Source organism: Seriola aureovittata, chromosome 7 (assembly GCF_021018895.1).
Source record: "Seriola aureovittata isolate HTS-2021-v1 ecotype China chromosome 7, ASM2101889v1, whole genome shotgun sequence".
Lineage (NCBI taxonomy): Eukaryota > Metazoa > Chordata > Actinopteri > Carangiformes > Carangidae > Seriola > Seriola aureovittata.
This window is the reverse complement of record NC_079370.1, coordinates 28750377-28822261: the sequence shown is the minus strand read 5'-3', so window position 1 is coordinate 28822261 and position 71885 is coordinate 28750377. Positions and strand designations below refer to the sequence as shown.

General features: G+C 41.8%; 2 long non-coding RNA genes and 12 other non-coding genes across 14 annotated transcripts; 13 read left to right on the top strand and 1 right to left on the bottom strand.

Moving 5' to 3' along the window:
- The first annotated feature begins 27807 nt into the window (after positions 1–27807).
- Positions 27808–27878, top strand: trnag-gcc (transfer RNA glycine (anticodon GCC)). The gene has a single exon. It is a non-coding gene; the product is annotated as a tRNA-Gly (tRNA).
- Positions 27879–28822: 944 nt separating this feature from the next.
- On the top strand, positions 28823–28893 carry trnag-gcc (transfer RNA glycine (anticodon GCC)). Its single transcript has one exon. It is a non-coding gene; the product is annotated as a tRNA-Gly (tRNA).
- Positions 28894–29837: 944 nt separating this feature from the next.
- trnag-gcc (transfer RNA glycine (anticodon GCC)) lies at positions 29838–29908 on the top strand. Its single transcript has one exon. It is a non-coding gene; the product is annotated as a tRNA-Gly (tRNA).
- An 891-nt stretch (positions 29909–30799) lies between these two features.
- Positions 30800–30870, top strand: trnag-gcc (transfer RNA glycine (anticodon GCC)). Its single transcript has one exon. It is a non-coding gene; the product is annotated as a tRNA-Gly (tRNA).
- Positions 30871–31814: 944 nt separating this feature from the next.
- Positions 31815–31885, top strand: trnag-gcc (transfer RNA glycine (anticodon GCC)). The gene has a single exon. It is a non-coding gene; the product is annotated as a tRNA-Gly (tRNA).
- An 891-nt stretch (positions 31886–32776) lies between these two features.
- On the top strand, positions 32777–32847 carry trnag-gcc (transfer RNA glycine (anticodon GCC)). The gene has a single exon. It is a non-coding gene; the product is annotated as a tRNA-Gly (tRNA).
- Positions 32848–33738: 891 nt separating this feature from the next.
- trnag-gcc (transfer RNA glycine (anticodon GCC)) lies at positions 33739–33809 on the top strand. The gene has a single exon. It is a non-coding gene; the product is annotated as a tRNA-Gly (tRNA).
- Positions 33810–34753: 944 nt separating this feature from the next.
- trnag-gcc (transfer RNA glycine (anticodon GCC)) lies at positions 34754–34824 on the top strand. The gene has a single exon. It is a non-coding gene; the product is annotated as a tRNA-Gly (tRNA).
- An 891-nt stretch (positions 34825–35715) lies between these two features.
- On the top strand, positions 35716–35786 carry trnag-gcc (transfer RNA glycine (anticodon GCC)). The gene has a single exon. It is a non-coding gene; the product is annotated as a tRNA-Gly (tRNA).
- Positions 35787–36677: 891 nt separating this feature from the next.
- Positions 36678–36748, top strand: trnag-gcc (transfer RNA glycine (anticodon GCC)). The gene has a single exon. It is a non-coding gene; the product is annotated as a tRNA-Gly (tRNA).
- Positions 36749–37692: 944 nt separating this feature from the next.
- trnag-gcc (transfer RNA glycine (anticodon GCC)) lies at positions 37693–37763 on the top strand. Its single transcript has one exon. It is a non-coding gene; the product is annotated as a tRNA-Gly (tRNA).
- Positions 37764–38934: 1171 nt separating this feature from the next.
- trnag-gcc (transfer RNA glycine (anticodon GCC)) lies at positions 38935–39005 on the top strand. The gene has a single exon. It is a non-coding gene; the product is annotated as a tRNA-Gly (tRNA).
- A 3595-nt stretch (positions 39006–42600) lies between these two features.
- Positions 42601–44616, top strand: LOC130172425 (uncharacterized). Its single transcript, XR_008828261.1, has 3 exons — positions 42601–42924; positions 43542–43647; positions 44145–44616. It is a non-coding gene; the product is annotated as an uncharacterized LOC130172425 (long non-coding RNA).
- Positions 44617–44756: 140 nt separating this feature from the next.
- LOC130172426 (uncharacterized) lies at positions 44757–45998 on the bottom strand. Its single transcript, XR_008828262.1, has 2 exons — positions 45759–45998; positions 44757–45126 (listed from the first exon to the last, which is right to left on the bottom strand). It is a non-coding gene; the product is annotated as an uncharacterized LOC130172426 (long non-coding RNA).
- Between the last annotated feature and the right edge of the window lie 25887 nt (positions 45999–71885).

Genomic DNA, 71885 nt, shown 5'->3' with positions numbered 1-71885 from the left:
TCGGCTCAATTGAGACAGGGATCGATTGCTTCTCCCTGGTGACCCAGATGTTGAGTCTGGTTCTTTTTAGACTGAATTTTTTGAGATGTTGAATTTTTTTAGATTGAATTTTTTTTAGAAATTTAATTTTTGTTTTACACTGAATTTATTTCAACATTGAAAAAAATTCAGAGGCAAAAAAAAATTCAGTGCTAGAAATTTGATGGTTTTTAAAATTCAAAGTCTGATTTTGATACTGAAAAAATTCAATCTTAGCAATTCATATTCAAACTCAGATGGCACAGAAATACTTCCATAGTGCTGCCCCCTCAGTTGTTTCAAATTCACGGAAAGCCTTAACAAAGTTACTCCCATTGTCCGTAACTGTGGCCCTTACTTTGTGTTGCAACTTGTAGTCTGCATGTATTTCACTGATTTTTGCTGCGAGGACATCAAAATGCCGTCCCTTCAATCGTGCACAGGCCAGTGCTGCTGACTTCCTCTCAAAAGTATCCTCCTCAATCCAGTGGCATGTCACGCCAAAAAAACTTCTGTTGTGTGCAGTCTACAAGTCTGCTGTTGTACACACATATGCTACTTTCTTAAGTGTTGCAGTCAAGTTTTCTCTCATGGCAGCAAATTCCCTCTCTATACGCTGCACTAGTGTCTTTCTGCACATGACTGTTTTGCCACCACTGATTCCCTCTATGAGCTTTTTGAATGAGGGCTGCTCAACCAAGGAGAAAGACTGAACATCATCAATCACAAAGTCAAACATCAGTCTACTAACAGCACTCTGGGATGTACTGTGTCCAAGTTCAAGTTTTACTTGTTTGAAGGGAGGATGCAAGACCTCTTGTCCATGTTCAGATTTACTAGGCTGTTCATTCATCTCAGATGGACTGGTGTCTTCCTTGGTCAGATGCAAGAGTCTTGGATGCTTCCTCTGCAATAACACAAATCAAAAATTAAACAATTGTAATATATATATATATATATATTATGCTTAATCTATTCAGTAACTCATAACTCATATAATAGTGACAATAATAACAATATACCTATGATCACAAAGATTTCTAGTTAGTCATACTGGTAGTAGGTGTAAGAATCCCCACCTGAAAGAGGTACTACTGACATATCCCAAAGTTATCTACTAGTCATTTCCCTAATGCCAGTGTTTTAGTTTAGTGATCATGTTAACTGGGCCTTTCAGCTTAATGCATCTGCACCTGTGATGATATTGAAAAGCCTAACAGCCTTGATTTAGCTTAAATGTTTAATACATGTGTGTGTGTGTGTGTGTGTGTGTGTGAGTGTGTGTGTGTTTTCTGTCTTATATTATGTTTACTTAAACCATGTAGCCAACAAGATGTATTAACATTTCTTGAAGTTAGTCATGCAATGAACTGTACTGTACTTATATAGCATTTTTCTAAATATATATAACCTTTATTTATCCAGGCAATTAATAAGAGCTTTGCAGAGGATCAGCCCACAGTTACAAAAGTTTGAAATTACAGACTGTTATCGAACAGAGAATCTACATGAACTTTATAGAGAAAGGAAAGAGGAAGGCAGGGTCAGGAGGTGTGTATGAACAATTCTGAGTGCCATCAAAACTGTCAAGAAGAAGCAGCTGCATGTTCAAGGACAAACTACTCTTTAGTTTGTACCAGACAGTAGCAGATAAAGAGCATACATATGAGACAGATTCATGTCCTAGGTCATACAAAGCCAGGTTACACAAAGTACAACTACCAGTCCAGCCAGTCCTTTGTAGACTGGCTGGACTGGCTGAGTTCAGTGCTCATGAGAGACCTGTGCTCTGTAATATTAATTCATTCAAAATCTTACAAACCATTATACTCATGTTTTACTCGTCTGTTTATTTGAATGATCCAACAGAAAAAGTTTGATTCGTTTATTATGGTTGTGATAGCAGCTGATTACCTTTTCTTTTACTCTGGTGACTCTTTACAGTCATGTTATGGTGGCATATTGTGACAATCTGACAGCCTAAACCAATCACACATGGCATGCCACCAACACCAGAATGTTTCCAAGATAACTACAGTTGAATGACATAGACATCACTCTGCATCTGATCCTGCTATTAAATAGCACCAAGCGTATGTCACTGTCAACGCTACCTTTAATTTCTACTTGAATAAAGGGAGCGAATAATTCATTTTGGGTACAAAATATTGCAGCTTTCCATTGTGCATACACAGCATCATAACAACATCAGCACTATAACTGACAGATTGCATAGATATTTTGTGCGTTTTCTGTTTATTTGCAGGATAAGTGTTATAATTTATTTTTTCTTAGTCTTAAAATCATGAAAAAAACAAAACCAACAATGAATTGTCCCTAATAACAAGTTGTCTATGCAGCATTTACTACAGTGACCAGCTGATATTTTTTTTTTAATAAACAAAAAAATAAACCAATGTGTTTATCATGTTCCACTTATCAACAAATAGCCACAGTGGAAAAGAGCAATAAATGTTATTCATCTAAACTTCAGACAGTTCAAACAGTTCAGACACACTGTCTGTTGTTGTGTTATCGTTGTGTTACATTGTGATGATGATGAACACCGTATGATCAGAGCCGATAGAGTCCACTTCACTCTACTCAGGTATTTGACATTCAGTACTGGCATCCATATCCTGGGATACAAGTATAATCTGGATATGGTCTCGGTTTCCAGGAACTGAGAGGAGCTGCGAATATCTTGAGGAAAGACATTACCAACCTTACATCCAACTGCTAGTGGGCCAAACATGGGTCTGATATAGTGACTTTAATTTATCTGAATATGCATCATCGTGGAGCAAAGTAAATGTGTACAGAATTTCAACTTTGATGAACTAGTATTATACTAGTACTAGTACTAGTATAGACTCCTGGCCAAGAGGAGGCATGTATACGGTCTGGTTATTTTAAAGTAAATTGCAACGTGTTTCATCCAGGCTTTCCATTGCATTGTAATTACTTTGGTATAGTATAGACTGACATATTGTAATTCTTTCCATAAATTTTGTCAGCATTTATCAAATTTCATGAGAACTGGATATACGGCCTCAGACTAGTTTCTATTGGGTTTAGGTGTGATTTGGAAAATTTGGCATTTTTAGAGCAGAACACAATTATGCAAAGATGCAGATGAATTGGGATTACCATGTTGTGACCCTGCCGGCCCATTGTAGTGTTGGGTCTGAGCTCTGCCTCATGAGCTGGACACCATAAATGTTGGATCTTCGGTTGTCTATCAATTTATCATAATTAAGAAAATATTAATATTAAAAATATTAATATTAAATAAAAACTTTAAAATGAATCAAAGTCCTTAATTTATTAACTAATAATTAACTTAAAAACTATAACCAAATTACCACATCAACAGTAAGTTAAATTGAAAGATTGGAATTCTGCTAAGTAAAGGTTGGCGATATTCACACTTTTGCAACATTAAACACACCAGTAGTTACTTAATGACATTTATTTACAATGGACAGAGTAAAAACACAATGTCCAATCTAGTATATATAGGTGTGTGTATATGTGTGTGTGTGTTTCTGTGTGTGTGTGTGTGTACGTGGTATGTCTGTGGGGACACAGACAAAGGCAAGATGGCTGATTCAAAGTGGTCACTGTGACCACATGACCTGAACAAAGAAGACTAATCTAAAGGTACCAGGTTAGAGGGATGAGGTTAGCTTCATGCAGGTTTTAGAACTGACAGGTTGTGTGTGAACATACAAGTATGTGATTAACTATATGACTAAACAGAATCTAAGCAAACATTTCAACAACAAGACATTAATCAACAAGTACATTAACAAAGTTAAGACTTCTGCTGCTCAGCTATGCTGTGCTATGCTCTGCTTGGAGAGGTTACACCCAGTCAGTTAATGTTACCCAGTCCTTGGAACAAAACAAAGATGTCTCTTTCAGTGTTGTTGTAAAGTCCAGTGAGTTGAGAGGCTTCCTGGTGGAGTAAAGTCCTGTCTGGCTGTGTTGCTTCCGCTGTTATCTCCTTTGTTCTCCTCACAGAGTTAGCTGTTCCATGCTAACTCTGCTGTGACTCCTGTTGCTTGGAAAGTCAGCGGCCACCAACTGGTTTTGTAGCTGCTGATTCTGAAGAGAACTTGGTTCACTCTCAGTTAATCCTAAGCAGGTCGCTGCTGTTGAGTAGAAGAGTGTTTGCAGGCTGCTGTGAGCAGGCTGGCAAGAGAGCTGGTTTCTCAGGTAGCAGAGCTGACCTGGGCTGGGACCTTGTTGCCCTTTGAAGAGCCGAGAGAAGAGAGAGAGAACAAAGAAGGAGATCTGGTTTTGTTTGGTGACACCCTGGGGGGTCACATGTTACACACGTACCAACACTGACTGGTCAGTGAGGTCCCTGGGAGAAGGGTCGTCACCAGGTATGAACCGTGAGGAACTGTGGGGAAGTGAGTTCCTTTGTCTGTGGAGCAGACGTCCCCTAACGTGCCCACCAGCTCACAGGCCCAAGGGGCAGAACACAAGCACCTGAGGGTTGCCCTCACAACTTGTGGTTACCCTAGCTGGACCTTTGTGAAAACTGCAGCTACTTCCAGAAAGAAAACCAGCAAAGTGGTTGAGAAAGAAAAACTAAACAAGAGAAACAACATCATCATTCCATATGTGTCTGGAGTATCAGAAAAACTCAGGAGGATCTTCAACAAACACCGTATCCCTGTGTATTTCAAACCCAGCAACACACTCAGACAGAGGTTGGTACATCCCAAGGACAGAACACCACACACCCGCAAAAGCAACCTGGTGTATGCGGTCCAGTGTAACGAGGAATGCAATGACCTCTACATTGGAGAAATGAAACAACCACTGCACAAACGCATGGCCCAACACAGGAGAGCTAACTCCTCAGGCTTGGACTCTGCTGTCCATTTACATCTCAAGGAGAAAGCCCACTCCTTTGAGGACAGCAATGTCCACATCCTAGACAGAGAGGACAGTTGGTTCGAAAGAGGAGTAAAAGAGGCCATCTACGTAAAAATAGAGAAACCATCCCTCAACAGGGGAGGAGGTCTCAGACACCACCTATCTCCAATTTACAATGCTGCCCTTTCATCCCTTCCCAGGAGACTCAACAATCTAGCCTCCAAGAATAACAACTGTTCACAAGTGGCGAGTGACTCCAACGACTGTCGTTATAACACAATAGAGCACTAACGAAGTCGAAACCAACTTTCCACCAACGACAGTCATGCAAACGACTGTCGTTGACACTTGGAGCACAAAAGGGAACCAGTGACATCATCATCCTTGTGAACGCCCACAAGAGGTTAAATACCTGGGTCTCCACACCAGAAAGTAGGACCAGTCCTAGCCTGGTCAGATGCGTACACGAACTGATGAAGCCTCTTGGATGAGAGGTGAAACGTCTTCCCAGACAAATAATCAAGTCCAGTTGTTTTTTCGATTTAAAACTCCTTTAGGATACTATGACCTGGACAAATGAGAATATGCACAGGCTGTGGAGCAAAGAAACATCTGGTCTCTTGAATGACTCCCAACAGTAGTGCGTTTTGCTTTTATGGTTTTTGTTTCACAAACATTTTTAATAATAATAAAATAATAATAAATAAATAAAAATAAGAAGAATAAAGTGGCAATTATCAAGGTCCAAGCAGTCTTTCAGCCACTTGGATACCATATGTATGACATTTCTACATTGTTGCCATAGTAGTACATTGATCATCTGGGCTTTCAAACCCCTGATCCCTGTGTCCCTACAGAAGGTGACTGACTGACTGTTCCACTGGAAACTTATTCTACACACATGTTGTAGTAAACTTCATTAAAATGTACACAGCATTATTAAAATGTACACAGCATTATTAAAATGTACTCTGCATTATAAGTATACTAAATGTTAAACCTATAAACTCAATGTATCAGCTATATCCACAACTGAAGTTAGTTTTGCATGTGAACCAGCCTTTGCTGAAGGAAGTTTGTCATAGCATGTAACCTAGAAGGAAGGAATAAATTAAAAAAAAAAAAATGGTCTGAAGAATCCCTGGAAATAACGGTCTCAGAAGAACATGCCCATGAATTCCAGGGCAGGCTGGACACCATTGTTTCCAAGGCGAGGATCTTCTCCTTTTTAAAAAAATAAATGTAGGTTCCACCTGAGAGGAGCGATGACTTACTACAGTATATAAGATGGCACTCTGTTTTCAGTTCAGCTTCCAGGGCTGGCTCAGGTTTATATCTTGTGAAAGAATAAACTTTAGTGAATTGAACTCTGACCATCTCCAGTGAATTATTTTCTAACTTTTTGGGACTCCAGGAGGTGTGAAGCAGTGTTATTGGTTCATTGTTGGTGAGGAGGTTCAGACTTAAACTCAGGCCTAGACCTGGATTTCCAACCTCCAACACACGCCACAAGTTTTAGGAGTCACACGATGATTGGTTGACGTTTTTAATTATGTGTTTGAATTTTCCATTCCTCTGTGTGTGCTCAGTCTCAGGAGTAATGCATGGGGCTAATTCCAGTACTTTCTCCATGGTTTGTGCCAAGGTCTTGTCTATTTTATCAAGTCCTTTTCCTGTATAGTCTGTCAGAGTAATTTTCAACAGTTCTGTTTGAATATTCTTACACTCTGACATTTTCTCTGTTTTTTATTGTATATCACTTGCCTGCAAGTGTTGAAGACTTACGTTGAGTTCTTGAACTGCATTCAAAGTTACAATTCTTGTAAATAAACTGAATGAGATATCTCGACTACTGCTGGATGGACTGTGGTGACATCCAGGGCTCTCACAGAATCAGTCGTGATAACTTTGGGGATCCCCTCACCTAATCTACTTTTCAGCTACCCAGTGAAATATCTTAGCATCTAAGGGATGGATTGGCACATATTCCCAGTTCCCAGAGGATGAATCCTAATGACTGGCCCAAATTAATAAATATCTTTTCTGATTGAAATGTTTAGACAACTATTGGATACATTTCCATAACACTGTATTCAGACATTGATGTTCCCCTCAGGATGAATTGTAATATTTTTGATGAAATTCTTATTATCTCACCACCTCTGTTTCTGATTCAGACATTTGTCTATGATTCATTTTCACTGTTCGCAACAGAGAAGAGAAACACCTCTCTCTCACTTTTTCTCTCTCTGTGTCACTCTCTCTCTTTCTCTGACCCTGTGTGTGAGGAGCCGGGGCCGCTCTACGTCACACACTCGAGCAGCGTGCAGCACACACACAGACACACAGACACACAGACACACAGATCCTGCAATTAGTAGCAAAGGAGAGAGCTAAATGTTCAAAGTGTGGTTCAGTCTTTTTCATGTAAGAGTGGAAACAAGAGGAAGCGCTGGAAACATCCAGTGAAAGTGCATGTTGGGACTCAGAACATTCAATTCATTTTGTTCTACAGACAAAGAACTCACTTCCTCACAGTTCCTTACTGTTCACACCTTGGGTTGACCCTCCCCCAGGGACCTCACTGACCAGCCAGTGTTGGTCAGTGTGTGATATGTGGCCCCCCGGGGTGTCACCAGACAAAACCAGATCTCTTTCTTTGTTCGTTCTCTTTCTTCCTTGACTTGTTCAGTAGCAGCAGCTCCTCTCGGCTCTTCAAGGAGCAACCAGGCTCCCAGTACTCGGTCAGCAGGCTACCTGGAACAACAGCCTTGCTGCACGCCTGCTCACAGCAGCCTGCAACTCTCTCCCTCACTCTGCTTTTAACTTAACTTTTAACTTCATCACCATTGGCTCACGACACAATGTCTGCCAGCTGATTTTCCAAGCAACAGGAGCCACAGCAGAGTTAGCATGGAGCTCGTAGTTCATCCATCGTTGGTCCAGGTGCGTTTTGTACAATGCAGCCTGGAGCCCACACAAAGAAAGAGACCCTCTGGTAAAACATTGCATATTACATTTGTTTTACAATGCCATAATTACAAAATCAGTCTTGAATAGTGATTTGTTCAAAAGCTTTGTAAGCGATGTCAGCATTAACCAAATGGTATGCCAGAGAGCCGATATGATTTGTTCTAGAAAAAGTGTTTACTTACCGGTTGTAGGACGTAACATTTCATCTAGTTATATTATCCTTTACATAACTACAAGACAGCAACAGGAACACTTTGTCAAATACTACCAAGGGTTTGATCATGAGGACTGGAAAAATCTTGTTTTGTTGTTTAGGTTTGTCATTTTCATTGTTCCACATAATTACAAATGGTTCCCCTGACTATTCAGCTAAAAACAGCAGCATTTAGATTTAATACACCTGCTGGAGGCTGTTGGGAGCTTCAGATCCAATGAGATAATGTTTTTTATATTGGCATGCTGTAATTAGATTGACCTTCACCCTGTGTTGCAACACCAATTCTCGGCTTGTCTACAATACCTTTCTCACACTTGAAAACTACATTTTGAGCTTTCAGCAGTGTAGATTTCAGGCTCAGCTCCAGTGAGGCAGCCCCCAACATTGAGGTTGTAGCTGCTGTGTGTTTGCCTGTTAGGTTTAATAAGACTGATGTGGTGGGCTGTTGGATTAGTGAGGTGAGGCCCTCTGAGGCATGGAAACCCAGCATTGCTGAGTAGATGCTTCACCACTGTGCAGATCGATCGTAGGTGTGATCCTGCTTCAACACCCCACTCCACAGACATCCCACTCCTAGCTCCATCTTCACCCGTGTGTTTACTTTTATGAAAAGCTTTGGTCTGTGATTTCTATTTGTACACCTTTACACTGATTTATTGATTACTGTCAAATTCTCTCGCCAGACCTCAAGTTTGCTTCTTTCTGCTCGACATCTATGGAGTTGTATGGAGATGCTGACAGGTGTCCCAGAAGCCTCTCTGGCTCTCCAGCTATTTGATTTGCTGGGGGCATGCTCGAGGATAAGTAAATAATGGGACGCTTCTGATTGACTTGCCTGTGCTGGCACTGAGTATGCAAACGTAACAACAAACTGAAATGCAAGCTAATAAGTCGGAGAAGTGGGAAGAGTGTTTATGGGTTTGCAGTGCTGTGCTTGCTGCCTGTGTGTGTGTGTGTGTGTGTGTGTGTGTGTGTGTGTGTGTGTCTGTGTGTGTGTGTGTGGTAAATCTTCCAATTTGGAGGAGAGAGAAGCAGAATGCTTTGCTCTAAATGAGCTCCCAAGAGTGAAGAGTCCTCCAGTTTTTAAACCTCCCTGTAGGTATGCAACGCAGGGGAGCTGCCGGACTCACATGCACCCATGTTCAGAAACACACACACACATACACACACACACACACACACACACACACACACACACACACAGACACACACACACACACACACACACACACACACACCCACCTTGATCACACTTACAGCATGTACCGGCAAACAAATGGGTGATAAATGAGGATACTTATTATCTGAAACGTTCAATATTTTTTTGTATTTTTCCATTCCATAATTTTGCCTTTTTTAGAACTGGTCACAGTCAATATGTCAATGTCTAGTAACAAAGAATCACAAGTAGGGGCTTATTTTTAAGGGGTCACAAGTCAAAAGAAATGTGAACCACTGGTCTAAAATGTAATTGTATGCTGTGGCATTAAGTCTTTTTATTGGAAAGAAGGGGCCAAGAAGTCAGGAAAAACAAACCCAAAGGTAAAGAAAACTACATGTTGTCATGTTGTGGCTGCAGTGATGGCTGCCATTTCCTCTGAATATCTGTTTTTTGCTGTGTGTGTGACAGCAGGAAGGCTGTAAGTGGCTGCCACCAGAGGATCTCTGAGGGATCGTTAACATTCCAGGTAGACCACAGAGCAGTCAGTTATTTCTTAAATGAGGCTGACAGAAGGTATTTAAATTCTGAACAACCTTTGCTCAAACAAACAATTTGTTTACAAGGGAGCTAGTGAATTCATCAGTCTTAATTAGCAGAGATTAACAGCAGTGGAAATCAGTGGACAGGCTATATGTGTACCAGGACTCCGCAGGTACACATATAGGAGAGTACCAGTATTGTGTATGCGTGTGAATATATGCTTCAGATCAGCAGTCATTACATATATTCACATGCATACACACAAAGTCAAAATAGACTGACAGAGACACTCATGAGTTAATTATGTTAAAATTTATCTTCAAAAACAGTTACTGCTAATCTCAGAAGGACGACGAGATGGAAACACATTCAAGAACAAACACAGCGATGGGATAACAGTGCTAAAAAAAAGGTATTATTGTGAACATCCATCACTTACCTTACCTGTCTCTGACTCTATGACAGACACAGTCTCACACAAACAAACTAACAAGCAAGCACAGTTGTTTGCCAGTTTTTATTCAACCATATTGTGTGAATTCGTTCGCTCAAATCAGAGCTAGAGGGGAGTGCTAGAGGTACATATTTCCTACAAATAGACTGCATCATAAGTAGCTGAGTCGAGTGATGAAAGCAGTGATTTACAACTGAAAGAAGAAAAGCCACATACACATCAATATCGAAGTCAATTGTACACCTGCCCATGACAGCGATGGGTGAAGGTCTAAAGGAGCAACAAGATTGAAGCCAGACTAATTTCACTCACCCCAGCACCACCTTCATTTCACAAATATGAATTTTGAATGCTTTGCTGCTGCATCAAGTGTCTATTTTTAATCTGAATTTTGAAACGGCTATTTTTCCTGCAGTGGATATTTTTTGTCCTAATAATCTTGTGATCCCCTAACCAGTGTATGTCTCACTAACATTAGTCCAACGTTTCCACTGGGACACAGGTTTTTAAACTGTCTGACGCTAAATATAATAAAAAGCAACACAAAAGGCCTCATTATAATTATGCAAGCACAATGACAAGTGTAAAGTAGTATGTCTTAACCGTGCTGACTGTGTGGGTGTCTCCACCTGCTACTCTGGTTCATGTAGGTGTAGCAGCGCAAAGTGCAAAAGGGCTTGGTAAAGAGGAATGTAGATCTGAGGGTGTGGTGATTAATAAATACACTGATCTAGTCTCATCACTCTGAAGCAGCTGTTCAACAGTTCAACAAATTGAATATATTTCTTCAGGAAATCATGTTGTTGTGTGGAAAGTGCATAACAATAGACCAGTAACTATTTTATATGCAGTATTATACAGATCATTGCTGATTTGTATGGTCCTTACTTTTTCAAGATATTTTTGTATCAGATTCTGCAGGGTCTAACCATTTCATGCTCAAAAGAAGAAAGCAGCTGAATCATCAAAAATTAAACCAGAGAGCAGCAATGAGCAGGATAAAGGCTCAACAAACCTGAGGAATGTCACTTCATGTAGTTTAATTCTTTAGAAATGAGACCAACCCCACACTTTTATTACAAGGCCTGATTTTCATCACTCAGAGCTCCACCATTCGTCCTCACTTCAGGTCCTCGGCAGGGATGCATCTAGTGAGTTTAGTCAGGATTGCTCAAAGTCAGCTTGAGTTATGAGCAAATGTGCAATACGCCAACATCCATTTGCACCTGTCACTGTTGTACTTAAGATTCTGGCTATTACTTGCCCCAAGAGCATGTAAATAAAATTCTGTCAATGGGGTTTTCAGATGCACATGTGTGGCACCTCCCCGTGGGTCCGGCTCAAAATGCTTTGGTAAACCTATTCCCAAAAATCGGATAGATGGTTAATCAGTTATCGGCAATATTTGCTAAGCACCGCCCTTTGTGAAGATATCTTAGTTTGATTGACTTGAGTCTGCTATTAACCAACGTGTGAAGGGCCTAGCATTTTCAACACTGCGTTTTTGAGCCTTCATTACAGCGCCACCACCTGGCTGATTGGCCTCATCATTTCCAGTCATTGTGTAATCAACACAAACACACTATGCACTTTTCCTCATCTGACCATCATTCATCATGTGTGCTCTGAGGACAATGTTGAGGATAACACCTGGTGATGTTTTTTTCCTGTATTAAGTGGATTAAGATTATTTGTACAGCACAAGCATGAGACAAGTTGACACTTTAATCCCCCTGGATCCACAGCTTTGTCCAATAATCGTATAATGGCCATGTAATGAAAATGAAGCATGGCATGGAAGTATAATGATTCGTCATTTGACGCCTCCCACTTGGCACGTCAATAGGACCACACATAATATAAAGCATTTATTGTGGATTTAAGTCTATGTTGTTAAACTTGATTTCTCATCTAAAGTGTCACACTCTCTCACTTGTAATATTATCTATAGAAAGCTGGAACTTTCATTCATAGGGTTCTTGATATTTTTATAGACCTGAAAAAAGACTACAAAACCACAAAAGAAGACATGCTATTGTCAAGGATTTACGAGGTAAGTTGGACCCAAATGCAGTCAACTCTTGGGAGACGGTGCAGGCAGGTTTATTTAATCAAAAATCCAGACGTGAACGTGACATGGACAGACATGAAGACAACAGGACGTGAACAAACCCAGAACTAAACAGACGAACCGACAAAGACAAAGGGAAGCACAAGGACTATATAGACAAGGGAGGCAAGGGTGATTGAACACAGGTGAAACACATTAGGGCGGGGCAGACAATCACCACAGACACAGGACCAAGACAGGAAGCAAAAACACTGACACACAAGGAAACCAATTACAGAATAAAACAGGAAGTGCAAAAACTCCAAAACAAAACTAACAAAAAGTGTCTGCCATAGCAAAACATGACAGCTATCACCTGTGAAGACAAGAAGTCAACAGTCCGCTAACCTGAATCTTTCCAGAATGTCCGTCTCCCGTCCCCTTTTGAACAAAGTATTTGTTCCTCTTCTTAACGTATTGCTCTGTGTGTTTGTGTGAGAGGAAGAAAGATTGCAGCCATTCACACTGCAAATATCAACCCACCATGAGATGATTTCATGGCTCTTCAGCAGACTCTACTCCACTGCAAAGTTCAGATGGGGTGCAGAACAGAACTCTGCATTTTCCCATCATGTGCAGTCATCCAGGTTAGAAGCCATGCTGAGGGGAACTTATTGTATGAACAAAGACACTATTTTCAAACATTAATGATTCCTGCACTAACAGTAATGCTTTAGTCTATGTTGACCAGAGCACTTGCTGGGAGGTGTCCTTTTTTTAGGGTAACTTGAAGATACGAGGTTGTGGTCTTAAGAAGGATATTTTATGAGCTGAATGACAAAAAGTTTCTCTCTTAGTTCCCTAGAGGGCTTGATCAATACGCCTCAGCTTCCTCTCTTGTTATGGCTGCCTATGCTAGTCAAAGGCTAAGTGGAGTCATTCTTTTAAAAGACATAAAAAGACATTCTGTTCAGAATAAAAAAATACCTTCTGAATAAATGATCAGGCCAGAGTGAAGGGTTTGCACTGGGTTTTATGAGACATAATTTTGATCTTTGTTATTTCATATTTATAATATTCATTATATAATTAAACATATAAAATAATTCATAATAACCATCAAGATGAAAATAATAATTAAATGAACTGTGTGATGAGTTGGCAATGGTGGGAGTTTTTATGTTATGGCTATACACTATGACTATACAGCTAATGATCACTATGTCTACGAATGAGATTTGATGATTAAATATTGTAATATTTTGACATCGATCCCATCACAAGCAGAATATTAGCGTTGACCATATGACTCTAAAACTATCAAAAATCTTCAAAAAGGAAAACCTTATAATAATTAAAAGTTACAAAAATTACCCTGAGGCGCTTCTGTTGTTTTGTTTCAGTTGGTTTTGCCTTGGCGTATAAAAGTAAAAGAAAGCATGATGAAAGTAAAATGTCACCCGCCTCTCCTTTGTTTCAACTTGGAGAAGAAAGTAATTTTCCATGAAACTTTAGAATTGTTTAATCTCAAGTTTTCCTATCAAATTTGCACATCCGTCTCCCACCATGACCATAAAACCATTAAATGAAACAACCAATAAACCTAAAAGCACTAATTAACAACAGAAACAAACAATACAAATATGGCTCTCATAATACATCCTTCAAGTCCTTGATTTAGGCATAAGTGGTTAACTGATCAAATAACAATAAACATTTTCTAAAGCTGATGGTGAGTAACTGGGGATTACACGGCAGTCCTTGGACTATAATAGTAATAATGAAGACATTCTGGACATTCATGACTGTCATGTAATGTGTGTTACCTTGTGTGAAGGTTGCTGACAGTATGGTCACATGAAAGACACTGTCTTAAAGTCTACATTTTACATCTCAACCATTCTATAGGATAGAGATCTGGGGATTGACTTATTCCCTAGAAATATAAAATATTACAGAATGGTTAGATATTCAATGTTATATTTTTTCTCAGATTTGTGTCTGTGAGTCTAAGAGTACTGCTGGTTACTTGTCAAGATTGGCATGCGGCTGTTATGACTCTGTTATCTCTTATCTAAAGCATGATCTGTTTGTGAGAGAAGGGTCCTTTGTCTCTGTTTCCTATCAATTTGATAGTTTGATGGTGGGAAGAGTAAGTAAGTCAAGTAAGTAAGTGTCAATTTTGGGTCCATAACTCTGCATGTTCTTACAGTGAACTCCTTTAATGGCTTGTTACTGATGCCTGATCATGTATGTCCGCTACAAGGCTTTTTATTCTACAGGTTCTACAGTAGGTCAGCTCACATTTTGTCAAATGTAAGTGAATATGTTTTCATTCCAATAAATAGTACCTCAACGATTCCATTGGTAGCAACATACTCATAGTACGGATTGGACCTTGACTTATTTTTTTACATGTGCAAGAAGCTTCCTTGCTTGAATGGGTTTGAGCAAAGTCAACTATCTGGACAAGCTTCATATCATCAACTGTTTCAACCCCAAGGTCTTAAAGGGCATCCGGAATGGGTCGCAGTGTAGTTGGTGTGCTATCCATTGGCAGTGCCTCTTTAATGAGAATCCATGCTAAAAAAGGGAAATAAATTATCAGTGAAATGGAAACATGGCTACAGATCCAAAACAGTATATGGACCACAAAGCCTTCTACAGAGTATTGTACGTCTATGTGTTGTTTTCACTATTAAAATAACTTGTATGTAAATTCAAACATTATTAGGCATATATTAATTGGCTGTTTTGCAATGTTGTTGGACTTCATTGTAGCTGACCGTTGTGCGTCACCATCTACTCATTTAGCTACAAGAATTTATAGTTTGTTTTATGAGTTACGTCAAAAATGAGACATTTGAAAGGAAATGTGGATGAATCTTTTGGTTAATCTGCCCTGGGACTGTGCTAAATTTCACCAGTTATCAGCAGCCTATTAACTATAAATATCAGCGGATTAAGACCGGATCAATCAAATGAAACCTTCCACATGATGGACACAACAGGTAAGTGTTAAGAGTTGAGTTTTTATAGTAATGTAGTCATCACGACTGAGACTCGGGTATGTTTTATGACATCCGGCCAGTGTTCATATGTGTGTGATAATTCTGATGCTACATAAAAGCAACACCTGTTCGCAAACTTTTTCCATACTCAGATAGTCAAGTGGTTAGGGTGCATGTGAAGTACACTCTCTTCACTGTACTATCCAATAAAGTGATTATTATTATTTCAGTGATTTAGTGGTCCTTGGTCTGAAAAACCTTGAGAAACACTGACATAAGAACCATGAACTCTCTTTTAAACTATATACAATTTGTTACAGCTGCAGTGGTGTAGCTGTAACTGGAAGCGTCAAAGACCGTGGGTTGGTAAGACTGGACAGTGAGGGTGTAGGTGTAGTGAACAAGGAAGAGCATACGTGATGAAACTGAACAGTATTATGGCCACAAGTTTAAAATAAAAAAATAATAGATTAAAAAGATATATATCATCACATAGGACACTGAGGGCAATGTCTGGGCCTAAAAATATCCATTAAGACTCAACTGTCTAAATTCTGACTTTAATCTCAGAATTTTGACTTTAAACTCAGAATTCTGAAAAATATATACATATATCCTTCATAAGAAAGCAAATGATTTACTCAGTCCTGACGTGTATTTTTGTCGTTGACCTTTTCCAATGCACTTCAATTTTGAACCTGGTAAAGTGTATTTATTATTTAACTTTACATCCCCTTTGAGACCACATTAATGCACGACTAAAAAAAATCATCCATTTTTCCTCCTTCCCCGTTCAAACACTAATAAGCTGTAGCCCACTGATTGAATGGAATGAATTATATATTCAGGAATCTGCCTCTGTCAGTTTATCTGCAGACTAGAAGCTAGTAATGAGCTTATCTTAGCCCAGGCAACCAAATGTGACACCTCATTCCAAGGCCACAGAGCTGGGCAGGCATGACAGGGTTTGTGTGTTTGTGTGTGTTTATGTGTGTGTGTGTGTGTGTGAGAGAGACTGACTGACTGACTGAGAGAGTGAGATAGCGATTGGTTGGATAGTTACAAGGAAGCTGTTCTCTAAAGCCGACCTTGACTTCATCCTGTATTCTCCACCACTCTGTCTGCTTTCAACAGAACCACCCTCTCTCTCTGTTTCACAATATGCTAATATTCACATATCCACTTTGGCAAAAAAAAGAAAAAGCTATCTTTTTTTCCCTGCCTCCAAACTGGATCATTCTGGGATGGCGGTGAAGCATCAAGAGGCATATATTCATTATCTGCCATCATATTCATTTCTATGCTAATGAGAAACCTGTTCCCGATGAAAATCTGTTTTCAGTCCCTCAAACAGAAGTAAGTGGCAATCACGTATTGTTTGTTTTCGAGGTTTGCCTTTAAATGAGAGAAGACATCTCCAACACTGTGCCGTGCGCAGGCTATATTCCATAAATCATATTGTATCCCAAGCAGCACAATGCAAATACTAACCTGTTTGATCTACAGCTCCCAGCTCAGCCCTGAGCCTCTCAGCCCTGTGACGTTACATTGATTAAACAATATCTGAATCAAGAGGGGGAGTAAAATGCTGGTTTGATAACCATTGATTGATGGGGACAGAAAAAGCACTATCATTCTAAAAATGTTGTTTCTTTTCTTGAAAGTTTTTGAAAATGAATAATGAGTCTGTTAGGGAGGAAAAGGTTCATCTAGCCCACCCAGTCCGTTTGATGTGTTGTCTGCGGAGAAGAATCAGAGGCAGCTTGCAGAGACATGTTTTCTTCATGGTGAAGTGATTTGAATTTTGACAAGCAGTAGCACAAGCATAAATTAACATATTGGGAAAACAAATATGGTGAGCTTACACTAATCCAAAATCCTAGAGAGTTGAGGTCAGTTAACATAGGAAATGATCAAATGAGTGCGATACACTGATATCCACAGACAATTTTAAAAATAATAGTAATTATAATCAAATAAAAAAAGGAAAAAATAAAGCAGTTAATGACAAACTTACTTTTCATGTGAATTAAGTAACTAGACAGTCCAGTTTAAAGGTCCAGTTTGTCATTGTTTTGATCATGTTACAGGTGTAAAGGCGTACATAGGAGAAGAATGTAACTGTGTATGGAATTACTGATGCATTAAAATTCCATCCATATATCTTTTACTGCTGATTAATCTAAACTTAAAAGCAGTAATCCAATAGTTTTAGACAACATAATCACGTAACTTGTCTAAAGCACTTCACAACCTGTGAAACAGCTGTGGGATGTCTTCTGTGGGTCTGGCAGAACTTGAGGGCCAAGAAAAAAGTGATGTCATTAGGGCCACATTTATGGAAGCCGTGAAAGTGATTTGTTTTGGGTTTTTTTGGGAAGAAAAAAAAAAGTTAAAAATTTCCAAAACCCAAACATTTCATCCGGAAATCATTGAAAGCACCTCCTGTGCTTATACTGCTGTGGCCGTTGTTGCTCCTTATACTATATCACCTGTGCTTTTACATAGTTTTGCATAATTATTGGATAATATTTAATAACTTCACTCATACATGGTGGTAACATAAAAATCCCTTCACCCATCAATGGTCTCATGTTGTGTATATTACACTTAGTTTATGAAAAAAGCCTAAACCAGTGCTCTGGTTTGTGGAAAGCAAACAGGACAGCTTCTTACACGGTTTAAAGGCATCAAAATTCAGACAAAACCTTTAAAAGATTCATTTGGTGATTCACATGAATTTGTTAAAAAAAACATTAAGACCATTGAAAACATAGACATTTTCCAAAAAGTCTAATAGTAGTAGAATGTTTTTGTAGGATCTGTTTTCAGATATTACAACTTTGCACTTTGTAGACAGTCCCTGATCACGTGACTCAGCTAGCTGAACATAGAGACCAGTGTTGTTCTCCAGCTCGGAGGATAGCTCGTTTTGATGAAAACTAGGTTGTAGTTTGTTCTCTCAGTAAGTACAGTAGGAGAAGGGACTGTCGGTGTCATTACAATGTTTCAGTTATGAGTTATTGAGCCATGCAGTTCAAATCTGTGACTATTTTTCCAGCTTTACCTCAACTTTGTCTCAAAATTATCATAATCTCTCCATGTCTCAACCCAAACAGAATGTTGCTTCTGAGCTCTGCCTCATAAGTGGGACATCATAATTGTTGGATCTTCTGTTGTCTATCAATTTATTGGCTATCATAAATTGTAAATATATATATTAAAAACATTATTATTAAACTAAAAAATTCATGGAAAAATTTTGAATGTGTCTGCTGTTTGGTGCGTATACTTCTCTCCTTTCATTTCTGTAACGGGTGAGGTTTGGACCCAAAAGCAGCACCGACAAGAACCGATGTATTGGAAATCACTTTTATTGTCAGCAGAAGCAGGTAAATAAGCACAGTTCAGTTCTGGGGGGAATGGCAGTCTTTGCGGGGCTTGGGGAAAATCCGAGGGCCCGGAATGAAGCTGTAGATGAGGCAGCCGTATGAGGCAGAGGACCGAAGAACCAGCAGGAAAGTTCTCATGCTGCAACAGTGGAGGCGAAGGACTCAGAGCAGCCCCGAGAACAGGCAGACCAAGACCAGGAAGGGGCAAGGCAGATTCGTGGTCAAAAACAGAAGGGCTGAAGTTTTTACCAGGGCAGAGACAAGGCGGGAAGGTCGGGAGCAGGCAGGGTCGGAACCGGGAGATCAGTCGAAGGGTAATCGCTGGAGAGTCTCGCATGAGGACAAAGAACAATCTGGCAGTGAGTGTGGAGGAGATTGGAGCTTGATTGCTGATGAGCTGCAGCTGAGTGAACAGGTGAATGGAGTGACTGACGAGGTGGGTGTGGCTGGCAGCTGGGGTGAGCAAGGGAGTGGTGACTGAAGAACTACTGAAGGCAGGTATGTATGGAGGACAAACCATGACAATTTCAATCATTTACTTTCAGTTTCATTCAGTCGTAGAGGCTCATCCTGACCAAACCTACCAAATGTTTATTAGTTTTCAGGATTTTAACCCTTTAAATGCCAGTTTGTAGACATGTCGCCTCTTGTTTTATTAAAAAAAACAACACAGAATATGAGATATTTCCCACATAATACATGATGGAGGGATGTGACATTGTTTTATATCAGAGTCTTTTATATCAAGACATTTCTCAAAACTAGAATATGATCAGGGTGACTTTTGAACTCTCAACTTGGAAATAAATCACGTACTCATCCCGGCAGTAGCCCCCGTGGCACTCAAAACTCCCCTGGAATTTTCTAGTTTTATATTCTTCCTCAGATCTGTGTCTGTGAAGAGAGTTCTGCTGGTCACTACCCAGGATTGGAATGTGGGTTGTAGTTTATGACTCTTATCTAGAAAGGGACAAAGGTAGTGTGTGTGTGTGTGTGTGTGTGTGTGCGCGTGTGTGTTCATGCATGGCATAGAGAGGCCAGGATTCACACCTTAGTGTTAATAAAATCCTTTTGTTGTTACTTGTCCTATACAAGAAACAATCAAATATCATTAGACAGAGTCTTATTGTTACAAACTGGAGATTTTGCCTTTATTCTCCAGTTGTCTGGTGTCCATTGGTTGATCCTCTGGAGCTGACCCTTTGATCTTTGGTCTGGTTCTGTGTCTCTCTGACATGCTAAAAACATGGTCTGTTTGTGGAAGAGGGGTCCTTTGTCTCTGTTTCCTATCAATTTGATAGTTTGATGGTGGGAAGAGTCACAAAGTGTCAATTGTGGGTCCATAACTCTGCATGTCCTTACAATGAACTTCAATAATGGCTTGAGACTGATGCCAGGCCAGGTATGTACGCGACAGTGGAGTCTGCATATATAGCCCAGTACATTTTTCTCAAAGGAATTTATCTTTAAGCGCTTTCAGAGGGCCACCAAACATCTTAGCACGTCATCTCCACTTTGAACATTACTCACCAAAACAGAGTAGCATTTTCATAAGGTTTGGTCCGTTTTCTGAGCAGCAATGAGCCATTCCTGAGTTACCGGCAGTCGGAGCCCGTCAGGAGACACTGATGTTCGTTACCTTTTCCTTTTCAGCTTTGGCAGGAGACTCAGTCGATACATTGGTGTCTCATTTTGTTTACCCTGCGAAAACTTTCGTTAACACAGGAGCTGCTCTCCAAGGCAAGCTGAGAAGAGAAGAGAGAACCAAGGAGATCTGGTTTTGTTTGGTGACACCCTGGGGGGGTCACATGTCACACACTGACCTGACTGGTCAGTGAGGTTCCTAGGTCGTCCCCAGGTGTGAACAGTGAGGAACTGTGGGGAAGTGAGTTCCTTTGTCTGTGGAGAAAAGAAACACCTGGTCTCTTGAATGAGTACCAAGAGTCCCCTCTTTGTTGTCAGGATGCCACCTGATGTGTCATCCTGAGAGCAGAATGTACAGTTCATTTGTCAGTTCATTCAAGGGGTAACATCTGGGCATTTGTCAACACTATCTATCTTGGCTAAACAAGAACAACCAGGTTACAAAACATAATCCAGATAATAACCACAATGATGGAATATTAAAACAACTAACATGTTTCTCAGTTACTCGTGGTGTTAGTGAAAACAGGAACGTCAGTGATGTTAGATTGGCAAGGTGAGATATAGAGGGTGGCACCTAGAATGACAAGGCTTGGAGTGTCTGTTTGAGTTTTCCATGTATATGCAATGTCCTAAACTTGTGTTCGATGGCCAGACATGTGTGTTACTAATCTCACCTGTAAAGTACAAAGGAGTAACCTACCTACCTGCAGAATTTGACGGTAGCGTCTGTTTCGATTCAGAATTTATTTTGCTGCTGACTAACCCAGTGTGTCTATCTGCAAGAGTATACCCTGGTACCCTGAGCTTACTTACTTTCAGTACTTGGTGAAACGAACTCTGGAGCCTCAGTGCTTTAAGTTTTCCATAACTTGAGGCACAGAGCTGTAACCCTCTGAGTAGCTGAAGAAAGAACATTCAGTAGCACTGTCACTGTCTGTGATAACATGGTCAGAGATGACATGGTCACTGTCTGATACATGTGTTGAATGGTCCTGCGTTTGAGCCAGAATTTCTGCGTAAGTTGTCTCCTGCTCCTAATATGGTAGTGCCTATCTCTATGCACTTGGTAGTCATGGTGGTTATGCTCAGTGTTCCTATGTGGCCTTTTGTCAACCCCCTTCGAGCTGTTCTGAAGGTGATCTTTTGAGGTGACTGGTCTGTGTGATGCCAAGGTGTTTGAGCTGGCAGGCTCAGTTGTTTTCCCCCTTGCCTTGGAAGTGAACACGGTATCCCAAGCCATTTTTGTCATCTTCTTCATTTCATGCATGGTGGGCTTACCTTGATGAGTCATCAGTGCAACGTGAGTGCATACACAGGGATGGACGTTCTGCAGGAGAAGTCTTCTTTCAGTGTCTGACGGAGCTCTTTGTAGACATTTCTGACACTGGGAAGCAGTGACTACGTAAACTTATGGACTTCTTTAGAGCTTGTCTTCCACACAAGTTTAGTTTTCTCCCTTTGGGTTGCAAGGGGTAAATAAATTAAATTGTGATGTAACTCCCTAAAATAGTTGTCAATGTGTTGATCACAATTATCGGGCCAAAATGTTCAGTGTTCTTAGCTATAAACTCAAGTACTTCGAGGCAGGGGCACTGTGAGATCCTCTCTGATGAAGGCGAGACTAAGCAAGCAGGACTAGAGGAAGGAGCTGAGAAGCTGTCCTCACTCTCATGGAGGTGCAGAGAGGAGGCTGAACAATCCAGGAAAGTTTTGGTCCTCCTGTTGGAGGGGCGAGCACAGGTGACAGTGTTATACATCAGTGGCTGATGGGAACATTAATATCCTCTAGTGAATATAATACCTGTGTCATGGTTTGCCATGGCGGACATTTTAGGTTTGAATTTATGTTTGGACTTTTGTCACTTCCTGTTTTATTTTGTAGTTGGTTTCCTTGTGTGTCTCTGTTTTAACTTCCTGTCTTGGTCCTGCTTCTGTTTGGTGATTGTCTGCCACGCCCTAATGTGTTTCACTTGTGTTCAATCACCCTTGCCTCCCTTGTGTCTATATAGTCTCTGTGCTCCCCTTCGTCTGTGACGGTTCGTCTGTTCATGTCTGGTTTGTCCTTGGTCTGTTCATGTTGCCTGTTCATGTCTGGTTTGTTCTTGGTTTTACCTGCTGTTGAAGTCCCCTGTGTTTGATGGTTCTCAGCCGGAAACGGGTGGATTGCCCGCTCCAGGTGAGGGGGGAGGCTTTGCCTCAGGTGGAGGAGTTTAAGTATCTCGGGATCTTGTTCACGAGTGAGGGTAGGATGGAGCGGGAGATCGACAGGCGGATTGGGGCGGCGTCAGCAGTGATGCGGGCGCTGAATCGGTCCGTTGTGGGGAAGAGGGAGCTAAGCCGGAAGGTGATGAACTATGGTCATGAGCTTTGGGTAATGACCGAAAGAACGAGATTGCGAATACAAGCGGCCGAAATGAGTTTCCTCCGCAGGGTGGCCGGGCTCAGCCTTAGAGATAGGGTGAGGAGCTCGGTCATCCGGGAGGGACTCGGAGTAGAGCCGCTGCTCCTCCATGTCGAGAGGAGCCAGTTGAGGTGGTTTGGGCATCTGGTGAGGATGCCTCCTGGACGCCTCCCCGGGGAGGTGTTTCGGGCATGTCCCACCGGGAGGAGACCTCGGGGCCGACCAAGGACACGCTGGAGAGATTATATCTCTCGGCTGGCCTTGGAATGCCTGTGGAATGTGCACTAGACGATCCCACGATCTCTGCAGTTTGAAAGATCGTCTTCACGTTGTAATCCTTCACGATCTAATATCGTCATATCGCCCACCCCGCACTAATGCGCACACACACACACACACACACATTTGTTGACAGAAACACAAACACCATCGCCACAATTTGGATTAACCTTAAAAATAAATGTCTCAACATGGTAAGGGGGAATTATTGGCTCTGTTGTACAAAACCTACTGTCAAACACAGAAATACAGATACTTTCAAAAAACAGTTTCAAAAAGGTAAGAGGTAAGGTAGGTAATAAAAGTTTGATCTTAGAATCTATCGTCTATATGGGGATATAGTGGTATAGTTTTATTGCAGATCAACTTCTGTTAGAGCATAGTCATAGCAAGATGTGTGTATACATGTCTTGCTATGATGCTAGGGGCAAATTTGGGTTTGAAACCATCATTGTGAGGTCATTTTGTCCAGTCATGACAGCTTCAAAAGGCTTTTTGAGGGACACCTAAAGTGACTGAGGTCAGTATAAGGATAAGTCTCTACGACATAACTGAAAGTAACGTCTTTTGTGCAGATTGAAATGTGAGGAGTGAAGTACACGCACCAAGCAGTAGGCACATTCAAAATTTCTCCAGGAATTTTCTTGTTATAGCTGCTCGACACCTGAATTTTCCCCTAGGGGATAAATAAGGTATCTATCTATCTATCTATCTATCTATCTATCTATCTATCTATCTATCTATCTATCTATCTATCTATCTATCTAATTGAAATTTATTGAAATATCATAATTCTGTAAATTTTTGTTTTTTATATAATTTTTTGTTTTTAGTCTCCTTCACAACTTTTCATTAAAAAGGAAACATTCTTCCCAAAGGGAGATATTATGTCAGAGTGTTGACTCTGGTGCATATGTTGGTACAGCCTGGCGCCATAGTCAATTCAAGTAACTTCTGATATTCGGGCCCTAGCAACTATCACACCCAGTCTTTTCCTTACATCCTTTATTATATTTATTTTCTATTTCAAAACTTACTAAAAAACAATTAGAGAAAGTAACTAAGAACATTTACTCAAGTACTGTATGGAAGTATCATACAGTTTTTAGGTACCTGTGTTTTCCATTTCATGCTACTTTACATCTCTAGTCCACTGCAATTAAGAATGGAATATTGTTTTTTTTACTCCACTAAATTTATTTGACAGCTGAATAGTCACTAGCTAGACTAGTTCACAAAGTAAGAACATAAAAAACGTAGAAAATATAGTGAATAAAATATAATACACTGTTCTAGATTAAACTATCACTATAGCATTATATATACTGACCAATGACATTTTCAAGGCAGAACCTTCACTTGTAAATGAATATTTTTATATTGCAGTATTGTTACTTTTACCCATGTAATGGATTTGTATACCTTTTGTAGCTAGGTAATTTACTTTTTCAATAGTTTGCATTATTATGGATGTAGGTTTTCTGACTTCAATGACAGAATTTCCAGTTTCATTTTGGCACACTATTAAAAGAGTTAATCAACGAGTAAATCAATTTGTAAATGACAGCAGGGGTCTAAAGAGGGGTCCTGCAGCAGCCTGATGCTTTAGATGAGGTATAATCAGTCTGAGGACAAACTCATAAGTGGTAGTGGTTTGAAGGTTTGAGCTATTCATGTGACTGAATTCACTCCCCAGATGCATGCTGAATAGTCATTGTACCTGGAGCCATGTGGCTTTAACATTGTTGAATAGATATTCATTTCTGCTGGTGATGGGCTGAAGACACATTCGGTGCCGCCAGAGGTTCACTCACTCCATGTAATTATTTCTATACCACTTGGCACCAAATTGAAAGAATGAATATAGGCCTATATTTCTTCTGAATGCTGTCATTTAAGAAGTTTTTATGTGAGTAATAAAACAGGGGCTGCCACCCTCTGTCACTTAGGAGTGAATCATTTCCCAGGGAAGGAAAAACATCTGTTCGCAATTGGAGAGCCTGCTTGATGAAAAATAGTGGCTTTTCACATGATAATCCAGGATAGAAAAGGTTTAAATCATGTCCACAGTGTAAAGGAACTGGATAATGATGCTTCACATCTGTAAAAAGAAGGGGTTGTGATGGCTTTGCATGTGCACAGTAGAACGCTCCTGCCCTCCACTTTGCTATTCTGCTTCATCTGAGTCAGTGTGGATGTGTGGAACTGTTTTACACAAATTGCTTCAATTACACACACACACACACACACACACACACACACACACACACACACAAAGGGATGAGTTTCTTTGTATCAGGATGAAAGTTAGGGGAGAGAGGCACAGAGTGGCTAATTGGGAGTAAGATTGGTTGTTGGGCTGCAAGGGCTGGTGACAGGGCCATAAGCGCAATTATTTTATGAATAGTTCACGGACGCTGTTGTGGTAGATTCTTTGAATAAACTCAGATGAGTACTGTGAGTACGTTTATGATTTATTCATCATCAATTTACCATGTCAGCTTTCAGCAGTGGGCTATTGAGCTGGTGGCGCAACATGAAGGAGAGAACGAGGGCAAGAGAGGGAGAGAGGTTGATAGTGTGGTGATCAGCCCGATGGAGCAGGCTGTGCAGCCCAGTGGGAGTCTGTGTGGCCATCATCTCTCTCGCATCTGCCTCCCCAGCAAACCACATTCAGTTTAACCTGGCTACTCTGTCCACCTGCTTACTGTTGTGTTTGTATCTTTATCATTGTTACAACCAGCTCATTAGGGGAAAGGGAAGTAACATAAAACCCAAGATTTTAAGGGTTAAATAAGGTTATTTATTAACCAAAGTAAACAGGGTAAACAAAAAGAGAGGCGGCACAAGAAAAACAAAGCCACCCAATAATGCAGTTAACACAAAAAACACGAGCAGCTAACAAAAGAAAAACAAAACAACAAAACACCAGATCTCAAACAAAGCTGCACTTGACTTTACGCTAGCAAACCAAAAACACACAACCTTAGCTCTTCACATTGTTTCACTCGGCTTAAATTAATTAATCACAATCACACAAGCGCAGGTAGGCAGCGCGGAGGCGAGTCTGCATACGGGCAACACAGATCGCCACGAACAACCGAATGACAGTTCTTTTATACTCGGGGTGGAGACGAGGGGCGGGCCCAGCTGATCAACGGAGATGGCTTGCAGCTGGAGCATCGAAAGTGCGGCGAAAAAGGCGGAACACTCCCAGGAAATCCCGGTGACGTCACGGGCATCCCCTCTCGCAGGGTCAGACTGCAACAATAGGCGACCAAGACAGGACACAACACAATCACACACACACACACACACACACATACAGGGAAAGACAAATGTCCCCCGAATACGGCCACGGCCGTAACACCCCTCCCCTTAACGGTTGTTTTGTTTCCCCAATATATAGGTTATTGCACTCCTCACTGCATTTGACCGCATATATCAGGTTGCTTTTTTGATTGTGTGGTGTTTTGTCTTTGGGATGTACCAGTTTCTGCCTGAGCGTGTTACTGGGTTTGAAACATACAGGGATTTGATGTTTGTTAAAAATCCTCCTGAGTTTCTCTGAGACCCCAGACACGTATGGAATGACGATGTTTCTGCGTTTATCTTTCATTTTCTCAGCATCCTCCGTGTTGGTATTCTTCCTGGAGCGTGTTGTTGTTTTGCCAAAAGTCCAACTCGGATAGCCACAAGTTTTCAGAGCTCCCTTTAGATGTTTATGTTCTTCTGCTTGGGCCCGAGTGGAGGTTGGTATGTTGTCAGCCCTGTGTTGCAGGGTTCTGATCACACCCATTTTGTGCTCCAGTGGATGATGTGAGTCAAAGAGTAGGTATTGGTCTGTGTGCGTGGGCTTCCTGTATACCCCAATGTGGAGGCTCCTGTCCTCAGCAAGGTGGACATCACAGTCAAGGAAAGGGAGGTGGTTGTCTTTGACATCCTCTCTTGTGAAATTGATGTTCTTGTCCACTGAGTTGATGTGTTGGGTAAAGGCTTGTGGATCTTGTGTTTTAATCTTTACCCATGTGTCATCCACATACCTAAACCAGTGGCTTGGTGGAGTTCCCTTGAAGGAGTTGAGGGCCTTTCGCTCTACCATTTCCATGTATAGATTGGCCACAATGGGGGACACAGGTGAGCCCATAGCACAGCCGTGCTTTTGTCTGTAGAAGTTGCAGTTAAACTGGAAATATGTGATTGTGAGGCATAAATCCAGTAACCAGCAAATCTGGTCTGGTTTGAGGTTTGTTCTGTCATGTAGTGTGTGATCTTGTTTCAAGTGATTCCTCACAGTTTCCACTGCCTCCATGGTTGGAATACAGGTGAATAAGGAGGTCACATCGTATGACACCATGGTTTCATCCTGTGCCATTTTCAATCCTTTGATTTTATTTACAAAGTCTAATGAGTTTCGAACATGATGTGGTGTGTTCCCAACCAGGGGGGCTAAGATGTTGGCTACAAGCTTAGCGATATTGTAGGTTACTGAATTGATGCTGCTTACGATGGGTCGGAGTGGTGCCCCTTCCTTATGGACCTTGGGGAGTCCATATAGGCATGGAATGGTGTCCTGAGGATAGAGACGGAGGTATTGTGGCCGGTCAAGGGCTCCATCTTGTTGTAGTTTTTGGATATTTAAAAGAGTGGCAACCTTAGCATGGTAATCACTTGTATTCAGAATTACTGTGCATCTCCCTTTGTCAGCTGGAAGGATAGTGATGTTCTTATATCCTTCCTTAGGAATAGCACAGCTTTTCTTACAGGTAAGCATTGGTGTTTCAGTGGTAGAATTCTCGCCTGCCACGCGGGAGGCCCGGGTTCGATTCCCGGCCAATGCATTGGGTTTTTCTTATCTTATAGCACCATACTACTCATGGCTAAGGCTAACCTTTGCTCTCAAAGCCGTCTGTGTTCTAGGTGGCACATGATGATAGCAGTTGAAGTAGTCTTTGTTGACACACCAGCGCTCCAGTGCCGACTTTGTACCTGCATTTCCTTGGATACAGGCACCCTGGCTCTTGTGTGAGGGACAACTCAACATTACATTGAGAGATCTTTTCGATTTTGCCCATCTAGTTTAAACACATTGCTAGCCTCGTTGGCGCAGTAGGCAGCGTGTCAGTCTCATAATCTAGAGGTTTGGATGTTGTCACAACAGATGTTAAGAGTTGTCAGTCTCATAATCTAGAGGTTTGGAGTTCAAGCCTCACACAGCGCATCCCTTTTGCTGCACATGTGCTTTTTCTGGACTGGTGTGAAGTCATGTACAATGTGCACTGTGTAGATGCAGCAGTGGGAAAGGAAAGAGAGGAATGGCAAAACACAGTCAAGGTATCCAAATTGTCCAGCAACAATATTCAGGTGGTCTTCTACCTTCAGACATTGATTGACTGGTGCTAAGGGGCCCAAAGAGTGACTTGTTGGTGAGAGATTCTTAATCTTCCATGTCTTGGTTTTCCAAGTGTGGAGTCCTTATGAAGGCCATTGTATTCACACGATTTGTTAGCGCTCGTGGATGTTGTCACAACAGATGTTAAGAGTTGTTGGGCCACCTGAGGCCAAGGATAAACGACAACAATATTCAGGTGGTCTTCTGCCCTCAGACGTTGATTGACTGGTGTTAAGGAGCCCAAAGAGTGAGTTGTTGGTCTAGTTGTCGCTAGATAGGTGTTGACTGAGGGACTTTACAAAGCTATTTGACTATCAGACAAACAGTTCAGCCAGAGACTAACGGCCCTTTTAATGGGCGTTTTCGTGCAGTTGTAAAAACTCCCACATGTAAGCATTGGTTGTTCAGTGGTAGAATTCTCGCCTGCCACGCGGGAGGCCCGGGTTCGATTCCCGGCCAATGCATTGCATCTGACTTAGCTCATAGTACCATACTACTCATGGCTAAGGCTAACCTTTGCTCTCAAAGCCGTCTGTGTTCTAGGTGGCACATGATGATAGCAGTTGAAGTAGTCTTTGTTGACACACCAGCGCTCCAGTGCCGACGTTGTACCTGCATTTCCTTGGATACAGGCACCCTGGCTCTTGTGTGAGGGACAACTCAACATTACATTGAGAGATCTTTTCGATTTTGCCCATCTAGTTTAAACACATTGCTAGCCTCGTTGGCGCAGTAGGCAGCGTGTCAGTCTCATAATCTAGAGGTTTGGATGTTGTCACAACAGATGTTAAGAGTTGTCAGTCTCATAATCTAGAGGTTTGGAGTTCAAGCCTCACACAGCGCATCCCTTTTGCTGCACATGTGCTTTTTCTGGACTGGTGTGAAGTCATGTACAATGTGCACTGTGTAGATGCAGCAGTGGGAAAGGAAAGAGAGGAATGGCAAAACACAGTCAAGGTATCCAAATTGTCCAGCAACAATATTCAGGTGGTCTTCTACCTTCAGACATTGATTGACTGGTGCTAAGGGGCCCAAAGAGTGACTTGTTGGTGAGAGATTCTTAATCTTCCATGTCTTGGTTTTCCAAGTGTGGAGTCCTTATGAAGGCCATTGTATTCACACGATTTGTTAGCGCTCGTGGATGTTGTCACAACAGATGTTAAGAGTTGTTGGGCCACCTGAGGCCAAGGATAAACGACAACAATATTCAGGTGGTCTTCTGCCCTCAGACGTTGATTGACTGGTGTTAAGGAGCCCAAAGAGTGAGTTGTTGGTCTAGTTGTCGCTAGATAGGTGTTGACTGAGGGACTTTACAAAGCTATTTGACTATCAGACAAACAGTTCAGCCAGAGACTAATGGCCCTTTTAATGGGCGTTTTCGTGCAGTTGTAAAAACTCCCACATGTAAGCATTGGTTGTTCAGTGGTAGAATTCTCGCCTGCCACGCGGGAGGCCCGGGTTCGATTCCCGGCCAATGCATTGCATCTGACTTAGCTCATAGTACCATACTACTCATGGCTAAGGCTAACCTTTGCTCTCAAAGCCGTCTGTGTTCTAGGTGGCACATGATGATAGCAGTTGAAGTAGTCTTTGTTGACACACCAGCGCTCCAGTGCCGACGTTGTACCTGCATTTCCTTGGATACAGGCACCCTGGCTCTTGTGTGAGGGACAACTCAACATTACATTGAGAGATCTTTTCGATTTTGCCCATCTAGTTTAAACACATTGCTAGCCTCGTTGGCGCAGTAGGCAGCGTGTCAGTCTCATAATCTAGAGGTTTGGAGTTCAAGCCTCACACAGCGCATCCCTTTTGCTGCACATGTGCTTTTTCTGGACTGGTGTGAAGTCATGTACAATGTGCACTGTGTAGATGCAGCAGTGGGAAAGGAAAGAGAGGAATGGCAAAACACAGTCAAGGTATCCAAATTGTCCAGCAACAATATTCAGGTGGTCTTCTACCTTCAGACATTGATTGACTGGTGCTAAGGGGCCCAAAGAGTGACTTGTTGGTGAGAGATTCTTAAACTTCCATGTCTTGGTTTTCCAAGTGTGGAGTCCTTATGAAGGCCATTGTATTCACACGATTTGTTAGCGCTCGTGGATGTTGTCACAACAGATGTTAAGAGTTGTTGGGCCACCTGAGGCCAAGGATAAACGACAACAATATTCAGGTGGTCTTCTGCCCTCAGACGTTGATTGACTGGTGTTAAGGAGCCCAAAGAGTGAGTTGTTGGTCTAGTTGTCGCTAGATAGGTGTTGACTGAGGGACTTTACAAAGCTATTTGACTATCAGACAAACAGTTCAGCCAGAGACTAATGGCCCTTTTAATGGGGGTTTTCGTGCAGTTGTAAAAACTCCCACATGTAAGCATTGGTTGTTCAGTGGTAGAATTCTCGCCTGCCACGCGGGAGGCCCGGGTTCGATTCCCGGCCAATGCATTGCATCTGACTTAGCTTATAGTACCATACTACTCATGGCTAAGGCTAACCTTTGCTCTCAAAGCCGTCTGTGTTCTAGGTGGCACATGATGATAGCATTTGAAGTAGTCTTTGTTGACACACCAGCGCTCCAGTGCCGACGTTGTACCTGCATTTCCTTGGATACAGGCACCCTGGCTCTTGTGTGAGGGACAACTCAACATTACATTGAGAGATCTTTTCGATTTTGCCCATCTAGTTTAAACACATTGCTAGCCTCGTTGGCGCAGTAGGCAGCGTGTCAGTCTCATAATCTAGAGGTTTGGATGTTGTCACAACAGATGTTAAGAGTTGTCAGTCTCATAATCTAGAGGTTTGGAGTTCAAGCCTCACACAGCGCATCCCTTTTGCTGCACATGTGCTTTTTCTGGACTGGTGTGAAGTCATGTACAATGTGCACTGTGTAGATGCAGCAGTGGGAAAGGAAAGAGAGGAATGGCAAAACACAGTCAAGGTATCCAAATTGTCCAGCAACAATATTCATGTGGTCTTCTACCTTCAGACATTGATTGACTGGTGCTAAGGGGCCCAAAGAGTGACTTGTTGGTGAGAGATTCTTAAACTTCCATGTCTTGGTTTTCCAAGTGTGGAGTCCTTATGAAGGCCATTGTATTCACACGATTTGTTAGCGCTCGTGGATGTTGTCACAACAGATGTTAAGAGTTGTTGGGCCACCTGAGGCCAAGGATAAACGACAACAATATTCAGGTGGTCTTCTGCCCTCAGACGTTGATTGACTGGTGTTAAGGAGCCCAAAGAGTGAGTTGTTGGTCTAGTTGTCGCTAGATAGGTGTTGACTGAGGGACTTTACAAAGCTATTTGACTATCAGACAAACAGTTCAGCCAGAGACTAATGGCCCTTTTAATGGGCGTTTTCGTGCAGTTGTAAAAACTCCCACATGTAAGCATTGGTTGTTCAGTGGTAGAATTCTCGCCTGCCACGCGGGAGGCCCGGGTTCGATTCCCGGCCAATGCATTGCATCTGACTTAGCTTATAGTACCATACTACTCATGGCTAAGGCTAACCTTTGCTCTCAAAGCCGTCTGTGTTCTAGGTGGCACATGATGATAGCAGTTGAAGTAGTCTTTGTTGACACACCAGCGCTCCAGTGCCGACGTTGTACCTGCATTTCCTTGGATACAGGCACCCTGGCTCTTGTGTGAGGGACAACTCAACATTACATTGAGAGATCTTTTCGATTTTGCCCATCTAGTTTAAACACATTGCTAGCCTCGTTGGCGCAGTAGGCAGCGTGTCAGTCTCATAATCTAGAGGTTTGGAGTTCAAGCCTCACACAGCGCATCCCTTTTGCTGCACATGTGCTTTTTCTGGACTGGTGTGAAGTCATGTACAATGTGCACTGTGTAGATGCAGCAGTGGGAAAGGAAAGAGAGGAATGGCAAAACACAGTCAAGGTATCCAAATTGTCCAGCAACAATATTCAGGTGGTCTTCTACCTTCAGACATTGATTGACTGGTGCTAAGGGGCCCAAAGAGTGACTTGTTGGTGAGAGATTCTTAAACTTCCATGTCTTGGTTTTCCAAGTGTGGAGTCCTTATGAAGGCCATTGTATTCACACGATTTGTTAGCGCTCGTGGATGTTGTCACAACAGATGTTAAGAGTTGTTGGGCCACCTGAGGCCAAGGATAAACGACAACAATATTCAGGTGGTCTTCTGCCCTCAGACGTTGATTGACTGGTGTTAAGGAGCCCAAAGAGTGAGTTGTTGGTCTAGTTGTCGCTAGATAGGTGTTGACTGAGGGACTTTACAAAGCTATTTGACTATCAGACAAACAGTTCAGCCAGAGACTAATGGCCCTTTTAATGGGGGTTTTCGTGCAGTTGTAAAAACTCCCACATGTAAGCATTGGTTGTTCAGTGGTAGAATTCTCGCCTGCCACGCGGGAGGCCCGGGTTCGATTCCCGGCCAATGCATTGCATCTGACTTAGCTTATAGTACCATACTACTCATGGCTAAGGCTAACCTTTGCTCTCAAAGCCGTCTGTGTTCTAGGTGGCACATGATGATAGCAGTTGAAGTAGTCTTTGTTGACACACCAGCGCTCCAGTGCCGACGTTGTACCTGCATTTCCTTGGATACAGGCACCCTGGCTCTTGTGTGAGGGACAACTCAACATTACATTGAGAGATCTTTTCGATTTTGCCCATCTAGTTTAAACACATTGCTAGCCTCGTTGGCGCAGTAGGCAGCGTGTCAGTCTCATAATCTAGAGGTTTGGAGTTCAAGCCTCACACAGCGCATCCCTTTTGCTGCACATGTGCTTTTTCTGGACTGGTGTGAAGTCATGTACAATGTGCACTGTGTAGATGCAGCAGTGGGAAAGGAAAGAGAGGAATGGCAAAACACAGTCAAGGTATCCAAATTGTCCAGCAACAATATTCAGGTGGTCTTCTACCTTCAGACATTGATTGACTGGTGCTAAGGGGCCCAAAGAGTGACTTGTTGGTGAGAGATTCTTAAACTTCCATGTCTTGGTTTTCCAAGTGTGGAGTCCTTATGAAGGCCATTGTATTCACACGATTTGTTAGCGCTCGTGGATGTTGTCACAACAGATGTTAAGAGTTGTTGGGCCACCTGAGGCCAAGGATAAACGACAACAATATTCAGGTGGTCTTCTGCCCTCAGACGTTGATTGACTGGTGTTAAGGAGCCCAAAGAGTGAGTTGTTGGTCTAGTTGTCGCTAGATAGGTGTTGACTGAGGGACTTTACAAAGCTATTTGACTATCAGACAAACAGTTCAGCCAGAGACTAATGGCCCTTTTAATGGGGGTTTTCGTGCAGTTGTAAAAACTCCCACATGTAAGCATTGGTTGTTCAGTGGTAGAATTCTCGCCTGCCACGCGGGAGGCCCGGGTTCGATTCCCGGCCAATGCATTGCATCTGACTTAGCTTATAGTACCATACTACTCATGGCTAAGGCTAACCTTTGCTCTCAAAGCCGTCTGTGTTCTAGGTGGCACATGATGATAGCAGTTGAAGTAGTCTTTGTTGACACACCAGCGCTCCAGTGCCGACGTTGTACCTGCATTTCCTTGGATACAGGCACCCTGGCTCTTGTGTGAGGGACAACTCAACATTACATTGAGAGATCTTTTCGATTTTGCCCATCTAGTTTAAACACATTGCTAGCCTCGTTGGCGCAGTAGGCAGCGTGTCAGTCTCATAATCTAGAGGTTTGGATGTTGTCACAACAGATGTTAAGAGTTGTCAGTCTCATAATCTAGAGGTTTGGAGTTCAAGCCTCACACAGCGCATCCCTTTTGCTGCACATGTGCTTTTTCTGGACTGGTGTGAAGTCATGTACAATGTGCACTGTGTAGATGCAGCAGTGGGAAAGGAAAGAGAGGAATGGCAAAACACAGTCAAGGTATCCAAATTGTCCAGCAACAATATTCAGGTGGTCTTCTACCTTCAGACATTGATTGACTGGTGCTAAGGGGCCCAAAGAGTGACTTGTTGGTGAGAGATTCTTAAACTTCCATGTCTTGGTTTTCCAAGTGTGGAGTCCTTATGAAGGCCATTGTATTCACACGATTTGTTAGCGCTCGTGGATGTTGTCACAACAGATGTTAAGAGTTGTTGGGCCACCTGAGGCCAAGGATAAACGACAACAATATTCAGGTGGTCTTCTGCCCTCAGACGTTGATTGACTGGTGTTAAGGAGCCCAAAGAGTGAGTTGTTGGTCTAGTTGTCGCTAGATAGGTGTTGACTGAGGGACTTTACAAAGCTATTTGACTATCAGACAAACAGTTCAGCCAGAGACTAATGGCCCTTTTAATGGGCGTTTTCATGCAGTTGTAAAAACTCCCACATGTAAGCATTGGTTGTTCAGTGGTAGAATTCTCGCCTGCCACGCGGGAGGCCCGGGTTCGATTCCCGGCCAATGCATTGCATCTGACTTAGCTTATAGTACCATACTACTCATGGCTAAGGCTAACCTTTGCTCTCAAAGCCGTCTGTGTTCTAGGTGGCACATGATGATAGCAGTTGAAGTAGTCTTTGTTGACACACCAGCGCTCCAGTGCCGACGTTGTACCTGCATTTCCTTGGATACAGGCACCCTGGCTCTTGTGTGAGGGACAACTCAACATTACATTGAGAGATCTTTTCGATTTTGCCCATCTAGTTTAAACACATTGCTAGCCTCGTTGGCGCAGTAGGCAGCGTGTCAGTCTCATAATCTAGAGGTTTGGAGTTCAAGCCTCACACAGCGCATCCCTTTTGCTGCACATGTGCTTTTTCTGGACTGGTGTGAAGTCATGTACAATGTGCACTGTGTAGATGCAGCAGTGGGAAAGGAAAGAGAGGAATGGCAAAACACAGTCAAGGTATCCAAATTGTCCAGCAACAATATTCAGGTGGTCTTCTACCTTCAGACATTGATTGACTGGTGCTAAGGGGCCCAAAGAGTGACTTGTTGGTGAGAGATTCTTAAACTTCCATGTCTTGGTTTTCCAAGTGTGGAGTCCTTATGAAGGCCATTGTATTCACACGATTTGTTAGCGCTCGTGGATGTTGTCACAACAGATGTTAAGAGTTGTTGGGCCACCTGAGGCCAAGGATAAACGACAACAATATTCAGGTGGTCTTCTGCCCTCAGACGTTGATTGACTGGTGTTAAGGAGCCCAAAGAGTGAGTTGTTGGTCTAGTTGTCGCTAGATAGGTGTTGACTGAGGGACTTTACAAAGCTATTTGACTATCAGACAAACAGTTCAGCCAGAGACTAATGGCCCTTTTAATGGGGGTTTTCGTGCAGTTGTAAAAACTCCCACATGTAAGCATTGGTTGTTCAGTGGTAGAATTCTCGCCTGCCACGCGGGAGGCCCGGGTTCGATTCCCGCCCAATGCATTGCATCTGACTTAGCTTATAGTACCATACTACTCATGGCTAAGGCTAACCTTTGCTCTCAAAGCCGTCTGTGTTCTAGGTGGCACATGATGATAGCAGTTGAAGTAGTCTTTGTTGACACACCAGCGCTCCAGTGCCGACGTTGTACCTGCATTTCCTTGGATACAGGCACCCTGGCTCTTGTGTGAGGGACAACTCAACATTACATTGAGAGATCTTTTCGATTTTGCCCATCTAGTTTAAACACATTGCTAGCCTCGTTGGCGCAGTAGGCAGCGTGTCAGTCTCATAATCTAGAGGTTTGGAGTTCAAGCCTCACACAGCGCATCCCTTTTGCTGCACATGTGCTTTTTCTGGACTGGTGTGAAGTCATGTACAATGTGCACTGTGTAGATGCAGCAGTGGGAAAGGAAAAAGAGGAATGGCAAAACACAGTCAAGGTATCCAAATTGTCCAGCAACAATATTCAGGTGGTCTTCTACCTTCAGACATTGATTGACTGGTGCTAAGGGGCCCAAAGAGTGACTTGTTGGTGAGAGATTCTTAAACTTCCATGTCTTGGTTTTCCAAGTGTGGAGTCCTTATGAAGGCCATTGTATTCACACGATTTGTTAGCGCTCGTGGATGTTGTCACAACAGATGTTAAGAGTTGTTGGGCCACCTGAGGCCAAGGATAAACGACAACAATATTCAGGTGGTCTTCTGCCCTCAGACGTTGATTGACTGGTGTTAAGGAGCCCAAAGAGTGAGTTGTTGGTCTAGTTGTCGCTAGATAGGTGTTGACTGAGGGACTTTACAAAGCTATTTGACTATCAGACAAACAGTTCAGCCAGAGACTAATGGCCCTTTTAATGGGGGTTTTCGTGCAGTTGTAAAAACTCCCACATGTAAGCATTGGTTGTTCAGTGGTAGAATTCTCGCCTGCCACGCGGGAGGCCCGGGTTCGATTCCCGGCCAATGCATTGCATCTGACTTAGCTTATAGTACCATACTACTCATGGCTAAGGCTAACCTTTGCTCTCAAAGCCGTCTGTGTTCTAGGTGGCACATGATGATAGCAGTTGAAGTAGTCTTTGTTGACACACCAGCGCTCCAGTGCCGACGTTGTACCTGCATTTCCTTGGATACAGGCACCCTGGCTCTTGTGTGAGGGACAACTCAACATTACATTGAGAGATCTTTTCGATTTTGCCCATCTAGTTTAAACACATTGCTAGCCTCGTTGGCGCAGTAGGCAGCGTGTCAGTCTCATAATCTAGAGGTTTGGATGTTGTCACAACAGATGTTAAGAGTTGTCAGTCTCATAATCTAGAGGTTTGGAGTTCAAGCCTCACACAGCGCATCCCTTTTGCTGCACATGTGCTTTTTCTGGACTGGTGTGAAGTCATGTACAATGTGCACTGTGTAGATGCAGCAGTGGGAAAGGAAAGAGAGGAATGGCAAAACACAGTCAAGGTATCCAAATTGTCCAGCAACAATATTCAGGTGGTCTTCTACCTTCAGACATTGATTGACTGGTGCTAAGGGGCCCAAAGAGTGACTTGTTGGTGAGAGATTCTTAAACTTCCATGTCTTGGTTTTCCAAGTGTGGAGTCCTTATGAAGGCCATTGTATTCACACGATTTGTTAGCGCTCGTGGATGTTGTCACAACAGATGTTAAGAGTTGTTGGGCCACCTGAGGCCAAGGATAAACGACAACAATATTCAGGTGGTCTTCTGCCCTCAGACGTTGATTGACTGGTGTTAAGGAGCCCAAAGAGTGAGTTGTTGGTCTAGTTGTCGCTAGATAGGTGTTGACTGAGGGACTTTACAAAGCTATTTGACTATCAGACAAACAGTTCAGCCAGAGACTAATGGCCCTTTTAATGGGCGTTTTCATGCAGTTGTAAAAACTCCCACATGTAAGCATTGGTTGTTCAGTGGTAGAATTCTCGCCTGCCACGCGGGAGGCCCGGGTTCGATTCCCGGCCAATGCATTGCATCTGACTTAGCTTATAGTACCATACTACTCATGGCTAAGGCTAACCTTTGCTCTCAAAGCCGTCTGTGTTCTAGGTGGCACATGATGATAGCAGTTGAAGTAGTCTTTGTTGACACACCAGCGCTCCAGTGCCGACGTTGTACCTGCATTTCCTTGGATACAGGCACCCTGGCTCTTGTGTGAGGGACAACTCAACATTACATTGAGAGATCTTTTCGATTTTGCCCATCTAGTTTAAACACATTGCTAGCCTCGTTGGCGCAGTAGGCAGCGTGTCAGTCTCATAATCTAGAGGTTTGGAGTTCAAGCCTCACACAGCGCATCCCTTTTGCTGCACATGTGCTTTTTCTGGACTGGTGTGAAGTCATGTACAATGTGCACTGTGTAGATGCAGCAGTGGGAAAGGAAAGAGAGGAATGTCAAAACACAGTCAAGGTATCCAAATTGTCCAGCAACAATATTCAGGTGGTCTTCTACCTTCAGACATTGATTGACTGGTGCTAAGGCGCCCAAAGAGTGACTTGTTGGTGAGAGATTCTTAAAATTCCATGTCTTGGTTTTCCAAGTGTGGAGTCCTTATGAAGGCCATTGTATTCACTCGATTCGTTAGCGCTCGTGGATGTTGTCACAACAGATGTTAAGAGTTGTTGGGCCACCTGAGGCCAAGGATAAACGACAACAATATTCAGGTGGTCTTCTGCCCTCAGACGTTGATTGACTGGTGTTAAGGGGCCCAAAGAGTGAGTTGTTGGTGAGAGATTCTCAAACATCCAGGTCTTAGTTTTCCAAGTGTGGGGTCCTTATTAAGGCTATTGCTTTCACTGGGTTCGTTAAGGCTCCTGTATTTTCTCATAACAGATGTTAAGAGTTGTTGGGCCACCTGGATAATTTGGGGAAAATTTTAAAGTGTGGTAACAAAATATATATTTTGGAACAATGGGCTTTTATATAAGAATTACACAACTGCAATGTACCAATACCACAAACAAGCACAGACAAACTTACAGAAATGGTGGGAAACCCACCTCCCTTCCAATCTGACGCTAGATAGGTGTTGACTGAGGGACTTTACAAAGCTATTTGACTATCAGATAAACAGTTCAGCCAGAGACTAATGGCCCTTTTAATGGGTGTTTTCATGCAGTTGTAAAAATTACCATATGTAAGCATTGATTGTTCAGTGGTAGAATTCTCGCCTGCCACGCGGGAGGCCCGGGTTCGATTCCCGGCCAATGCATTGCATCTGACTTAGCTTATAGCACCGTACTACTCATGGCTAAGGCCAACCTTTGCTTTCTAAGCCGTCTTTGCTCTAGGCTCCACATGATGACAGTAGTTGAAGTAGTCTTTGTTGACACACCAGCGCTCCAGTGCCGACTTTGTACCTGCGTTTCCTTGGATACAGGCACCCTGACTTTTGCGTGAGGCACAACTTCTCTTTTCTGTCTGCATTACATTGAGACATCTTTTCGATTTTACCCATCTATTTTGTACACTTTGTTGGCGCAGTAGGCAGCGCGTCAGTCTCATAATTTAGCGTTTGGGAGTTCAAGCCTCACACGAGGCATCCCTTTTGCTGCACATGTGCTTTTTTCATATTCAGGTGGTCTTCTACCTTCAGATGCTGGTGCTTCAGATGCTGAGGGGCCCAAATAGTGACTTGTTGGTGAGAGATTCTTAAACCTCCAGGTTTTGGTTTTTCAAGTGTGGAGTCCTTATTAAGGCCATTGTATTCACTTGATTCGTTAGGGCTCGTGGATGTTGTCACGACAGATGTTAAGAGTCGTTGGGCCACCTGAGGCCAAGGATAAACGACAGTCATCGGAGTCAATTGATATTCCTTTTCATAAAAAGGTAGAAATCATAAGTCTTAGTATCTGAACGGTAAAGCTGTGTTTGCTTCCACCTCAGGTCCTCTGTGAAAGGCCCGAGAGCTGTCAAGATATCAAGGTAGAAATAAAACCAATATCCTCTCAAAGGTAAATTTACTTCATCTGGAGGAAATGGTCGGGTTTGGTGGGAAACCCAGCTCCGTTTCAATCTGACGCTAGATAGGTGTTGACTGAGGGACTTTTCAAAGCTATTTGACTATCAGACAAACAGTTCAGCCAGAGACTAATGGACCTTTCAGTGGGAGTTTCACTACAGCTGTAAGGAGTTCTTACAGGTAATCTGTCTGTGAAAGTTCTCATTCGTCCAGGTCATTGTTATCTCTTTCTCAAATTAAATCGAAGGCAACTGGACTTGTATTTGCCTGTGGAAGACGTTTCGCCTCTTATCCAAGCGGCTTCATCAGTTCTTATGTATTGGTCTCTCTAGTCCGCACTAGAGTGACCAAGAAAGTGGAGTAGGACCCAGGTATTTAACCTCTTGTGGGTGGGTCCACCAAAGTACCTGTGAAAGTACTGGTTTCACCTGACCATTGTTGTGGTCTCATGTGGACAACCGTCGTTAGGGTCAGGTGCCCCTGTTGTTATCCCGTGTGAACGACAGTCGTTAGGATCAGGTGAGCCCCTGGTGGATGACGATCGTTGAGAGTCGTCTGAGGTTATGTTGTTGACTCTCCTGAGTACCGATGAAAGGGCGACATTGTAGATGGGGGATAGATGGTGTCGCAGACCCCATACCCTGTTTAGCAATGGCCTCTCCACTTTTACATAGATGGCTTCCTTGATTCCCTTTTCAAACCATCTGTCCTCCCTGTCCAAGATTTTGACATTGCTGTCTTCAAAGGATTGTGCCTTTTCCTTTAGGTGGGAGTAGACAGCTGAGACAGGGCCTGAAAAGTTTGCCCTACTGTGTTGGGCCATACGTTTGTTTAAGATACAAACCCAGTTTGTCATCTAAAATACACAAAAATCAACCCTCATAATCTGGACAGCGCATCCACAATAATATTCTCTGATCCTTTCTTATGGCGAATTTCTAAATGGTGATCCTGGATGATCAGTGCCCACCGCATGAGTCTCTGGTTGTGGTTGTACATGTTTTTGAGGAAAACGAGTGGGTTGTGATCGGTGAAGACCATAACTGGCAGAGGACTATAACCCACATAAACTCCAAAGTGCTGGAGTGACCATAACAAAGCAAGTGTCTCTTTCTCTATGGTGGAATACTCTACCTGGTGTTTGTTAAATTTGCGAGAGAAATAACACACTGGGTGATCGACTCCATCACTATCTTCCTGCAACAGGACAGCCCCGGCTCCCACCGCAGAGGCATCCACCTCTAGTTTAAAAGCACGAGAGAAGTCAGGCGCAGCGAGGACGGGGGCTTGGCTAAGCAGTGATTTTGCGCTGTCGAAAGCATGCTGACAGGTAGGGGACCAGACAAAGTCGGTTTTGGGGCTCATTAGCGCCGTTAACGGTTGAACAACAGAGGAAAAGTTACGACAAAAGCTACGATAATATCCGGCCATGCCAAGAAAGCTACGGAGGGCTTTACGTGTTTTCGGGACCGGAAAATCATTGATGGCGGATACTTTGACAACAAGGGGTCTCACCTGACCCTGGCCCACCTGTCTCCTGAGATAGGTGACAGTGGCTTTACCGAAGTCGCACTTCACAAGGTTTAACGTCAAGGACGCGCGCACAAGGCGAGAGAACACCTGTTCCAGGATGAAGACATGCTCCTCCCACGTCATAGTGTACACAATTAGATTGTCTAAATAGGCATTACAATTTGGCAGTCCGGACAGGACAGTATCAACAAGCCTTTGAAAGGTCACCGGAGCATTACACATGCCGAAAGCCATCACTGTGTACTGTAAGAAGCTATCGGGTGTCACGAAGACAGAGATTTCAGACGCGCGCTCAGTTAATGGGACTTGCCAGTAACCTTTAAGCAAATCTAATTTGCTGACAAATTTCACGGAGCCAAGCGTGTCAACACAATCTTCCATCCTGGGGAGAGGATAAGAGTCCTGAACGGTTACAGCGTCATAAGGTTATTATGGAAGTCTGTGATAAAACGAGGGGAACTGTCAGATTTGGTCTCCAAGAGACATGGGGAGCTCCAAGAGCTGGAGCTTGGCACAGCTAAACCGTTTTCTAATAGATATTCCGTCTCCTTTCTCATTAACTCGCGCTTCACGGGGTTAATCCGGTAAGGGTGCTGGCGGATGGGCTTTGCCTCTTTGACGTCAATTAATGAAGCTATGTCACTCTGTTGCGCGCAGGTCAAGTGGCTTAACTGGGAAGGTAGCATTTTGAGCATCCTCGAGTTTGGCAGACGAGCAGTTTGATGGGGCAAATGACGCGTCTTTAAATCATCCTCATCATTACTGCTGTTAGGAGGCTCAGTAACGATTAGCGCACTGACAGCGACAGGTCTGGACTTTACGGGGACAACGGGTGGAGCAGAGTTTGGTTTACGCGTGAAATACGCCTTAAGCATGTTTATGTGACACACGCAAGTTTTTCTCCTTCTCTCTGGTGTAGCAATAACATAATCAGTTTCACTGAGACGTTCACGGACCTCATACGGACCGGAAAATTTTGCAGAGAGCGCAGACCCAGGAATAGGCAACAAGGCCAGTACTTTATCCCCTACATTAAAGGGGACCTATTATGCAAAATGCACTTTTCCATGGTTTTCTATCAGTAGTATGTGTCCCTGGCGTGTCTACGGACCCCCCAAACATGAGAAAAGTCCATCCTCTCCGTCTTTTGCTTTCTCCACCTTTCAAGAAATGTGTGCTCAAACGAGCGAAATGGAGATTCGCCCCTGGTGACGTCAAGAAGGGCGATGCCCCTCCCCTCGGATGGGTGACGCTCCCCGAGCTTGGTGTGTGTTCCGCCCTCTGAGTCCGTGTTGCAGACCGTATCGTTACTTCCCTCGCGAACACTGGCTTTCGGTAGAACAATGTCGAAGGTACAGCGAAACACAGTAGTTGCTTTGTTGTTGGCTGCACAAACCAACACAGAAGTCTTTTTTTAATCCCTACGCCCGAGGATCTGAAGACCCAGTGGATTAATTTTATTTTTGATGGAAATGTCCCCGCTCCAACTCCGAAAGTGTTGTACGTGTGTGCTAACCATTTCACCTCGGACTGCTTTCTCAACGAGGGCCAGGACAACGCAGGATTTCCTACAAGTCTCAAGATAAAGCTTGGATCAGTACCGACTGTCTGTGACCCAACTTTGAACTTCGGAGCTGTAAGTTTTACCATTTTATGTTGCTTTACTGTTTGTTCACGAGAGCCTGTTGCGTGTGTTGTTAGCATGGCAGCTAACGTGGCTAACGTTTAGCGTCGTCGACGCGCAGCCGGGTATAGCGGGGTACAGATTGTATGTAATTCTTCTGCTTGGTATCGCCGTGTGACATTGATAAGAGCCACCCTGTTAAATGTATTATATTTTAAAGGCGTTTTAGCTGTCTGTAAAGTCAAGCCGGTAAAATTCGGACTTAAAATAGGCTTTGTACTGATTAGCGTAGGTGTCCGGGCTTGTTTATTAGTGCTGTGAAAGTTATTATTGAGAGTCATGCCTTATAACGGCCGTTTTAACGTTTATATCATGTTCACAGATACAGTGCCTGTAGGGAATATCTAGATAAGCGCAGAGTTAAGGGGATATGTCCAAGGGGATAGTCTATAATACACATTTTTTGCATCTTGCACATATAATGAGCTATTTGCAGCATTTACAAGCTATTGACAACCCAGTTTACACATAATTGAGAGCATCTGTTATCATTCTTGCACTGTTTGCAGCTGTTGCCATAACTACACATTTGAGGAGATGTTGGTGTAATCTCTGTTTCCTCTGTTCAGGCCATCTATACAGCTTCCTGCAACAGGGGATGTTGCATGCCAGACTGACCCACTGCAGGCACACAGTTATCATTGAAGAGTCTTCAGCCTCACATCAGAAGTACAGGTCTGTAGCCATCTGAAGTGCATCTACTTTTGATAAACCTAACAGTCATTTATCAGTCTTGGAATAATGTGCAGGTAAATGAAGCTGTGGTTACTTAGAACTTGTGAGTGTGTAGGCTAAGGTTTCTGTCATCATCTGTCACCTGGCTGCCATGTACTACAATGAAAATGCTGACCGACCACAAGCCCAAACAAAAGAAGGTGAACCACTGTTCAAGGTCCAATTTCCAAAAGCCATGAAGGGAGAATGCAGAGCTACACCAGTTAAGACTGAGGCGACATTCTATAAGTGTTATATTATTTTATTTTTCAACCAAAAAATGTTTTGTACACATTGTATTAAATATTGCACATATAATTTTATGACAGTTCCATCAATAACAAAATACAGTAAAGAAAATGTCAGGAGGTATTTAGAAACAGACTCAGTCATTGTTTTGTAAAAAAAAAAAAAAAAGTGAAGAATGTAAAAAAAATCTTTTGTGTTTTATCAAACAGGGAATGTGGTGGACCTCATATTTGAAAAAGTCTTTGTGACCTGGGACCATACACAGAAGCTGCTTTGGCCATCCCCATCCCAGAGGACCTCACTGCACAGTTCGAGCAGCCTGAGAAGGAGGAGGTCATATCCAGCTCTGTGTCCCGGTTCTATCATGGGCCAGTCTAAAACCCACATACCGGCCTGTGGCGTCAGGAAACACGGCATGGATGCGTAGGACCACGCAGGCTGGAATGACGACCCAGATTCTGCAACCAAGGAAGCACCAGCTCACAAAGCTCCTATAGGCGAGATACCTGTACTGACTAAAACAACTGGACAGGGCATTTAGTCTTGCAAACATATATCTATGTTGTGTCTCACAATTTTTTATATGGATCCAGTGAATCCTACAGTTTTTTCATCATCACTGATTATAACTGCCTCATTCGATGTAAATAAATGCTTGATTGTTACTAAAGAAATGACTCCTCTGAATTCATATATTATATGCACACTATCTGCTGATAGAAGAACTTTACAAATCAAAGAGCAGCTAAACTAATTTATTTGAGGGTGTGTTACTCTATTTGTGGTGTGTTATTACCATTGTAAAATTATGTGCACTGAAGTAAAACAAGACTGTCTAACATCTTTTATTTAGATTGAAACTATGTTTTAACAAAGAAGCAAAACGTACTGGTGTATTCCTCTCAACCGTAAAGGACCATAGTCAGTGCGGTACATGTTGCAGGCAGAACACATTGAGGCAGAGCGGCTCCAACCCAGGACGGTCTACCATACATGGTAAATCTTCCACGATCTCCCATAGCCATCTGGTAACCTACAGTGAATTGCAAATGGTAAATTCTATGGTTGATTATAAATGTAATGTAATCAAAACAAATTAGTGATTAGTTTGTCCAGTGAGAATGCTACCTGTGGTAGCAGCAGATATTCTCAGCTTCTGTGGGCATGGTTGCACAGTTTCCACAGGAGCACCTGTCCAAAATATAGAGAAAATGGTAACATTCACCAAAATATAAAGCTTGTGAAATTCAAACACTGACAGACAGTGGAGCTAAGGTGGGTAAGAAGTAAGCTTGGCTACATATCAAGCGCATATAACAGAGGTAATTTATAACATGTCACTTATTGCATATAATGTGGAGCTTGACAACAGTGTAGTGTAGAAAACTGCACAGTTCAGTCTTTGACTAAAGATTACTGTTGCTGTCAGACATGTTTATGCTGATTTACAGCTTTCATTGTAATACACAAAATAAATTTACTTCATAAAGGAAGATGTCATGATGAGCATCTCTGCTCAAAACATGGAGAAAAATTATTTACTTTGTCAGCATCTATTAAAATATCTGACTAGTACTGATATTGAACACCTGTAGCAGTCTACATACAACAAACATTTTCAGACTGTAAAAGTATATCTAAGGAGGCATGACAGGTAACTACATTACACTATTCACAATAGTGCTTATTTACCAAAAGAGCTCCCAGTAATGACGAGACAGTAACAGTTAGCATTAGCTACCTAGCTACATGTTAGTAACTGTGTGCCAGCTCATCAACAAACTCAAAATGTAATGTCAAAATACACAAAATTGGTTACCAACCATTCAGAAACGTCCTGCTGCAGTTGTAGAGTTTGAACTTCTTCAGCAGCCTCTCCCTCTGGCTCAGATTCTGGATAAAAGTTGTGTGGTTGAACCAAATCGCTACCGACGCCAGGTTGCCGGTCACGGTCACCGTAAACATTAGAGCACGGTGCCAGAAGCCCGAACGGCAGCCCCTTCCGGAGAGGGGCGTGGTCAGGCACAGCTCATTGCATTTAAAGCTACAGACACAGAAACAGCCTGTTCTGAACAGGACTCAAAAAGAGGGGTTTACAGGCATGCTGAAATATAGGATCGGAGTGGATTTTTTAGCAAAACGCTTCAAATACATGCTTTGGGGACCTCTGAGACTTATTCAAACTTGTTGAAAAGGAGCATAATATGTCCCCTTTAAAGCAGCGCGAGATGGCAGAACGGTCATACTGACATTTCATTACTTTTTGAGACAACAAAAGAATTTTCTTAGCGAGGGCGTTAGCACGGTGCAAACGTTCACGAAATTTGCTCACAAAATCAAGCACGTTCCTCTCACTAGGACTTGAGGGGACCGCGGAGAGTGTGTCCGAAGACAAGCTCGGTGGGACTGAATCCTAGAGATTCCTGGACGGCCTCGCGGCCAGCAAATATTACAAACGGGATTCCTTCATCCCAACTCTTACTTGTTTCTAAAGAATATTTTCGGAGCATAGACTTTAAAGTCTGATGCCAGCGTTCCAACGCACCCTGGGATTCAGGATGATAAGCGCTGGAGACACAGTGTCTTATATCCAAGGTCTTAAGGACTTGCTTGAACAATCGCGACTGGAAGTTTGTCCCTTGGTCCATCTGAATGATTCGAGGGAAGCAGAAGGTGGAGAAGAACTTTGTCAGGGCTTTGACTACAGAGCTGGACGTGATTTTTCGCAGCGGGATTGCCTCAGGGTAACGAGTGGCAACGCACATAAGGGTGAGTAAATATTGATTCCCATTTCTAGAGCGGGGTAATGGGCCTACACAGTCCATTATTATGCGCTCAAAGGGCTCACCTATTGCAGGGATAGGATGGAGTGGAGCAAGGGGAATGATTTGATTTGGTTTACCCAATATTTGGCAAACATGGCAACTGCGAGAGAATTTCGCAACATCTGATTTTAATCCAGGCCAGAAGAAATGCTTTAGGATCAATCGGTAGCTTTTGTTTATCCCCAAATGACCTGATCATTTGCTGTCATGAGCAATTGAAAGCACATGTTCCCGATACACAAAAGGCACAACAACCTGAGAGACACTAGAGTCAGCACCAGTCGCAGCAGGAGTCCATCTACGCACCAGGATTTCTTTATTAATCAGATAGACCACTATTTCATCACTTGCTTTGTCCGCACTAACCACACTTTCAAAGCAACGTTTCAAACTCGGGTCAGCCCTCTGCGCAGCGGTGAGGCGTTCACCGTTCACCGGCAGCGTCAGAACATCCGACGAGGACACACTTGGATGAGCAGAGCGCACGGGCTCAACGGCTTTAGAAGGCGGAGGTACGGGAACTCTCTCCGTCATAGGTTCCACATCTCTCTCGTCTGACAAAGAGGACATAAGCACAGTATCAGAGAGAGTAAATTCATCACGTTTACAAGCTTGAGCACGAGTTATAGCACAAGAAGGGAACAATCTTGAGTCAGATTCACAGTTATGCATTATCGAGCGCTGAGGAGAAGCCAACACTTCCAGCGCAGGCGTGACTTTTCCACCAGCAATATCATTACCCATAAGGAGAACTACACCTTTTATGGGCAGGGCAGGACATACAGCTACAGGGAAGACGCCACTTACCAATTCGGACTTATTGTGGATTCTGTGCACAGGCCGTGGGATGTAGCCCATTTCAACACCTTGTATGGGAATGCTATAACCACATGAGGAATTTTTTGAAAATGGCAAGGCACCAGCCAGGATCACAGATTGAGAGCCACCGGTGTCTCTCAAAATGCGCACTGGACACTGATCAGAAGACTCACCTGTGAGAGATACCAACCCCTCAAAAATGAATGGCTTGAAACATGGGTCTATGCCATCCGAAGATACAGAGTTTATCTTAGAACTACCTACAGTTTTAATTTACCCAATGCCTTTAGGAGGCGAGCCGTTACCATTTTGTTCCTTTCTTTTAAGAGTAGGGCAGCCTGCAATGAGATGTCCAGATCTATGGCAATAGTAGCACTCCCTCTCATCCCGTTTGTTATACAATTTGGTGTGAACATACTGCTGTGCCGGAGCACGATGCTTTTCCGGGGCAGACGGAAACACTGATTTGTGCGTAAGCACGTACTCGTCAGCCAGTACAGAGGCAGCGGAGAGAGAGGACACTTTCTGTTCATTTAAATACACAACAATGCGCTCAGGCAAACATTTCTTGAACTCTTCAAGAAGAAGTAACTCTTGGAGTGGATCAAAGTCATTTGTTTTACAAGAGTTACACCATTTATCAAAGAGGTTTCCCTTTTTCCTCGCGAACTCAACATAGGTTTGTGCTGGGGCTTTTTTGTGGTTTCGGAACCTTTGCCGATAGGCTTCAGGAACCAATTCGTGGGCGCGTAAAATTGACGTTTTAACACAATCATAATTCAAGCTCTCCGCTAACGGCAGAGCAGCAACAGCTTCTTGGGCTTTACCGTGGATTTTGCATTGGAGCAGTAGGGGCCATACATCATAGGGCCACTGGAGTGCAGACGCAATGCGCTCAAATGCAACGAAATAACTGTCAACCTCATTTTCCCTAGATGGAGGAACTAGAGAAATGTGTTTGCTGATATCAAATGACTCACAGGTAGAGCTAGTGGAAGGAGGAAACACACCTGCATCCTCAGATGCATTCGGTGCAGAACTCTCTTTCTTCAGCTGAGCTTCCAACTCCAGCTGACGTAGTCGGACTGCTTTGTCAGCCTCGATATCCATTTTCTTAATTTCCAGCTGAGCTTGCCGAGCCTCGGCTTTCTCTCGGGCTTCAGCCTGAAGTTGGGCCAGGCGGACTTTCAGTCTGGCCTCACTCAGAGAATCGTGGCTTTCTGGGGAGAGGGGATCATAGCGAGGCAATGTGAACTGAGTTTTGGGCCGCTCTCTCACCTCACCAGTCTCCCTCTGTGCAGCGTAACCAGCGGCATCACTCTCAGCTGCGGGTCTGTGGCTGCTAGCTCCATCAGATCCAGATGCATCCACAGGTGGTTCACTAAGCACCGGCAACACAATTTGTCCCAACTCCACCAACTTCAGTGTTTCCTCCAGGAATTTTTCCAGCAGTGGGGGGCATGTTCTCGGGGGGGGGGTGTCAGTGGCAAAGTTTGCACCCAGGCTCAGAGCACTTAATTTTCCTTGGGTTTTTAAAGAAGAGCTCTAAGGCTGTGTTGTAGGAAAATTCTCCAAGAGGTGGCCCATTGATACTTAGCAGCATACATGCTGCAAGGTGATCCCCCTGCAGCCTGTTTCTCAAGTCAGTCTTCACCTACAAATAGAAACAATAATGAGATTGTTTCTCTCACTTTCCTACACCCTAATCATTTTAAAATTGTTTCTAGTTTGTGTCTGATGATATAGTGTTAAATGTCTTACTCTGTTCATTGTTGAAAAATCCCTCTCACAGTTTACACTTGAGATGGGCACCGTCAGGGCAATGCCTGGCTCATGGAGGGATACAGCTGTGCCCACTCGTCATTTTGTGATGACAGTTTTTCCATGATCATTACTTGGTCCATATCCTGAAACACATTTAACATAGTGGGACAACATGTCATTAAATAGGTTCCTCCATCATCTTTCTGCTGAACTCCCCCATTAATTTGGACCTAACATTTTACCTTAAAAGCTCCTGTGAGTAAATGCTGCTTGAAAGATGACCATTCCTGCAGCAGAGTGGTTTCAGGCTGCTGCTGCAGGAACTTGTTGGCCAGGGTCTTGAGGTCTTCAGTGATGACAGTATTGTCTTCTTTTAGTGCCTGGGGTCCCAGCACATGGAAAGCTCCAATTATCCCCAGGTTATGAAATCTCCTGTCCAGGCTGTCCAGGAGACCATCCAGATATGGCCCCATTACCTAATATATGGTACAAAAACCAAAATGAGTGCCGAGTTTGATTAATTGAAACCTTTATTTGCACCGGGAGATAAGCTACAAGTTAGGTTTCCTTCCCAGAAGTGCCCTGTAATACAAAATACAATGAAAATAAAATAACACAATAACAATAATAACATACATAGCTGAAAGGTGTCAAGTAAACAGGACAGACAGGAAAAAAGAAAATACAATTACTCAAAATATTTCAAGGTAGCACTAGCCTTTCAACACTGACCTACTCCACTAACTCAGTTATAAATTTAATTAAAACAAATTAACCTGTGTCCTGAACCGGGACCAGAGCATGTCTCTGGTGTACACCACCTGGTCTCTGCCTCTCCTTCCCCTCTCCTCTTCATGCCTGATTTCAAAGGCCCCTAATCCTGCAGGATCATGCAGGTCATTGTGGAGCTGGGCCAAGAATGATCCAAGTGGCTGTGCATCACCAGCATCCCTGATGGCTCTCAGGCATGCCACTGTCACTGGGACCTAATATAGGCAGTCACAAAAAATACTTATTTTTCTTGAATGCAAAATGTCATGATTTAATGGTCTAACTGGTTCTACTCTCTTATTAAGAGAGAAACATGTTAAAGTAGTAGACTAATGGACCTGCTCTTTTATGGCCAAGAAGTTCACATTTTCCTTCTGGAAAATCTTGGAAAGGTGAGCAAGATGTGGCAAAACATCAGCCTGGAGATAGAGTGCAGCAACAAAGCGGTAGGTGCAGCAGAATCCATAGAGACCCTTGGCCTGTGGACACTCGTTGGTCTCTGTCTCCTCCGCCAAGGCACCCAGTACTGCACTGAGGTTTCTTTGCAGATTGCTGACTGCCAGGTGCTGTGACAGCCAGCGTGTGTCCTTCACTTGCTAAAAAATATTTCAGTCGTTAAGATAAAAGATTGAGACAGAAAGTATGTCTTTGCACAATAATGCCCAGTGTTAAAAGTATGTGTTTCTATGATCTCACCGTTACTTTTAAGTCCTTAAGGCCCAAGGACTCCGCTGCAGCTTTCAGAACAGCAGTTCTGTTGGCGCTGTTACGGAAGTATAGGTGGAGCTGCTGCAGGTGGTCCCTAAAGGTAGCTATGTATGGAACCTCAAATGAGGCATCTCTACATGCCAGGGCAAGACGATGGGCAGCGCAGGCAACTGGCAGCAACCAGGGAAAGGCATCCTGCAACTGCTTTGCTACACCATGCAACCTTCCTGTTACAAGAAAAGAAAAAGATATATCAAAACAAGTAACAAATTCATGTTCTCTCTAACCTCATGCTCACCAGTTATACTGTAAAACACGCTGTAAAAAAAATCTTCTTGCAAGCGAGTTCATACCAGTCATTACAGCAGCTCCATCTGTTCCTAATCCATAAAGTTTTTCGGTTGGAACTTTTTTTTTGTCCAGCACCTCCTTTATGGCTGCTACAATGCTGTCTGCCTTCCCATCAGTAACCTGCACCAGGTCAAGAAATTGGCTGTAGAGTCGGCCTTCTGCGTTCATATATCTGAAAAACATTTTTAAAAAGACATCTTCAACATATCTGTATAACTGAGTCAGTCATTAATTATTGTCCTCTCAATAATACCTGACATGCAGATCTAGCTGCCTCTTCACAGAGACATCTGTGCTCTCATCCACTTCCAGCCCGATAGCCGCAGAGGACTGGATGTCTTTGAGGATTGGCTCCTCCACCACTGCAGCTAAGATCTCCAACATCTCATCTATTATTATATGAGACCGGTGGTAGTTTTTCCAATCTAAAAGTAAATTATATTAAATATAGTTTTGAGATTGAGGCAAGCTGACTTGCAGTGATGATATGCAAATATAAACAATACACAGTAGTAGCATGATAATAATTTACCTTCAGCTTTTTAAAATAGTCACATCCTAGCAACTCATCTAGCTCAAGAAGAGCTGGATAATTTGTGTGATGTGCTTGCTCTCGTTTTGTTAAATAGTAGAGGCATTTAAACCCCCCGATGATTGCCTCATGCTCCAATACAATGACTGGCTCAAAGGCAACCACAACAGAGGAACCTATAGGAAGCAGGTACAAATATGTTATTGCAAGACAAAGCAGGTCGTACTTAAGATGATCTGATCCATCAATTTAAATTACTTCCTATTAATTCACCTTGTGCCAGTAAGGCCTGAGACCTCACACTCTGTTTGTGGTGCTCCGTACTCATGTGCCTATCCAGGTAGTCAACTCGGTAAAGTTGACAGCCTGCCTCAATGAATGGCCGCTTCTCTGTTCCCCTTTTTGGTGCCTGCTTATGCTGCCGACATAAGCGGCAGAACATTCCTATAGGGACAGAGTAACGTGACATTATTGATCATTGCTCTTAGAATGGAAATACACTGAATTTATTTATTCATTTGTTATTTAACAGAAATATTGAAATGAATATTATGCACAAAAAAAACAAGAAAGGAAAAAAAGATGCTGATCACTCACCATTATCAGTGTGGTAGAGCCATGAGTGGAACCGGCTATTTCTTAACACCCATTTAGGGTCCCATCCTGATAGCCTGTGCTTCGCTTTTTTTTTTCTTGCAAGTCATTCAAGATCTCTCCTCTGTTCTCATCTCTCTCCCCTGCACCTTCACCCAGCTCTCCTGCTGCTGTGCTCTGCTCTCCTCCACTTTGTTCAACTCCTCCCTGTCTAATGTTACTTGTCTAATAAGATTACATTAAAAGTGTGAGTAAAGCAACGCTAACAGCATTTTATAGTTTACACTCACATCACATCTGATTACAAGTGTGAACATTAAAATACTATTTTTTACCTAACCATCATCATTTACGAGTCAGTAAAAGGCTTATGATGCTACCTGACTAGCGTCTTCTTGATCTGTTGACTATCTGAACAAGTTCATCTGAAAATGCAGTCAGCAGTTAATACATAATGACGTGTAGATATTTTAGCTTAATGCTATCAATTAGTTTACCCAAGTTAGCGTCACTGAGTTGGCTAATAAGTCTACCTTTTCTCCGGTAATTCGCTGCCGTATTCCTGGCGACTACACTTCTCCGACTCTCACCTGGTGCCTGACGTGACGTCACTTTCAAGGCCGCGCTCTCGCGAGTACTTAACTCCAATAGGATCCCCCAACCACCCCACTCCCTCCCTCCCCTCTCCTCCCCTCCCGCCGCTGTTGCGCTCATCATCACAGGCTGTGCTGTGAAGGTGGAGAGATGCGGCGGTGGTGCATTTGCGATAATAAAAGAAAAGGAAAAAAAAAAGAAAAGAAATTTGAAGGCGTGGCGGCTATGATTTAGCAGTGGCGGGCCGCCACTGCTAAATGAATGTAGAGGAAACACTGAACTTACTTATGACTACGTTTTTTAAGTCTTTCTTTAAAATTGTTTTAGTGAACGGAACATTGAAGTGGACAGCTATAGCGATCAAATGATCTTTTCTGCACTTATCAATTCGCTCAAATGAAGGATTTCCCAAGAAACTGTCTAACTCAAAAGACGCCATATTCACACTTACGTTTATTGCAATGTTAACCAAGCTTACCTTAATTTACTAATAACCTTAGGTTTCCGGGTCTCCTTTAACGGATTAATCTCCCGGACGAGCCCCCATTTATGTTACAACCAGCTCATTAGGGGAAAGGGAAGTAACATAAAACCCAAGATGTTAAGGGTTAAATAAGGTCATTTCATTATGCTGTTTGTGATTCTTTTTACACTAATAAATAAGTTTTAAAAAAAAAACTGTGGCTGATAAGCTGAGAGAAAAGAAGTTAGATGTGCATCTAGCAGCAATAACTGCAGACAAAAGACAGGAGTGGCAGCAGAGTGTGTTCAGGACCACAGCTCCCAGTACAGCTGCCAGTGAGTCCAGTTATACACAATAAGCAGTAGGCAGAAGACAACAGGAAAGTTTATTTAGCAGGATAATGTTGAATAGTTTCATCTTTTGCTTTTTTTTTTCATCAGAAGTTCTAATATGCTAATTTTAGTAGCCAAAATGCTGTAGATCAGCTCAGATCTACAGCATTTTATTACAGAAAGATTCAATAAAGGGAACTACAAAAATTAAAATATGTCTGGTGTTGTATTTACTGCTGTACTCTCCAGCCTGAATTCTAATTACTTACTCTCTAAAGCTGCTATCTTACACTGTACAGAGAAGTGAACAGTTTAATGTGCCACTTTCATGTATCTTTCTATTGTTCATGAGGTTAATTTATCCTCAGTTTACTACATGATTCTTGTGACGTGTGATACAGGACGTATGTTTGATTCCTGGCTAATTAGTAAAGTGTTAACTAGTTTATTTTTTATTTCATCACTGCTAATTTTTATTTTCTTATTTTTTCACAAATCTGTTTTTCCCAAAGACCCTTACATACAGCAGACACATTCTGCTAATATTTGTCAATCTGAAAGAGTCACACTTCAGAAGTCTTGCTGTGAGTGTACACTTTAAAAATTTAACCTATGATGTAGTAAGTTTCTTTGGTGAAACATTTTTAGAGTTAAAAATATTGAGTAAATTTTAAAGGTGTGAAATCATTTAAATGTACCTTATGAATTGAGTAAATGCCAGTAAAAGAATCAAGTCGATCTCAATATCTACATTTAGTACCATGACATGAAAAAATAAGTAGATATAAATAAAATACTAAGTCAATGCAAAAATGACTTTAAGTCAAAACCACAAAAAAGAGTAGATATAATTATAATGAAAGGTCGGTGTAACTGATAATGAGACCTTTTTTAAACAAAATTAATGTGCTGCATTTACTTAATGTTTTAACTGAATTTAATTAAATTCTTAATTTAAGTTTAAGATAACTAAGTCAATTATCAAAATAATGTTACATTTACTTTTAACTTTTTTAACATTTGAATTAAACATTTATTCCATCAGTATACCAGTATAACACACAATATTCAGTCTAAATTCAACCTGGTTTACTTACAAACAACATATATAACAAATCAGTTCATGTTAAGTTCATGGCCACACTATAAAAACATTGAGCCAAACTGAACTCTGCATATCAGTATGCAATCTTTAAAACATTGGTGAAATGCACCAAGAACAATTGGTTCTTCAAGCAATTAAACAGATAACGCTGTGTAGCGACTGTGACCTAAAGTGAAATTATGTACTTTGCAGGTAAGCATGTCATGTTAGTTAGGTATCCTGGATGTTTAGCGACTGTCAACTGTAAAAGTTTAGTCAGCTAATATTAAGTTCATGGCCATCATGACAGGGGCTCCCTCCTACCAGCCCCTGCTCCGACTACTGTCATGACTGTTGACTGTGTATGTGACTGTTATGAAGAAATGTGGTGTTATGTTGAACAATTGTTATATGTATTTAATGAGTGAGACATATCAACCCTCTAAAGAGTTGGAGATGTGGTTTAATGTTGATTTTTGTACAATTATGGTATTTTGTTATTGTTTATCATTTGAACCTGAAGTGATATTATCGCACTTTGCAGAAAGTCTGTTGTGTCTGAGCTCTGCCTAAGGAGCTGGACACTATAAATGTTGGATCTTCAGTTGTCTATGTATTTATTGACTATCATAAATTAAGAAAATATTAATATTAAAAATATCAATGTTAAAAAATAACTTTTAAATTAATTAAAGTCCTCGGGGGCACCAGCCTAAACTAATAGGCAAAATAGCCAATATTATTTCAGTCTCAATTTATTACCATTAATCTGGAACTTAATAACTATAACCAAGTTACCATATCAACAGTAAGTAAAGGTTAAAGTGGAATTCTACTGAGTAAAGGTTGGCAATATTCACGCTTGTGTAACATTAAACACACCAGTAGTTATACTTTACAATGGAACAGAGTAAAAACACAATGTCTAATCTAGTATATACAGGTGTGTGTGTGTATGTATGTGTGTGTGTGTATGGGGGTATGTCTGTGGGGACACAGACAAAGGCAAGATGCCCGATTCAAAGTGGTCGCTGTGACCACATGACCTGAACAAAGAAAACTACACAAGGTGGCAGTAAACAAAGAAACTACTCAAAATGGCCGCTGAGACTACCTGGTGTGTGTGGGAGGGAAAGTGTGAGTTTCTTTGTTAGCCTAGCTCATGTAATCTAAAAGGTACCAGGTTAGAGGGAGGAGGTTAGCTTCATGCAGGTTCTAGAACTGAGACGTACTGTATAATGTTCACAGCCAACTTGAAATCCTTGTACACAATTTCTGTATGATCTTGTGAAACACAGACAAGGTGAGGCAAAAGCAAAGAAAAGCTTTAAATTTGCACTTACCATCTTATTGTGTTGAGATCCTGCTGACACCACCAGTTTGTGGTGGAAATTCTTGTGAGCTGAAAAATGAATTCAGATTCAGTTGTCTTGGAAAGATGTACTGAAAGTTTGTCAGCAAGTGACCCAAAGTAGTGCCACACCAATGCATAAGATATCTTGTCCAACAGGGAATATATAACTCGCAGAATCACATGATTCCATCACACATCTCTCATACCACACCCAATCTACTGAGGATAGGAATTTGTCATTCTGGACATGGTCATAACAGAAGTTAGAGAGTGAACCATTGTCTAACAATAGATGTCTCTATGACATGTAGGCTACCCTTGGACTGTGGTGTGTGCCTACAAAATAAGAAAAGCAGACCAAAAGGAGAAACATTTTCAGGGGACCCAGTCGAAATTGCTGAAGCTTTCAATCATTATTTTATTGATTCAGTAACCACTATTACAGAGTTAATCTGTGACTCAAATGAACACTACTCCATTTAAGATTGCAGCCTTGCAGCTACTATCCTCCTCATTGGTTGTTGCAGAACCACCCTTTCACACAAGATACATTCATGAGGCAGATAAAATAATCAATGCTCTTTAAATATCAAGAGCAAACAATGTTTAAAGTTCTAACTCATCATTAGGCTCTCCCCTCCCCTCAGATATTAAACCAGTCCTGCTGTCAGGGAGTCTTCCTGAGTTCTTGGAAGACAGCTACTGTAACACCACATTTTAAATCTGGCAACCCTCTTACCATCTGAAAATACAGACTTATTGGCATTTTTCCACCAAATCAAAGATATTACAGAGATGAGTTGCAGAACAATTTATGTTCCGCCTAAATGACAGCAAATTTTTCCCTGCATCCAAAGCAGTTTGAATTTGTCCTCCTCCTCCTCTGCTATCTACTTTAAATTGTTCTATAGATGCCCTTAGAGAGATAGAGTCTTACCTTTCTGACCAATCTGACCAATCAGAGTCAGTAACCATCAGTCCACTGCTCTCAGCTTCTCCACTGGGTTCCCACAGAGATCCATATTGGGCCCACTCCTATTTAGCCCATATGTTAATGATCTGCCATTTGTATACCCCAAGATAGAAACTCAAATGTATGCTGATGACATGTATACAGAAATACAAAAAGCTTGAAGTGGGAGGGAAAGCTGAATGACCCACCAGTCCCCTATCTGCTAAAACTGAGCCATGTCTTTTGGCCAAATCAAGCAGGAAACAATGGAATGATGAGGTTGGCCACAATACAGGTACTTACCCGACCGCATGCAGCGCAGCCTCTCAGCAGGAGATAGCTGAGCCCAGTGCAGCGTAAGTAGAGAGGTTAGCAAAGAAACTTGACTGGATAAATGAATAATTTGTCTTGCCAGTGTTTGGTTGCTGTCAGAGACAGTTTGTAGAATTTGCTCATGGTGTTCCAATAGAATTACTTTATTGGAGAGGGCTCTCTAAATATTTGTGGCATCCTGGTCTGAGTCTAGTGGGTCCATGTCTTGGAAAAAAATGCAAAAAGGTTGTGAGTCTTTAACAGGCAGGGGGACAAGCAGTAGTGTCAGAACTAGGTATGGCATTGGCAGCTTGGGATGAAGATTTGCAGGTAGAGGAGACAAACAAAAAGCTGAGAGTGGCACACAAACCAGGAAAAAAAGCATGAGGAATCACTTGAACTAGGAAAATGGCTGTAACACAAGTACCGTGTGAAGATAAGGACAGGATCTTTATACTGTAGCCCTCAGGTGGAGCTGATGAGCTGATAAGCTGATAAAAAGCAGGTGTGCAGATCAGATGACAGGAAATTGGATCGCCACACCCAAGTAGACACTCACACACTCACTGTGTGTGTGTGCTTGTCTGTCTCACTTTCTATTTAGACATTCATTTATTTTCTTATTAATTGAAGGTGCCATAACGCCGTTCTGGAACAGACTGGGCTGTGAAGTGATATTGGCAAGTGGCCACTGTCAGAATTGTACGACACAAGGCGGCCACTGGTGTTAGGAGGTGGAAATCACAATTGAAATTGACTTTGAAGACTCACTGATCACTCATTCTTGTTCTCCTTGAAAGACACATTGATATGCAGGCAACCAACTGCATCACCGTTGACAATGCTGTGATGTTATGCCTGTTTCTGACTCTTCACTTCAGTAAAAGTTCAGTACATTACTGGTTTGCACAGCAAGTCCACCAAATAAAAAAGAAGAAGGGCACTCAGAGTGCAGACCTCCACCAAGGCAAGACTTTGGAGAACAAAATTTTAATTCATGGTAAATGACTTGGATCTGTCCCAAAACTTAATGAGTTCTGGCCCACTCCCCATCTTTCCACCAAGTTGAGTGCAAATCAGTCGAGCATTTTTTGCGTACTCCTGCTGAGAAATAAACAAACACATGTGAAAACATTACCTCCTTTGCAGAGGTAACAAAGTACAGTTCATCATCTCACTACCACCAGACATCACATATGTCTTCCACAGCGACACATGGAAGTGTTTTCTGAAACGATGTCTCTGTCAGCAGCACGTCATTTGTGTAAATCTTACAAAACTGTTACAAATTGTGAAAAATGAATCTGTTTTATGATGTGACCACACTGATGTAAAGGTTTGGTTTGGTAACTAATAAAGGGCTACTGTAAGTAATAGCCAGTCTCTTTCCTAAGGCCCTGTCTAGTTTCTAGAGTTAGAATCTCAATATGTATCCAATACTCAGTCCAAATCAGGGTTCCTCTAGTGGGGCTGGTCCCAGTCGCAGTCAAATATCCCAGTGTCTTTGCTCATGCAGGTCCAAACGATCTATTCCCCGTTGACCCAAAGCAGAAACTGGAAACAAACAATAGCACACAATCACTGGCAAGCGTTGCTGTGCTCAGGAACCACACTCAGTCTCTGAGTCACATTCCTTTATTTATCAGAATTTGTGGCCCATCAGTGGTCTCTGATCACTCGCCAACTTGTTTCTGTTGGTCACCCTCAGGAGGCTGCATGGCACATGGGGGAGAACAAGGTGCCCGGATCAGGTAGCAGCTGACATGCCCCAAGGAGAGCGAACACCACCCAAGTTCCACCTGTCTTTATAGTAAGGTAGACTGACTGTGGGCCAATGGCTAGAAACAATTAGAACAGGGGGAAATGCAAGGGGGACAATACGCTGTGAAAATTTCCATAATGCATAGAATGGTTAAAGCCAAGTCCATGCAAAGAGTCCATGCAGAAAGGTCACTCTGACACTACAAGCTAAATTCATATAGTCCACAGCAACCAGATTTAACACTTCATAAGACACAACACACCCATTAAAAGGGTTAAACAGAACACAATACATTTTAAAGAATACATAAAAAGTATCACACCATAAAAACATAACCATAGCAGCGTTATGGAGACCATCACACAGTCCTTGTAACCCTGTGACATATGAATAGGTGATTGTGGCTTGTAAGGTAAAGCGCTTTGAGTGGTTGATAAGACTGCAGTCCATTTACTCCATTCCAATTAGGTTTAGGGACAAGAACAACTTGGTGAAGTGTAGGGAAAGATTGTGGTATGGGTTAAATTACTACAATAAGGTTAAGGGAGGTTTGTCAGCATGGTTACAAAGATAGCTAATGTAAACTGAATTAAAACAGAAGTTCAAGGCTGATGTTTTAATCTGTCCACCCAACCTCCCTGGACTTTGTCGCTGTGTATCAACATCACCTGACTTCCTCTTTGGCTCCTTACATAATTACTAAGGCTTTGTCACTCAAACAGAAACATATGTTTTTTTTGGTGAACTGGCTGAAACAGTTGATGTTGTTTATTTTCTTGGGAGGATCATCTTGATTGTTATTTTTAAATTGTGTGTAATTAATAAAATATATGATGGCTGGTCCTGGTATTGTACATACTGGCTCACCGTCGCACTGCCATGGCTTACCGGATACTTTAATAGAACAGAGCCATCTTTCAGCTGAAAGTAAAGCAACAAACAAGCATATTCTCCAAAATGCTGTTGTGTCCTTTTAACTGTCTGTATCCATCCAAAATTTATTGACACTTTGTCATCAGTACGCAGTGTTGCATGTTGCACTGTCACTGTAGATGGACCATTTCATCATCTCACTGCCGCCAGACATCACATTTGTCTTCCTGCATTATGTCTTAGGTGTCTACAAAGTCTAATAGCAAGCAAACATTTTGTACGTTATGAATGTGAAATACAAAAACAGCTAACAAGACAACTCTGTCCTTAAAACCATTGGCACCTTCCTTTTAGATACTTCACAGTGGTGCTTTACTCAGCAGTCATCCAGATTATTAATGGCACCCTAGGGTACTGTGCTGAACTGATGTGTAAATATGTGGTTAAACAGCTTTCTGATTTCCTCTACAAATAAGCAAAAAGACCACAGTTTTTTTTTTTATATTAGCACAATGCGTTGGGACTGAGGTGAATTGGTCACAGACTGTGATCAAAGACTCACTGGTGTTAGGGGTTGTGATTGGACGTGTGGGCTTGACAAATGTTGCACTCAGCCACAATATATTTATGGTTCAAAAGAAGGCTGCCTGTGTGAATATATAACCAGAATAAATGACTGCTCTCTCCGTGATACAAGCTCACTGTGTTTTACAAATTACTGAGGGAGAATACAGCAGCTCATAAATGTGGCACCATGATGGTTTTACACTTCTAAGAAAATAATAATTACTGCACTGTTTCCATGGAAGAAAAAAACACCAGAAAAAACATACAAGTAAGCAGCTGAAGTAGAAGGCCAAAGACATAGTAAAAGCAGATAAACATATTTATTTCACTTATGGTCTCTGGTATTCTTTATACTGTTCTCTTAAAGGAGGCAATTCTTCATTTTACAAATAGTTTCCAAACAATTTGCATCCACCCATTGTCTTTCAGAATCTCTTCTAAGGAAGTTAACACTTCACTGCAGTGCTTTAATTACTCCCCTCTCATGCAAAGGCTTTTGAAAAAAGAATCATAGAACTCTTATCTGTAATGAATGAGCATTGTCTGTTTGAGAGGTTTCAGTCCAGCTCATCATCACAGTGCTGAGATTCCACTTCTCCCAGTGATGAATGATCTTCTGTTATCACCTGAGCCTGGAAATCCATCGTTACCTGTCCTCTTAGATCTTAACTCCACATTTGATAAAATGGACCTCTTTCAAACTGCTTTCCCAGATTAGTTCAATTTTTAAGCCCAAATTGAGGCTAAGTCAAGGACATTATTTCAAACAGTCAACTGACCGAAGTTGACTCCTTTTCATGGTAAATAACCTATGATGGTTAAAGAAAGATGGTAAAATGAAACAAACATCAATACTGACAACTAGGAAACACCAAAATCTGAACCCATGGCATCAGAGTTATCACCCTGTCATACTTCACACTAATTTCTGTATTATTTAAATCACAAATGCATATAAATATAATAAATCCAATACTGGCTTGACCTGTCCCTGATCACTCAGATAGTGTAATTTTTACCAGCTGTAACAGCAACAGTTTTCACCTTGTGTGTGTGTGTGTGTGTGTGTGTGTGTGTGTGTGTGTGTGTGTGTGTGTGTGTGTGATCAAAATGTCATGGAGGCATCTACTGTGGTGGGTTTTGAGTAGCCTACATTGGCAGGTGTTTGCATGTCTGTCTGTTTGGACAGGTTTCGTCAGTGTGATAGTGTCACAGCTGTGAAAGATGCAGTCATGAAACTTTACAGGTGTTTAGTTGAGTGTGGTCCGACCCATGAGTACTGACTACTCATGTAATGATATAGTAATAATGTAGAAATGACTACTGAAAACTCAAGGGTTGTTACGTCAACATGTCTACGGGCATCATGTCTGTAAGACAGTCTCTATTTGAAGATTCTACATTGGTTACATTGTTAAATCAGTCGTAAAATTTTGTGTCTTTCAATTTAAGTAAAACAATTTTTTCCTTTTCACCAAATATTAGGTAACATTCATGCAATAATTCCACTCTGTCTATTAGACATGAAACAGTAAAGAAATTTAGTATTATGATTACAGTGACCAAAATGATCACGTGTATCAGTATTATCATGATATTGTTAAAATGTGCTGAAAATGTTCAAAAAGTAATAAAACACAACCTGAAATCCTTTCACCAAGTGAATCTTTGCATTTAAACATTTAAATAATACACATGTCGAACACATATATGTCATAAGGGGCCAGTAGCAGTACTGGGTTTGCCTGCTGCATGTCCACTCTGTAAACATGGGAATAGCAATTTTATTTTTATTTTTTTTATATTTTCTGTGCTCTGACATTTCTCAGAGTACAGACACTGTAGACACACCTGTCTCCTGTCCTGCACGGTGCTGTTAAACCACAAACAAAGCAGCTACACTGCTTGTGGATGACCATCATCGACCGAAGCGTCTCACGCGAAGGCTCAGCAGATGTGTGTGCTCTGTAAGTGCACGTGATGACATCGCTCCGAACAGAAAGGCAAACTCGTTTGGAGGCATAAAAGGAGTCAATCGCCATATTTTATCAGGTTTACTCGCTTTTACAAAACCTGCTTATACCTGCTAACCTTGGTGTAAAAAGGTTAAGGAGTGCTGCTGTCACGGTGTTCCGCCATACTTTGAATGACACCCATGTTGCTTGCCGTGCAAACGTCTGGGAGACTGTTGTTGGTTGATCCTGTACAGAAACGTGATCCAAATGAACCACAGTAATTAACCAAGCTAATCAACCACGGTTATAGTGATAATTAAAATTTAAACTGTAATACTAACTGTCTGGCATTTCTACCATGATATAGCATGAAACCGGTAGCCATTTCATCTCTACTGACTATGTAGCTTCCCTCCTGTGGTGTTGGGCAGTAGTAAATCTCTGCCTTCTTTGGCTTCATACAAAAGGCTCCAGCCATAGATTTAACTGGCTTAAAAAAAATGAGAACATATCACACCAATTATGCATTATTCCACTGGTTACATAAGATTTAAAGAATTTAGTGATTGACTTGACAGATGAGTCTTGCTCCTACGTTAATTTCTGACTTTCTACCTACTACTTTTCTTACTTTCTTACTTAAGTTCAATATTTTTCATCAAGAGCAGCCAAACACTTTCACCAATCCCTATAAATTCATCAAAATGCACAGATTTCGGAGGGAGTTCAACTTATAAAGAGCAACATATTTTTTTATGTTTAAAAGATTTGACCTTTAATTACATGCTATAAATTGAAAATGTAAATATGTAAATAATGTAAATGTAAAATAATGAACATGTCTTTATATTGTAAGAAAAAACAAACATGTCTATAGTATTGTATCAGAGTATGTATTGACAGACATGTTTAGCTCTGTCATTTGTCAGAAACAAATAGATGCATTCAGTGCAAACTCAGCGGTTGCCGTCCTGACAGGTGATTAATGTGAAAGCTGCTGAATGGGATGATAAATCTACATATTAAAGTCCTGGCTGGGGTGTACATGATGCTGAAGTGGCTCTGGCTCCATCACAGATTAGCTTCATTGCCAGTAATATTCCCCAAGGACAGGGCAAATGTTATGTTGATGACGAAGATATAATAGGGGTGTGTGTTCGTGTGTGCGGCTTTGGATGCATGATCATGGAATAATGAAAAAGAGAGGAGCACCTTGCATGTTCTAATGTGCACCCATCAGCTGAAGGACTGTTAGGGCTGCAGTTGCTCTATTATGGGATAAAGGTGAGCAGCAGCAATTCAGTCCGTGGTGATCATGAAGGACACACAACAGGCAGGACAGTCCATCAACTCATCTACTTCGCTTTAGGCTTTACTTGTGTCCCTAGATCACATGTAACATCCAACATACTACAACTACTCTATTAACTGATTAAGCTAATATGTAATACTAATAATGATGATAATAATAATAACACTCTTATTCTTAATATTAAAAACAATGGCATCATGTCATTTCAGCAAATGCCCCCAAGTAATGTTTTGTTTATTCAAGTGACAAAGCGGTTTAAGCAGCTATAGTTAGTTAATAGTTAGTTTGAAGGCAGTGACTATCTAACTGACTGTCTCACTGACTGTTAACTGGTGTTAACACCACAATTTAGAATTTGCTCTCGTTGAAATGGGGCATCAGTCCTCAGGAAAGGACAACAATGAATTAATTCATTGATTAATGTTATCAATCTCATATCAGAAGCCATGACTTCTCGAGTCAATGGATCTCCAGTCTCTACATCAAAAGAACACAACAGGACAACAACTGGGTGTAAATAAAGGAATTTCTTAACTAAATTACTATCTACAGAGTAAATGCAAGGTGTAATAATCATAAAGATGAAAATAATAATGGAATGAGCAGTGTGATGAGTTGGCAATGGTGGGAGAGAATATGTTATGGCTATACACTATGACTATACAGCTAATGATGCTACATCTACGAATCAGATTTTATAATTAAATATTGCTATATTTCGACATCAACCCAGTCATGAGCAGAGTGTTAAGACCGGCCTACTGTGAGTTGCGCTGTAGCTGAAGACCCTCGGCTGGAACCCAGGTGGCTGTGGTTGCCGTGGTAACCCTGGAGACGTGGGATCTAGGTGGATTCTCCTGGAGGCCGTGTCCCGTTATCACGATGACGGATTCTGCCGGTGTCTCAGCGGTTCAGCTCTGGTGGAGTTTGCCAGGAGACTTTCTGTCTCGGGAACTCTTGATTTCTGCTCGGCTTCTCTGCAGGCGGTCGTGCAGATGTTATCTGCTGGCATCTTTGTGGGTTGATGTGAAATAAACTCTAATGCTCTTCACTTGGGCTGGATAACTTTAGAGGAGACTGGCGTTGACCAGATGACTCTAAAACTGTCAAAAAGCTTCAAAAGGGAGAACATGATAATATTTAAAAAGCTACAAAACTGCTCTGAGGCTTCTGTTGTTTTGGTTCAGTTGGTCTCGACTTGGCTTATAAAATTTAAAAGATCGCACATGTAGACAAAAAGAATGTTACTTGGAGCATGTCGCAAAGAAATAATAAAGGACGTGGACAAAACGATAAAGTGCAAAAATACCTAAGAGCCATGGCCAAAAGCCTATGGCCAAGAGCCATGAGTTTGTGGCTAGCAGCTTAGAGCTAAGAGTTTACATAGCTGCAGAGCCAGGCTTTGAGCTGGGATTTGAGCTGATGACTTAGAGCTTTGAGCAAAGTTTTCAGCCAAGTGTGAAGTGATCACAATTGTTTTATCCCCTGGGGGCTGGCGCATGTTTCAGGGGTGTCACTCGTCTTCTCCTGTGTTTCCACTTGGAGAAGAGAGTCATTTTCCACTGAACTTTTGAATAGTTTAATTCTAGAGTTTACCTATAAACTCGCACATCCGTCTTCCACCATGACCATAAAACATTAAATGAAATAACATATAAACCTAATGGCACTAATAATGACAGACAGGAGTAATACAAGTGTTGCTTTCATATTACATTCTTCAAACCTGGAATTATTCATAATACAAGTGGTTAACTAATCAAACAACAATGTAAACATTTCCTAAAGCAAATAATCTATAAATGTGGATTACACAGCAGTTCTTTGACTGTAATAATAATAATATGGACATTCTGGATGTCATGTAGTGTGTGTTACCTCGTGTGAAGGATGCTGACAGTATGGTCACATGAAGGACATTGTCTTAAAATCTACATGTTACATTTCAAACATTCTATGGGATAGAAGTTTGGGATTAAACTATTGCATAGGAACATCTCATGAGTTACAGAACAGTTAGATATTTAATTTTACATTCTTCCTTTGATCTGTGTCTGAAGAGAGTTCTGCTGGTCACTACCCAGGATTGGAATGTGGGTTGTAGTTTATGACTCTTATCTAGAGGGACAGAGGAAGGGAGGTTGGTGTGTGTGTGTGTGTGTGTGTGTGTGTGTGTGTGTGTGTGTGTGTGTGTGTGTGTGTGTGTGTGTGTGTGTGTGTGTGTGTGTGTGTGTGTGTGTGTGTGTGTGTGTGTGTGTATGTGTGTGTTCATGCATGGCACAGAGAGGCCAGGATTCACACCTTAGTGACATCAGACCTTTTGGTGTTATTTGTCCTATATAAGAAACAGAATAATGGGCATAATTCCTAGTTATACATATTATTCACTTAATTTCGTTGATGATGAAACCAGTGGTATATACATATAAAATAAAAAACTTGTCTTTATTGTGTAGATACCATAGTAAGATTTCACTCAGTCTTTCTGACAAGCTGAGACTAGCTGGAAAGTGTCAATATGTAAATTTAATTTGTTAAGTAAACTTAAAATATACATTTCCATATATAGTTTAGTCCATCTCTGTATTGATTAGTTGAGTGCTGTCTACAGAAATTCCCCAGGCATTATGTTTTAAAATAAATTAATAAAACTTCATCATCAACCGTCATGAGCTGGACACCATAAATGTTGGATCTTCAGTTGTCTATTTCTTTATTGGCTATCATAAATTAACAAAAAATTAATTAAAAAATGTTAATATCAAATAATAACTTTAAAATGAATTAAAGTCCTCGGGGGCACCAGCCTAAACTAATAGGCAAAATAGCCAATATTGTTTCAGTGTAAAATTATTACTGTTAATCTGGAACTCTGATTAATAATTACCTTAATAACTATAACCAAATTACCAGGATTGGAATTCTACTAAGCAGAGGTTGGCAATATTCACACTGTTGCTTGGAATATCAGCTCGCTGGCCTTGTGTTGTAGCTGCTGATTCTGAAGAGAACTTGGTTCACTCTCAGTTAATCCTAAGCAGGTTGCTGCTGTTGAGGAGAAGAGTGTTTGCAGGCTGCTGTGAGCAGGCCGGCAAGACAGTTGTTGTCTCAGGTAGCAGGGCTGACCTGGGCTGGGACCTTGTTGCCCTTTGAAGAGCCGAGAGAGGAGAGAGAATGAACAGAGAAGGAGATCTGATTTTGTTTGATGACACCCTGGGGGCGTCACACGCTGACCAACACTGACTGGTCAGTGAGGTCCCTGGGGGAGGGTCATCCCCAGGTGTGCACACTCATGAATAGAATCATGACACTTGCTCAGGTCTGGACATGACAAGCTGACCCAAGCTGGAGTGGACCAGGTCTTGGAAATGTCTTGAATTCAATTGAGTTGGTCTGGAATGGCCTGTCAGTGTGGACCCTCTTTGACTCACGGAAAAGCAGGAACAATTCTCATTCTGTTTCAATATGCCAGAGGCGTAGTGAGAGCTCCCAACCTAAAGATATAAAATAAATGAAATGTGGGTGGTTGGGAGTAGGGGTTGGGATGGTGGGGGTCATAGCTGAGGTGGGCTGACACAGCCTCTGTGCCAGATGATAGTGCTATAATTTCCTTCTGAGCAATGATAACAGTGGATACCTGCCAAAGCAAGGGTGCAAAGCGTTGATAATAGTAAGATTGCTTGAATATTAAAAAGTGCCTTTCTTCTGCAGGGGACATAAGTTAAAGAATGAATAAATCTAGGACCCACAACCCATAAAGACAACATAAAGGCACTGGGTAAATCCAGTGATGAAAATATACAACGGATAAAATATTAACAGTATATCTATATCTCTATTGAGATGTGACTGTATGCAATGATGTAGTAAATTGAGGAAAAAAGTGTATAAATACAATAAGCAGCTGGCAATGTCTGTTTTGATTAATCCAGTCAATTAAATGCAAATGTTAAATGGTAAAAAATAAATTTAACCTTAAACTTTGCAGCAATGGCTAAAGATTGAAGCCAATTTAAAAGTTACTCAATGTGAATGTGAACTTGAATGGAGAGCATATAAGAAAGTCAGTATTCTTCAGCAGCTTTTAGGACATAGTGCAGTGATTGATGTAGTGGTTGGTCTATTTGGTCTAGTAGCTAACCCTCAATCTGTCCAGGATGCAACTTGCCTCTGCGGTGGGGAGGTTGGGGTGGGTTACGCAGAAGCACTTCCACCATTAGATCTATTCCTTCAAATGGCAGTAGACAGCCTCTTTGAGGAGAATGCAACTGCTGGGCAGAAAGCTGGATACGTCAGTTTAATGACTGTGTTTATACGACAGTTTGTGAATATCAAGATGATGGTTCAAGCAACAGCTGCCTCTAATTGTGGGGCTGTGAGGCTGGCTGCTTGCTGGATGGGGATTAACTTAAAAAAAAGTCCATCAACTCCCTTTCCATCGATTCCTTCCGCCTCTTCTTCTTTCCCACCCTTTTCCCTCCATTCTCCTTTATTTGCATTGTTTTGCCTTTTTCCCTTTCTTTAACATTCTGACATCCCTTTTTCTCTCCCACCTTTCATTGTTCTTTCTTCCTGTCACTTCAAACATTCTATTTTTATGTAGTTATGTTTGTGGAGCTCATGCTGATGGTGTTAATATTGATCAACAGAGGCAGAGTTAGGGAGTTGTTTATTTGTTGTTGTTTATAGCTGTTTTTTGACCTGAAAGACCCTACAGTCACTGACCAACACTCCTGCATGGCCTTTACAGTATGGTACACCCTGCCTCAATATCAGATACCGCAAATATTCCAGTTTTAATAACTAATAGATCTTCAACTGCTCTTAGAAACCAAAAGGAACTTTTGTCCCATTTCTCTGGTTGCTAAATCTGGTGTATCTATTGCCCCTATTGTTAGGTTAGCTCTTTTAAACATACAACCTCTAATAATATTTTATTCAAAGTGGTTTTATACTATCTGAAAATCTGAACTTTATGTTTTTTATTTAGACCTGCTCCAAACCAGATGAACGAAGCTTGTTATTAGAAATATGATTTAATCAGATCTCTTAGAGCTTGCAGTTGGGGTGGTGGGCCTGGAGTTGTTTTCAAAAAGTCTTTTAGATGTGGCCTGTTACCTTCCAATCTCTCTACCTGTGAGGCCCCTTTCCAAAAAACTCGCTACATAGACCTTCTTGTTATGTGTTGTCCTCCAATATCTAGTAATAATTGAGTCTTTTAATTTCACACAACACCCATAAAGTGGCCAGACATTGGACTTCTGGATTTATCATCTTCGGTTTTAAAGGACATTTTTGTCTTTGATCATTTGTGTCGTGTTTTTATTCGTGTTATATGAACAGGATTCCTCACAAGCAGAACATTTGCTCGTGCATCTTTAATGAAACTGGTGCTTTAAGATTTTCTTCATTATTTGTGAAGTCTGGTGATTCCTTAGACTTGCTCTGAAACACTAATGACTCAGTGAAGAATCTGTGGCATAAAAGGGGATTCAGAAAGAAGAAGTCAAAGCTCTCAGTACACTATAAGCATATGAAATTTTTATTACACTCTTATAATAGTGAGATTAAAGGTGCAAGAGCAAAATACTTCTCAGAGATCATCACCTCTAACCAGCACAATTGTAGATTCTTGTTCAATACCATTGACTGAGAACCCTGGTTCTCCTGCTGTCCCTGTTTCCTCCAGGATTTTGACCTTCTATGTAGTTAAGATAAAGGACTGGATAGTGCCTGGACAGGCCTCAAGGAAGTCACTGTCCAGTTGAGGAAGTCACTGTCCAAGAATTAATGGATACTACCGCATGGTTCTGTTTGACCTGAGTGCATTTGATATGATTGATCGTATGGTTATTATTGAAAGGCTGAGAACTGGGGTTTGTATCTGTGGGACTGTGGTTCTCCACATACTTTTCTGACAGCAGCTTTATTGTGTCTCTTAATAGTGTAACCTCCTCTCAAGTGCTGTCTAGGTATTGGGTGCTGCAAGGCTCTATGAACAATTAGATTTTATCTTTATTTATTCCCTATAGGCCAAATCATTTAACAGCATGATATTTAATTTCATCGCTATGCTGATGATACTCAGCTGTATTTGTCCTGCAAATTGTGTAATTCATCCAAGTTATCTTTCCTGCACAACTCTGGAGCTGCAGTAAATGTTCTTAAACTCAAAGGTAGAGTAAACAGTGCTGGAGAAAAACTGTTGATATTTGAAATCAACAGAAAAACAAGTACACCCCTCCCTTCAGAAGCTCCAGCCCCCAAAGTCATGCACACACATTGCCAAATTAACAACACATTGGTAGAATCTAGAGCTTGCGATACAGCCTGAAAGTGAATACTCTTCCTCAAAGTTGAAGCAAAAGTAACTTTATAATATAAAACATCATCAAACAAATGAAGTGCACTCAAACACAGCACCATAAACACAGCTGAGTAAAAACTAGAGAGAGCTGTAGATTGTTTTAACAAAACTACAGTGACAAAGGAGAGGACTGTAGGTTTGTGGCTAAGCTAACAAGAAAGGTAACGTTACATTTCAAATGATGCATCCAACCAAATAAATTTCACTGTGTAAGCAAACTTCTGTTTTTAGGTGCTTGTATATATGGCTATAAAACATTGTGCATGTACGGAAAAATAACATGATACAGAGCAAATGAGACAGCAAACTGTGGCTACAGCTGCCGCAGCAAAACTAACGTGATGAGAGGGTGACACAGTTTCCCAGAGCCAGCTGACCAGCTGCAGACAGCGATACTCACTACTCCCCTGCTACTATACCTAACATCACAGCAAGAACACATCTTGGCAAACTAGAAAGTAAGGTGAATGCATAGACAAGTAATTAGAGATACTTAACACACAAATGTGACACCAGTACCTGCTTGTTAACTAACCAGATGGGAATAGCTATCACAAACATTAGTAAACGAGACAAAACTATTGGCTCTGTCTAACATCGCAAAGCTAGACTTACGCACTTGTCAGCAGAAAAAATACAGTCTCTGTCTCTCTTAATGCCTTACAGGTCTCTCCACCTTAATTGGACTGGGCATCATGACTACCGGGACATATCCCAGTTCGCCTTGCAGCAGTGGGCCGGTGTCCAGTGCGCTGCCATTGGTTGCTTGGTGTACTGTCAAAACATCCATTAAAGTTTTGACTGGTCCTGTCAGTTTCTGTGTGCCTGTCATTTGGGGTGTAGACCAGTTGCAGTGGACAAGTCCAGGTCTGAATTTCTTCCCCAGTCTGACTGTGCAGTCTCCACAACTGGAAAGTCTCACCAATGTTAACATGGTTCTTCACCCTTTTTACTGATCATAGCTCTTCTTTTTCAATTTTTTTCTTCTAATCTTTTCTTTGGTTGTTTCTCTGCAATCTCTCCATTTTCTCTCTTCCATTTCCATTATGTAGTGTAATATATTCTGATGTCACACCGCCACCGGCCTTCACCTCTTGACTATTCTCTCATATGCTCCTTCTCCTTCCCCTGGTAATCCTTAAATTAGCAGTAAGTTTTTTTGGGGGCATTTTTCCTTTATTACTACGATGACAGGGAAAGAGAGAGGGGATGACATGCAGCAAAGGGCCATAACCCGGGCTCCTGTAACGACTACACCTAAATGGTACGCGCTCTACCAGGTGAGTTTGACAAATACAGTCTGTTTACTTGATCCGTGGGTTAAACTTATAATGTGTAAGATTGTGCTATCAATCCAACTCCATAGGGGGCAGCATTTCACCTCTTCACCCCTGTCCCCATTATTTATATATGCATTTATTGTTGATAGTTACAATTGTTGATAGCACTGAAACAAATTATGAGTACTTATAATACAAACAGTATATTTTAATTTACCTTAAAAATATGAAGGCAAGGGGATAACTGCATGACACATTGGTGTCAGACTACAGCAGCACGAGGAAGGGATGATTACACCATCACAAAGACAGAATAAGAAAATAAGGTTTATTGCCAGGTAAGTTTTTACTTACAAGATATTCGGCTTGGTGTTTGGCA